This window comes from Trichechus manatus, unplaced genomic scaffold (assembly GCF_000243295.1).
Source record: "Trichechus manatus latirostris isolate Lorelei unplaced genomic scaffold, TriManLat1.0 scaffold00122, whole genome shotgun sequence".
In the NCBI taxonomy this organism is placed as follows: Eukaryota; Metazoa; Chordata; class Mammalia; order Sirenia; family Trichechidae; genus Trichechus; species Trichechus manatus.
Window position 1 is genome coordinate 7,912,047 of NW_004444058.1, and position 70,584 is coordinate 7,982,630.

General features: G+C 48.4%; 3 protein-coding genes across 4 annotated transcripts; 1 reads left to right on the plus strand and 2 right to left on the minus strand.

Moving 5' to 3' along the window:
- The first annotated feature begins 23,643 nt into the window (after window positions 1-23,643).
- ILVBL (ilvB acetolactate synthase like) lies at window positions 23,644-33,487 on the plus strand. Its single transcript, XM_023738777.1, has 15 exons — window positions 23,644-24,299; window positions 25,525-25,726; window positions 25,819-25,946; window positions 26,029-26,167; window positions 26,245-26,356; window positions 28,477-28,576; window positions 28,710-28,807; window positions 28,928-29,064; window positions 30,564-30,698; window positions 31,789-31,903; window positions 31,992-32,161; window positions 32,236-32,306; window positions 32,388-32,459; window positions 32,604-32,709; window positions 33,087-33,487. Exons 1-15 carry the CDS (start codon window positions 24,165-24,167, stop codon window positions 33,263-33,265), a joined length of 1,899 nt encoding a protein of 632 aa, XP_023594545.1. The 5' UTR covers window positions 23,644-24,164; the 3' UTR covers window positions 33,266-33,487.
- Window positions 33,488-34,495: 1,008 nt separating this feature from the next.
- Window positions 34,496-40,861, minus strand: SYDE1 (synapse defective Rho GTPase homolog 1). 2 transcript variants are annotated; one of them, XM_023738776.1, is made up of 7 exons: window positions 40,774-40,861; window positions 38,231-39,004; window positions 37,475-37,689; window positions 36,759-36,885; window positions 36,422-36,582; window positions 35,447-35,672; window positions 34,496-35,064 (listed from the first exon to the last, which is right to left on the minus strand). In XM_023738776.1, exons 1-7 carry the CDS (start codon window positions 40,859-40,861, stop codon window positions 34,658-34,660), a joined length of 1,998 nt encoding a protein of 665 aa, XP_023594544.1. In that variant the 3' UTR covers window positions 34,496-34,657. The 2 variants fall into 2 exon arrangements, with proteins under 2 accessions (XP_023594544.1, XP_004384503.1); XM_004384446.2 differs by having other exon boundaries at window positions 38,231-39,196.
- Window positions 40,862-46,434: 5,573 nt separating this feature from the next.
- LOC101360262 (olfactory receptor 1I1) lies at window positions 46,435-56,331 on the minus strand. Its single transcript, XM_012557876.1, is given in 3 exon segments — window positions 46,435-46,535; window positions 55,322-55,397; window positions 55,399-56,331. Coding segments are annotated over 3 exon segments (1,110 nt in total).
- Between the last annotated feature and the right edge of the window lie 14,253 nt (window positions 56,332-70,584).

Genomic DNA, 70,584 nt, shown 5'->3' on the forward strand with positions numbered 1-70,584 from the left:
TCTTAGCTACCTAGTGCTGCTGTAGTGAAAAATACCACAGCTAGGTGGCTTTAAAGAACCGGTATTAATTTTCTCACAGCTCTGGAGACTAATGGTCCAAATCAGGGTCTCGGTTATGTTGATTCCTTCTATGCGCTGCTCTCCTGGTTTCTGGTGTCTGCCGGCAATCCTTGGTGTTCCTTTGCTTGTAGACAGGTCCTCACATGGCCTCTGTCTTCCCCGGTGTGTATCTGTGTCTATTCTTCCTTTTTATAAGACACCACTCAGAAGTGATTAGGTTTAGGAACCGCCCTGCACTGGTATGACTTCATTAATGTAACAAACCACCAATAGTTGCCACTGAGTTGACTCTGACTCATGGAGACCCCATGTGTGTCACAGTAGAACTGTGCTCCATAGGGTTTTCAGTGGCTGATTTTTCAGAAGTAGATTGTTAGGCCTTTCTTCTGAGGTGCACCTGGGTAGAGCAAAACCTCCAACCTTTTGGTTAACAGCCAGGTACATTAACTGCTTGCACCACCCAGAAGCTCCAACATAACAAAAGAAAACTCGTATTTCCAAACAGGGTCACATTAATAGGTAGAGGAATTAGGACTTCCACACATATTTTTTGGCAGTCCATAACATCCTTCTCCAAGGAAGATAGCCTAATGAGTCATCTGTTTACTGCATCCAGTTCATAACATGAGATCTGGCCATCAAGCCCTGGGATGGTTTCTATATACAGTCAGGCAACCTACAGACTTAAAGGAATCTCAAGTCCATATGCAATATAAATGGTAAAACTATATTCAAACACCAACAACAAAAAGCTTCAAAGGAAGTAGGGAATCAATCACATGGAAGTCACCAAACTTTGTTGTGGTTGTTGCTAGCTGCCACTGAGTCAGCCCTCGACTTGTGGCGACCCCATGCACAACAGAATAAAACTCTGCCTGGTCCTGTGCCATCCCCACAATCAATTGTGGATGACTGTGTGATCCACATCCAGTCATGGGGACGACACAGAACTGGGCAGCGTTTCTTTCTGCTGTGCATGGGGTTGCCACGAGTTGGGGCTGACTCGACGGTGGCTAACAGCATGTTTGAATGGGAGTCCCTGGGTGGTGCAAATGGTTAACACACTTGTCTGCTAACCAAAAGGTTGGAGGTTTGAGTTCACCCAGAGGCACCTTACCAAAACCCAAACACACTGCTGTGGAGCTGACTCTGACTCATAGTGACCAGATAGAACAGAGTAGAACTTAATTGTGCTCGGGAGGAACCTGTACATAGATCAAGAGGCAGTTGTTCGAACAAAACAAGGGGATACTGCGTAGTTTTAAGTCAGGAAAGGTGTGCACCGGGGTTGTATCGTTTCACCACACCTATCCAGTCTGTATGCTGAACAAATAATCCAAGAAACTGGACTATATGGAGAAGAATGGGGCACAGGATTGGAGGAAGACTCATCAAAACCCTGTGAAATGCAGATGACACAACCTTGCTTGCTGAAAGTGAAGAGAACTTGAAGCACTTACTGATGAAGGTCAAAGACCACAGCCTTCAGTATGGATTACCCCTCAACATCAGGAAAACAAAAATCCTCACAACTGGACCAATAAGCAACATCATGATAAATGGAGAAAACATTGAAGTTGTCAAGGATTTCATTTTACTTGGATTCACAATCAACACCCACAGAAGCAGCAGTCAAGAAATCAAACGATGCATTGCATTAGGCAAATCTGCTGCAAAAGACTTCTTTGAAAGTGTTGAAAAGCAAAGGTGCACCTGACCCAGGCCATGGTGTTTTCAATCGCCTTGTATGCATTCCAAAGCTGGGTGATGAATAAGCGAGATTGAAGAAGAACTGATGCCTTTGAATTGTGGTGTTGGCGAAGAATACTGAATATACCATGTGAAACCAGCTAGGAATTAGATGGGCCTCAGGAGACAAGCTGTGTCAATAGAAAACTTCCAAACAAATACAAACAGCATCTTGTGACCAAGATAATGAGTCACCCCACCCTGTTTCCTTCTAATCTTCCTGCTTACAGTTGTTTTTCAGGCAATCCGACTAAAACCAGACTTCATGCATGTGCCATGAAACAGTAGGTGACTTGAAGGTGAACTCGGTCACCATGTTTTCAGTATACGCCGCCATTTTCTTGGGAATACACAGATGTCAAGAGTACAGGAGGAACCATCTTCAAGGAACACAGGACACCATCTTGAGCCACCAGTTGCGCACGCCGCCTACACGCCCACCCACACCCCTTTTTCAATATGCCTGCAATTTCCCAGATGGTTAATGAATATGTATGACTTCTCTTTCCTGCCTAGTATAAAACTTCCTCCAGGAGAGACAGTGCTTTGAGAATGATCTCCCTGTCTTCTTGCCCACTGCGAGCAATAAACTATGCCTTGCCTCAAATCCATGTGACTCTTAGTTATTCTTAACAAGAGTACAGGTGGCAAACCCACTGCGTTTGGTAACACATGGACTGCCAAAAGAACAAACAAATCTCTCTTGGGAGAAGTACAGCCAGAGTGTTCCTTAGAAGCAAGGATGGCGAGACTACGTCTCATACTTTGGACATGTTATCAAGAGAGATCAGTCCCTGGAGAAGGACATCATGTTTGGTAAAGTAGAGCGTCAGCAAAAAAGAGGAAGACTCTCAATGAGATGGATTGACATAGTGGCTGCAACAATGGGCTCAAGCATAACAATGACTGTGAGGATGGCGCAAGACTGGGCAGTGTTTCGTTCTGTTGTACATAGGGTTGCTGTGAGTTGGAAATGACTCGATGGCACCTGTTACTGGGGTCTCAGGTCCTTGCTCAGCACGGCTATAGAGACACAAAACGGGTGAAAGAAGAAGCTTTATTTGGTTGGCCAAGCAAATGAGCACACTGGGACTTGTGTCACTAAGATGGCTCCCTGAACAATGGCTGAAACACTATTTATTAGGGGAAGGGTCCTGGCAGGAAGGAGCAAGGTCATTGATTGGTCTGACCCAAAAAACGCATCCCCGGGGGCGCTTCCATCATCTACACTTGCTCAGTCTGAAAGGGAGGGTCTCTCAAACCGGTTCTTAGGCTCAGACCCTTTGGTTTTGAAAGTCTTCCCCCAATCTTGGGCTGCCAAAGTTTGGTTCCGTTCTGTGGGAGAAAAGTTCCGGGGTCACCCAGAGGACAGGTTGATGGTTCTGCGCATGTCAGGCGGGCCAGATTTGGTCTTAACTGGTTCTGTGGTCTGCAACCCCAGCCTCATTTTTCTTATTTTGGGCAGGAAGTTGGCCGATTGCCTTTAAAACATCTGGAGAAACCAGTTAGAAGGGGAGGTGGCTCATGCTACTCTACTTACAAATTGGGGGTTGATAATGGTGCCCGGAGGCTGTTGGCCTCATAACAACAACAACAACAACAGAGGCACCTTGGAAGAAAGGCCTGGTGATCTACTTCTGAAAAATTAGCTACTGAAAACCCTATGGAGCACAGTTCTACTCTGACACACATGTGGTCACCTTGAGTAGGAGGTGACTCGATGGCAACTGGTTACTGTTATGCTTGGATGTTGGCAGTCTCTTAGATTAATGGCACCTACCCTGAGCCTTCTGAAATGTGGGTTTGAGAGGGAAGGCTGCACCTTTGCTGCTGGGTCCACACTCACAATCTAGAAAAGAAGTGGGAGCCTCCTGAGGAAGGCTTGAGGCTTCAGGCTGATCTTTTTCTATGACTACGTCCTCGGAGAGGTGCAAACGTAACTGTGTTTTGAAGCCCTGTGAACTCCAAATCACCAGACACAGTCAATTTAGATTGCAGCCTGTGTGGAGAGAACCCATCCCATTGCTGTCAAGTCAATTCTGACTCACAGTGACTCTATAGGAGAGAGTAGCACTGCACTTCATAGGGATCCCAAGGCTGTAATCTTTACAGAAGCAGATGGCCACATCTTTCTCCCACAGAGTGGCTGGTGGGTTTGAACCACTGACGTTTCAGTTAGTAGCTGAGCGCTTAACTACTGTGAAACCAGGGATCCTTTGTGGACAGCAGGCCTCCTTTAATGTAACTCTGTTCCCTTCTGTGACGGTTAAGATTGTGTGTCAACCTGGCTTGGCCATGATTCTCAGTGGTTTGGCAGTTATGTAATGATGTAGCTTGGCAGTATGTAATGGTGTAGTCATCCCCCATTTTGTGATCTGATGTGAGTGGCCAATCAGTTGAAAAGAGAGTTTCCCTGGGGGTGTGCCCTGCATCCAATATGTATAAACATCCCGACAAAGCTCACTTGCTTGCTCTGGATCCTGCATCCAGCTCATCATCATCTGACCTCCGGTTCTTGGGACTTGCGCCAGCAGCCTGCCACATTGCCTGCCGATCTTGGCTTCGTTGGCCCCTGCAGCTATGTGAGTCAGGGGAAGCTCTGGCCTGATGCCTGACCCACAGACTTGGGACTTTCCAGCCTCTACAACCATGTGAGACATTTCCTTCAGATAAATCTCTTTCTCTATATATTTATATATATAGGCTTCACTGGTTTTGCTTCTCTAGAGAACCCAGCCTAAGACACCTTTCATCTCTGCTTGCCTCAAAACTTCCCTCTCTTTATTAACAGTGGCAAGAAGTAGTCAACACACACAAATAATCTGGCTTCTCCCAACAACCTCCCCAAGGGCTACAGGCTCAATAGGCACAGTCTGTTTTCCAAGACATCACAGTCTTACCTGATGTTTTGCCATAGTTTACGGGGTTGCCAGCTTTCCACCTGGTGTCTGTGTCTTCATGACCCACAGCCTGATTGTTAAGTCAATACCTCATAGTTTAGGTTTTCATTACAGCAGAACCCCACTTCTGGTACAAACTTCTGTATTAGTTATTGTGCAGTGTGAGCTGCTATAACAAAGAGCACCCAAAATACAGTCACTTAAATTGGATAGAAGTGATGTCTTGCTCATGTATAGTTTAGAGATGGGTGGCTCAGGGCTGGTAAAGTGGCCTTGTTTCCCTCAAATCATGGCTTCCATCTCTGAGTCCAAAGTAATTCCTTCCTTCCTTCCTTCCATTCTAGTTTTCTTCCCTTCCCTTCCTTCCTTCCTCCCTCCCTCCCTTTCTTCCTGTCTTTCTTCCTTCCCTCTCTCTGTCTTATTTTTTTTGATAATTATACACATAACAAAATATTTGCCATTTCAGCATTATTTTGGAAGTACAATTCAGTGACATTAATCACCTTCACCATGTTGTGCAACCATCATCACTGTTCATTTTCAAATTTTTCCATCACCATTAACAGAAGCTCACTGCTCCCTAAGCAATGGCATCCCCTTTTCCCCTCTCTCCCACCCCTAGTAGCCATGAATAAACTTTGGTCTCTATACATTTGCCTCTTCTAGATATTTTATGTAAGTGGGATCATACAATATTTGTCCTTTTGTGACTGACTTATTTCACTCAGCATAATATTTTCAAGATTCATCCATGTTGTGGCGTGTATCAGGACTTCATTTCTCTTCATGGCTGAGTAATATTCCATTGTATAGATATACCACATCGTGTTTATCCATTCATCTGTTGATGGATATTTCTGTTGTTTCCACCTTTTGATTATTGTGAAAAAGTAATTCCTTTAGCTCCAGCCATCATACCTGCACCCCAGGCTATATAAAACAAACCCAACAGTTGTTGTCAAGGTGATACAGACTCATGGTGACCCCATGATTGCTTGAGAAGAACTGTGCTCCATAGAGTTTTCAATGACTAATTTTTTTTGGAAATAGATCACCAGGACTTTTTTCTGGGGCACCTCTGGATGGACTCCAAACACCAACCTTTCAGTTAGCAGCACAGCGTGTTAACCATTTGTACCACCCAGAGACTCCACATCCTAGGCTATAGGAAAGGGTAAGAGGCCCAAAGGAGTGCACATGTCTTCCAAGGGCAGAATGTGCTCATCACTCCCATTCACATCCCAGTGACTAGACCTATGGCACACGTTATAGCTGGCAGCAAGGGTGTCTGGATTTTCATGTGCCTGGCCACTTCTTGGGAGTTCGGATATCAGACGAAGATGGGAAGAATGAATTCTGGTGACCAACTAGCAACACATAACTTGTTTTATCCTGAGAAGCAAGGTTATTACTTCCATTTTTTGATGAGAAACATTGAGGCTCAGAGAGTGTAAGAAACTCGCTCAGTATCAACAAGCTACTACTGAAAGGCTAAGCTAAGATTCAGACACAAGTGACCCGTGCTCTTAACAGTCTTAACCAGTTCATTGGGAGCCAGGGTCCTGTGGATAGAACCAAAAGATTAAAAAACAATCCAAGGAAATTGAGTGAAAAAAGAAGGGAGCCTAAAGAGAAATTGTTGTTGTTAGGTGCCATCGAGCTGGATGCAACTCACAGTGACCCTATGTACAACAGAATGAAATTTTTCCTGGCCCTGTGCCATCTTCAGAATCAGTGCTGTGTTTGAGCCCATTGTTGCAGCCACTGTGTCAACCCATCTCATTGAGGGTCTCCCTTGTTTTCACTGATTCTCTATCTTACCAAGCATGATGTCCTTCTCCAGGGATTGGTCCCTCCTGATTACATGTCCAAAGTACATGAGACAAAGTCTCACCACCCTCACTTCCTTAGACTGTACTTCCTCCAAGACAGATTTGTTTGTTCTTCTGGCATTCCATAGTCCCAAAGAGAAGGGACTCCCAGATTTCCTTCTGAGCTGAACTGATGGGAGACTCAAGAGAAAAATAAAGTTTTGGACCAATTTCTAGATTCTGTGTATTCATGATTGTCTAGTATTAAAACTTTCTTTCTGGAAATGGAATGTTCCATTATTTCCTTCAGCCACTGAGCAAGGCTAAACATTTACATATTTTGGAGGTTCATTTGCAAGAACACACCTCTCTTCTCTGCTGATAATAATTGCCTTCCTTTTCTAGGTCATTTGATTTCAATTTCTATTTTAAGGGTGAGACGAAGCACATTAAAATTTTTGTAGGCTGCCTTCATTTTTTTTTTTAATTTGGGGCATCAGGTCATTTGTAAGTTACTAGCAACTCCTTAAGTAATATTTTTGTTGTTTCTGTGGACTTTCTATTTTTCCCAGTTTTGAGAACTTGTTGGCATTCATTTCTGTTTGGGTGGATGGAAATACCGGTTCCACTCCTCCCTGTCAGCACGACCTCATGCAGATGTGGAGCCAGGTATGAATCATACCTAATGAAGGTGGTTGGAAGCCCAGGTGATGGTGCCTATGGCTCAAGGAGATGGGAGCAAGGATTGGGAGTTTGCATCACAGTTCAGAGGGGCCCCTAGGTGCCTTGGGCTCCTTTTCAAGGGCCGTATGAGTCTTTGGAGGTCCCTAGGTTCTGCAGTTTGCGCTCAACTACTAACCTAAAGGTTATTGGTTCGAACTCACCCAGTAGCACCACAGAAGAAAGGCCTGGAGCTCTGCTTCCATAAAGATTACAGCTAAGAAAACCCTATGGAGCACAGTTCTACTCTGTAACACATGCGCATGCCATGAGTTGGACTCAACTTGATGGCAATGGGTTTGGTTTGGATTTTTTATGAGTGTTTGGAAAAACAGGCCACCTCATTTCCCTCAGTCCTGAATCAGGAGATCTGGGTCTCAGTTTTGCTCTGAACCACTCGATGAGACTTGGGGAGGTCCCTTCCACTCTCTGTGTCCCAGGGAGGATTCAACGAAGGAATTGGCAATGATGAGCTCTTCTCTCTTTTGTATTTTCGGACCCTATGATTTTGCTGATCCTGGTGCAAACAGTTTGCATTTAACTACTAACCTAAAGGTTGGCGGTTTGACTTGCCCAGCACTGCCACGGAAGAAAGTCCTGGCAAACTGCTTCTGTAAAGATTACAGCCAAGAAACCCCTACGGAGCAGTTCTAGTTTGTAACACACGGAGTCACCATGAGTGAGAACTGACTCAACAGCAATAGGTTTGGTTTCGATTTGGTTTGATCTCTCTGAAACTCACAAAGATGAGGACTGATGATAATATGAGAGTTTACTAAATTCACTGTTTCCCAAAGTGTGAAGCACTTAATTGATAGCGTTTCCTACAGGTGGCATTTAAAAACCTTTGAATTATCCCCTTTCCCAATTCTCTTTCAAGGCTTCTAATTACTTTAAGGGGAAATTTTGGTTTGGTGCTAGTGTATCTTTAAAATGTTTTATTTATTTACATTGTGTGTCTTTGTAGTTTTATTTTTTATAGATTTTTAAAAATTTTATTGTGTTTTAGGTGAAAGTCTACCGTGCAAATTAGTTCCTCATTCAAAAATTTATATACAATTTTTTAAAATTGTACTTGAAAGTTTACAGTTCAAGTTAGTTTCTCATACAAAATTTATACACATATTGTTATGTGACCCTAGTTGCTCTCCCTATACTGTGACAGCACACTCCTCCTTTCCACCCCGGATTTCCCGTGTCCCTTTTTGCCTTCTCATCTCGCCTCTGGACAGGAGCTGCCCATTTAGTCTCATGTATCTACTTAAGCTAAAAAAACACTCTCTTCACAGTTATCATTTTATGTCACATAGTCCAGTCTAATCTTTGTCTGAAGAGTTGGCTTTGAGAGTGGTTTCAGAGAGTCTGGGGGCCATGTCTTCCGGGGTCTTTCTGGTCTCAGTCAGACCATTAAGTCTGATCTTTTTACTAGAATTTGAATTCTGCACCCCACTTTTCTCCTGCTCTGTCAGGGACTCTCTGTTGTGTTCCCTGTTAGGGTAGTCATTGGTGATAGCCAGGCACCATCTAGTTGTTTTGGTCTCAGGCTGATGGAGTCTCTGGTTTATGTTTCTCTTTAGTCTCTTGGGCTAATATTTTCCTTGTGTCTTTGGTGTTCTTCATTCTCCTTTGCTCCAGGTAGGCTGGGACAAATTGATGCATCTTAGATGGCTGCTCACTAGCTTTTAAGACTCCAGACGCCACTCACCAAAATGGGATACATAACTTTGTTACACCAATTGACCTAGATGTCCCCTGAAACCATGGTCCCCAGGCCCCCACCCCTGCTACTCTGTCCCTTGAAGTGTTTGGTTGTATTCAGGGAACATCTTAGCTTTTGGTTTAGTCCAGTTGTGCTGACGTCCCCTGTATCGTATACACAATTTTTTTTGTGACATTGGTTGCAATCCCCACATTGTGTCAGCACTCTCCCTCTTTCTCTTTCCATCCTGGGTTCCCCAGTGATTTTATTTTTAAAGCATCATATAGTACAATCAAATTTTTTAGCAAACAGTTCAATGAATTTTAACACATCCAGGTTGTTGTTATTGTTAGTTGTCATCGAGTCAGTTCTGACTCATGCCGACCCTGCGTGACAGAGCAGAACTGTTGCATAGGGTTTTCTTAGCTGTAATCTTTACAGAAGCAGATTACCAGGCCTTTCTTCCATGGTGCTTCTAGGCGGGTTCAAACTGCCAACCTTTAGGTTAGTAGTCAAGTGCAAACCATTTGCGCTACTCAGGGACCTAGATTTATGTAACCACCACCATAATCAAGATACAGAAGAGCTCCATCACCCTTCAAAATATCCTTAGACTATCCCTTTACAGCCACTCCCTCCCCTAAGTCCTGGCAACAACTGACCTGCTCTCCCTCACTATTGTTTTATCACTTTGGGAATATCATACACATGGAATCATACAGTATGTAGTCTTTCAAGACTGGTTTCTTTCACTCAGTATCACTATTTTGAGATTCATCCAAGTGGTGTGTTTCGATAGTTTGTCCCTTTGATGGCTGAGTAGTATTCCATGGAGTCCCTGGGTGGTGCAAATGGTTAACATGCTTGGCTGTTAACTGAAAGTTTGGAGGTTTGAGTCCACCCAGAGGCACCTCAGAAGAAAGGCCTGGTGATTTGCTTCTGAAAAATCAGCCACTGAAAACCCTATGGAGTGCTGTTCTACTCTGACACACATGGGGTTACCATGAGTTAGAATTGACTCAAAAAGCAACTTTTTTTTTTTTAAAGTATTTTATGGTAAGGATGGACTACAGTCTGTTTAACCAGTCACCTATTAAGGGACATTTTGGTTTTTGCAGTCTTTGGCTATTATGAATAAAGCTCCCATGAGCAATCGTGCATAGGTTTTCCGTCAACGTACGCTGCCCTGAGTGGCACAAATGGTTTGAGCTAAATAACAGGTTGGTGGTTCAAATCCACCCAGTGACACCACAGAAGAAAGGCATGGCTATCTGCTTCCACAAAGATTACAGCCAAGAAAACCCTATGGTACTCAGTCCTGCTCTGTAACATAAGGTGTTGTGATGAGTTGGAACTGACTCAATGGCAACTTTTAATTTAATTTTTTATGCTGCTCAACTCCCCACCCCCCTCACTTCCTTCCTGCCCTGGCTTCCCAACTCACTCAGAATAAAACCCAAAGTCCTTATTGTGAGCTGTAAAACCTCATGTCCCCAAGTCCTTGAGGAGCCTCTGACCTTGTCTCCCTTTCCTCCTCCTTTTCATTCTCGTATATTCCAGCTATATGGGTCTTCTTGATTTTCCCTGCACAGGTGAAGATTATTCTCACCTGTAGTGGGTTGAATGGTAGCCCCCCCCACCAAAAAAAAGTCCACCTGGAACGTGAGAATGTGACTTTATTTGGAAAAAGTTTCTTTGAAGATATAATTAAGTGAAAGATCTCGAGATGAGAGCATCCTGAATTTTCTGAGTGGGCCCTAAATCTAAAGACCAGTGTTCTTAGAAGAGAAGGGAGAAGACCCAGGGGAGAAGGCCGTGGGAAGATGGGGATAGAGATAGGAGTGATGCAGCCATAAACTAAGGAAAATCTGCTACTGCCAGAAGCTGGAAGAGGCAAGAAAGGATCCTTTCCTAGAGCCATCAATGGAAGCGTTGTCCTACTGACACCTTGATTTGGACTTCTGACATCCAGAACTGAGATAATAAACTTCTGTTGTTTTATGCCCCCAGGTAATTTGTTACAGCAGCTACAGGAAATGAATACACTACCTCAGGGCCTTTGCACTGGCTATTTCCTCTATTTCCTCTGTCTGGAATACTCTTTCCCTAGAATTTTATAGGGCTCATTCCTTCACTTTTCCTGGTCTCTCTGCTCAAATGTCACCTCAGAGAATCTTCATGGCTATCCTAGCTAAAATAATCCTTTATCCTGTCCCTCTCTATACTTTGCTTCACTTATCTTCAGAACAAAGGACCCTGGGTGGTGTAAACGGTTTGCTCTTGGCTACGAAAGGTTGGTGATTTAGACCTACCCATCGGCATCATGGAAGAAAGGCCTGGGCTTGTCCTCCTTGTGTCTATGTTCTAGGGACTGTTGGTTAAGTCTGGCTTTAGGAGGAGAGTCTTCTGGGCATCTTTCATCACCTGGGGAGAGACAGAATCAATAAACATTTCCATTAGTCTTGTTGTTGTTCTTGTTCTCAGGTGCTGTCAAGTTGGTTCCGACTCATAGCAACCCTATGCACCACAGAATGAAACACTGCCCGGTCCTATGCCATCCTCACAATCCTTGTTATGCTTAAGACCATTACTGCAGCCACTGTGTCAATCTATCTCGTTGAGGGTCTTCCTCTTTTTCGATGACCCTGTACTTTACCAAGCATGATGTCCTTCAGGTACTGATCCCTCCTGATAACATGTCCAAAGTATGTAAGACATAGTCTCGCCATTCCTACTTCTAAGGAGCATTCTGGTTGTACTTCTTCCAAGACAAATTTGTTCGTTCTTTTGGCAGTCCATGGTATATTCAATATGCTTCGCCAACACCACAATTCAAAGGTGTCAATTCTTCTTTGGTCTTCCTTATTCATTGTCCAGCTTTCACATGCATATGATGTGACTGAAAATACCATGGCTTGGGTCAGGCACACCTGAGTCTTCAAGGTGACATCTTTGCTTTTCAACACTTTAAAGAGGTCTTATGCAGCTGATTTGCCCAATGAAATGTATCTTTTGATTTCTTGACTGCTGCTTCCATGGTGTTGATTGTGGATCCAAGCAAAATGAAATCCTTGATAACTTAATCTTTTCTCTGTTTATCGTGATGTTGCTTATTGGTCCAGTTGTGAGGATTTTTGTTTTCTTTATGTTGAGGTGTAATCCATACTGAAGGCTGTGGTCTTTCATCTTCATCAGTAAATGCTTTAAGTCCTCTTTACTTTCAGCAAGGAAGGTTGCAGCATCTGCATAATGCAGGTTAATGAGTCTTCCTCCAATCCTGATGCCTCGTTCTTTTCATATAGTCCATCTTCTCGGATAATTCGCTCAGCATGCAGATAGAATAGGTATGGTGAAAGGATGCAAACCTGACGCACACCTTTCCTGACTTTAAACCATGCAGTATGCCCTTGTTCTGTCCGAGAAACTGCCTCTTGATCTATGTACAGGTTCCTCTCAAGCACAGTTAAGTGTTCTGGAATTCCCATTCTTCACAACGTTATCCATAATTTGTTATGATCCACACAGTCGAATGCCTTTGCATAGTCAATAAAACACAGGTAAACATCTTTCTGGTATTCTCTGCTTTCAGCCAGAATCCATCTGACATCAGCAATGATATCCTTGGTTCCACATCCTCTTCTGAATCCGGCCTGGCTTTCTGGCAGTTCCCTGTCGACATACTGCTGCAGCTGCTTTTGAATGATCTTCTGCAAAATTTTACTTGTGTGTGGTATTAATGATATTGTTCAATAATTTCTGCATTCAGTTGGCTCACCTTTCTTGGGAATAGGCATAAATATGAATCTCTTCCAGTTGGTTGGCCAGGTAGCTGTCTTCCAAATGTCTTGGCATAGACGAGTGAGCACTTCCAACGCTGCATCCATTTGTTGAAACATCTCAATTGATATTCCGTCATTCCTGGAGCCTTGTTTTTCGCCAATGCCTTCAGTGCAGTTTGGACTTCTTCCTTTGGTACCTTCGGTTTCTGATCATATGCTACCTCTTGAAATGGTTGAACATCCACAATTCTTTTTGGTATAATACTCTGGGTATTCCTTCCATCTTCTTTTGATGCTTCTTGCATCGTTTAATATTTTCCCCATAGAATCCTTCACTATTGCAACTCGAGGCTTGAATTTTTTCTTCAGTTCTTTCAGCTTGAGAAATGCCGAGTGTGTTCTTCCCTTTTGGTTTTCTATCTCCAGGTCTTTGCACATGTCATTAAAATACTTTACTTTGTCTTCTCGAGCTGCCCTTTGAAATCTTCTGTTCAGTTCTTTTACTTCAGCATTTCTTTCTTTTGCTTTAGCTACTCAACGTTCAAGAGCAAGTTTCAGAGTCTCTTCTGACATGTGTTTTGGTCTTTTTTTTCTTTCCTGTCCTTTTAATGACCTCTTGCTTTCTTCACGTATGATGTCCTTGATGTCATTCCACAACTCATCTGGTCTTCGTTCGTTAGTGTTCAGTGTGTCAAATCTATTCTTGAGATGGTCTCTAAATTCAGGTGGGATATACTCAAGGTTGTACTTTGGCTCTCATAGACTTGTTCTAATTTTCTTCAGTTTCAACTTGAACTTGCATATGAGCAATTGATGGTCTGTTCCACAGTCGGACCCTGGCCTTGTTCTGACTGATGACATTGAGCTTGTCCATTATCTCTTTCCACAGATGTAGTCAGTTTGATTCCTGTGTATTCCATCTGGCGAGGTTCATGTGTATAGTCGCCGTTTATGTTGGTGAAAAAAGGTATTTGGAATGAAGAAGTTGTTGGTTTTGCAAAATACTATCATGCAATCTCTGGCATTATTTCTATCACCAAGGCCATATTTTCTAACTACCGATCCTTCTTCGTTTCCAACTTTCACATTCCAATCACCAGTAATTATCAATGCATCCTGACTGCATGTTTGATCTATTTCAGACTGCAGAAGCTGGTAAAAATCTCCAATTTCTTCATCTTTGGCCTTAGTGGTTGGTGCGTAAATTTGAATAATAATTGTATTAATTGGTTATCCTTGCAGGTGTGTGGATATTATCTTATCACTGACAGTGTTGTACTTCAGGATAGATCTGGAAATGTTCTTTTTGATGATGAATGCAATGCCATCCCTGTTCAAGCTGTAAGTCCCGGCATAGTAGACCATATAACTGTCCGATTCAAAACGGCCAATACCAGTCCGTTTCAGCTCACTAATGCCTAGGTTATAAATGTTTATGCATTCCATTTCATTTTTGATGATTTCCAATTTTCCTAGATTCATACTTTGTACATTCTACGTTCCAATTATTAATGGATGTTTGCAGCTGTTTCTTCTCATTTTGAGTCATGCCACATCAGCAAATGAAGGTCCTGAAAACTTGACTCCATCTACGTCATTGAGGTTGACTCTACTTTGAGGAGGCAGCTCTTCCTCAGTCATCTTTTGACTGCCTTCCAACCTGGGGGACCCATCTTCCGGCACTATTTCAGACAATGTTCCACTACTATTCATAAGGTTTTCACTGGCTAATTCTTTTCAGAAGTAGACTGCCCGGTCCTTCTTCCTAGTCTGTCTTAGTCTGGAAGCTCAGCTGAAACCCGTCTGCCAGAGGTGACCCTGCCGGTATCTGAATACTGGTGGCATAGCTTCCAGAATCACAGCAACACGCAAGCCCCCACAGTACGACAAACTGACAGACATGTGGGGGCCATTTATCCTGGAGTGTAGTAAAGCTTTGTCTCCCATGAAAGAATTTACATACGTTGCAACATTTCTCTGTCTGGAAAACTTTATGTGCTTGTTACTTAAAAATTTTGTTTTAGATTTACTTCCTACAGCTGCAAAGATGGTGCAGAGAGGTTCTGTACACCCTTCACCCAGCTTCTCTCAATGTTAACATCTTCCATAACATACATTTATATATAGCACAGTTGTTGAAACTAGGAGATCAAAGTTGGTACACTACTAACTAAACTCCCAAACGTATTTGGATTTTAAACAGTTTTTCCACTAATGTTCTTTTTCTGTTCCAGGATCCAATCAAGATACTAAATTGAATTTAGTTGTCACATCTTGTTAGCGTCCTTTGCTCTGTGCCATTTTCTTAGTCTTTCCTTGTTTTTCAGGACCTTGACAGTTTTGAAGAGTGCTGTTGTTAGTTGCCATGGAGTTAACGCCGACTCATGCTGACCTTACCTACAACAGAATGAAATGTTGCCCAGTCCTGCACCATCTTCATGATCACTGGTGGGCTCGAGTCTCTTGCGGCCATGTGTGTTTTGAGCACCTTCCAACCTAGGGGGCTCATTTTCTGGCACTATATAGAACAATATTCTGCGGTGATTCATACGGTTTTCATTGGCTGATTTTCAGAAGTAGACAGACAGGCCTTTCTTCCTACTTTTAGTCTGGAAGCTCCACTGAAACCTGTCCCCCACGAGTGACCCTGCTGGTATTTGAAATTCCAGTGGCATAGGTTCCAGAATCACCGCAACACACGAGCCACCATAGTACTGCCAGGTATTTTGTAGAATGTCCCTCAATTAGGGTTTCTTCTGCTTGCTATTTTCCAGTACTTCTGTTACAGTACACTAAGAAAGGTTACCTCTTTCAATGCCTTGGATGAGCAGAAAAAAGTTGCATTTGGGTCTCATTGCTGAAAACACATAGGTTCTTTTAGGGTGGAGAGAGGATAAGCGGTCTGGAGGCCCTCCCTTTTTGGAAGCAGTGATGTCTTAGTTTCCTAGTGCCGCTATAACAGAAATATCACGAGTGTGGATGGCTTTAACAAACAGAAATTTGTTTTCTCACAGTTTAGGAGGCCAGAGTTCCAAATTCAGTTTTCATTGGCTGACTTTCAGAATTAGATCACACCGGCTCCAGGGGAAGGCTCTCTCTGTCAGCTCGGGAGAAAATCTTTGCCTCAGCTTCTCTATCCCTGGCATTCCTCAGTGACTTGGTGATCTCCATGTGGCATGTATCTTTTCCCCATTTGTGCTGCTTTGTGCTTCTGTGTCTTATCTGCTCTTTTAATATCCCAAAAGTGACTAGGTTCAAAACCCACGGTTCATGGATATGACCTCATTCACATAACACAGAAAACTCTATTCCCAAGTGGGATCACATCCCCAGGTACATCTTGTACCAAACCCGCTGCCTTCGAGTCCATTCTGACTCATAACGACTGCAGAGGACAGAGTAGAACTGCCCCATAAGAGCTTCCAAGGAACGCCTGGTGGATTCAAACTGCCAACCTTTTGGTTAGCAGCTGTAGCACTTTAACCACTATGCCACCAGGGTTTCCAGTGACCCTATAGGACAGAGTAGAACTGCCCCACAGGGTTTCCAAGGAGCAGCTGGTGGATTCGAACTGTCAACCTTTTGGTTAGCAGCTGAGCTCTTAACCACTGTGTCACCAGTGCTCCTCCCCAGATATAGGGGTTAGGATTTACAACACATATTTTTGGGGGACACAATTCAATCCACAACAAGTGGTAAGGCTGTGTCCACAGAATAGGACCACAGGAACATCTTTTGATCCCACCCTGTCTAAGACCAAACAAGAGAAACTTTAAGAGCAGATGCCTGAGAATGAGTGTGGGTAACATCTGACTATTAATGTGATCCTAGAAGAAAAAAGGGAATGTTGAAAAACCTGTTTTGAGGTCATTGACTCTTGAGTTCTAAAATGCACGCCTCTTTGCATCAACCACCATTTCTTTACCACCTTCCCAGTCATACTTCTATCCAATTGTTGTCCTGTGGTGGTTTGTGTGTTGCTGTGATGCTGGACGCTATGCCATTGGTATTTCAAATACCAGTAGGATCACCCGTGGTGGACATGTTTCAGCAACCCTTCCAGACCAAGACAGAGTAAGAAGAAAGGCCTGGTGAACTACTTCCAAAAATTAGCCAATGAAAACCCTATGGATCACAATGGAACACTGTCCAATAGAGTGTTGGAAGATGAGCCTAAACATACCAATAATCATAAAGATGGTGTGGGACCTGGCAACATTTCATTCTGCTACACTTAAGGTCGCCATGAGTTGGAGTAGATTTGATGGCAACTAACAACAACACTAAGACCAAGGGAGAGAAACTTTAGGGCAGAGGCCTACGGATGAGCGTGGGCAATATCTAACTACTAATGTAACCTCATAAGAAGAAAAGGGAATGTTGAAAAGCCTACTTTGAGGTCCTTGACTCTTGAATTCTAAAACATATGCTTCTTTGCACCAACCACCATTTCTTTAACACCTTCCCAGTCACGTTCTATCAGTTTGTCATACTACGATGGCTTGTGTGTTGCTGTGATGCCGGAAGCTATGCCACCAGTACTTCAAATACCACCAGGGTTACCCATGGTGGACAGGTTTCAGTGGAACTTCCAGACTAAGAGTAGGAAGAAAGGCCTGGTGATCTACTTCTGAAAATTGTCTGATATAGTGTTGGAAGATGAGCCCCCTACATTGGAAGGCACTCAGAATACACAGTGGCTGAACAATGGACTCACACATACCAACAATCATGAAGATGGCACAGGACCAGACAGCATTTTGTTCTATTGTACATGGGGTTGCCATGAATTGGAGTGATCGATGGCAACTAATAACAATGTCACATTTCTGGGAAAAGTGGTCTAGACTAGCTGTGTCCGCTTCAGCCTTGCCTCAAAGCCTCCACTGAATTGGCTCCTAAATCTTCTAAGGCTACATCAACGAGCTTGAGCTGGGCTGTGTGTGTGCAAGGAGCAGAAGTTCCCTCCAGGTGCCTCGAACTCCAGTAGCTAGAGTTGGTTGCTTCTCCATCTTGTTGGGGATGACTATTCTTGGTCTCTTGGGTTACTTTCAACCAGACCCTTGCCGGTTTTCTCAGACACCCTTTTCCTGACTCCCAGCTCCTGCTTATTCACAGCTCCTGTGCCTCAGCCCTGCTGTCTCTGTGAATCTCTGCATCTGCCTCTGTTACAAATCAGCTGGAGTCCCCAGGTGGTGAAAATGGTAAATGTACTCAAATGCTAACCGAAAGGCTGGAGGTTTGAGTCCACCCAGCACCTCAGAAGAAAGGCCTGGTGATCTACTTATAAAAGATCAGCCATTAAAAACCTTGTGGAGTACAATTCTATTGTGACACACGACTCCATGGTAACTGGTTGTTGTTGTTTTTTAACTAACCAACTGCTTCCCTCTTGGCCTCTCTGGTTCAGACTTTAAGGATATCAAGACAGAGAATCTAATCCAACTGTAGTGGATTGAATCTTGTCAGTTTGTCCATACGCCTACAAGGAAGACCAGTTAATATGACTATTATTCAAATTTACATACTAACTACTAATGCCAAATATGAAGAAATTGAAAACTTTTACCAACTTCTGCAGTCTGAAATTGATCGAACATGCAATCAAGATGCATTGATAATTAGTGGTGATTGGAATGCAAAAGTTGGAAACAAAGAAGAAAGATCAGTAGTTGGAAAATATTGCTTCAGTAATAGAAATGATGGCTGGAGATTGTATAATAGAATTTTGCAAGACCAATGACCTATTCATTGGAAGTACGTTTTTCAAAAATATAAATGGCGATTACACACGTGGACCTTACCAGGTGGAATACACAGGAAATCAAATCGACTACATCTGTGGAAAAAGATGATGGAAATGCTCAATATCATTGTTAAGAACAAGGCCAGGGGCTGACTGTGGAACAGACCATCAATTGCTCATATGCAAGCTCAAGTTGAAGCTGAAGAAAATTAAAACAAGTCCATGAGAGCCAAAATATAACCTTAAGTATATCCCACCTGAATTTACACACCATCTCAAGAATAGATTTGATACACTGAACACTAATGATAGAAGACCAGACGACTTGTGGGATGACATCAAGGACATCATACATGAAGAAAGCAAAAGATCATTAAAAAGAGGGGAAAGAAAGAAAAGACCCAAATCGATATCAGAAGAGACTGCAATTTGTCCTTCAATGTAGAGTAGCTAAAGTCAATGGAAGAAATAATGAAGTAAAAGAGCTGAACAGAAGATTTCAAGAAGCAGCTCGAGAAGACAAAGTAAAGTATTATAATGACATGTGAAAAGACCTAGAGTTAGAACCAAAAAGGAAGAACTTGGTTGGCATTTCTAAAGCAGAAAGAAATGAAGGAAAAAATCAAGACTCAAATTGCAATATTGAAGGATTCTATGGGCAAAATACTGAATGACTCAGGAAGCATAAAAATAAGATGGAAGGAATACACAGTCACTGTACCAAAAGGAATTGGTCGATGTTCAACCATTTCAGGACGTAGCATATGATCAAGAACTGATGGTACTGAAGGAAGAAGTCCAAGCTGCACTGAAGGTATTGTGAAATGCAAGGCTCTAGGAACTGATGGAATACCAATTGAAATGTTTCAATAAATGGGTGCAATGCTGGAAGCACTCACTTGTCTATGTCAAGAAATTTGGAAGACAGCTACCTGGCCAACTGACTGGAAGAGATCCATATTTGCACCCATTCCAAAGAAAGGTGATCTGACAGAATGCAGAAATTATTGAACAATATCTTTAATACCACATGCAAGTAAAATTTTGCTAAAGATCATTCAAAAACAGTTGCAGCAGTACGTCAACAGGGAACTGCCAGAAATTCAAGCCAGATTCAGAAGAGGATGAGAAAGAAGGGATATCATTGCTGATATCAGATGGATCTTGGCTGAAAGTAGAGAATATAAGAAAGATGTTTACCTGTGTTTTATTCACTATGCAAAGGCATTCGACTGTGTGGATCATAATAAATTATGGATAACATTGTGAAGAATGGGAATTCCAGAACACTTAATTGTGCTCATGTGCAATCTGTACATAGACCAAGAGGCAGGCATTTGAACAGATAAAAGGGATACTGAGTGGTTTGCAATCAGGAAAGGTGTGCGTCAGGGTTGTATCCTTTCACCATACTTATTTGATCTGTATGCTGTGCAAATAATCTGAGAAGCTGGACCATATAAGAACATGGCATCAGATTGGAGGAAGACTCATTAACAACCTGCGTTATACAGATGATACAATCTTGCTTGCTGAAAAGTGTAGAGGACTTGAAGCACTTACTGATGAAATGAAAGACCACAGCCTTCAGTATGGATTACACCTCAACATAAAGAAAACAAATATCCTCACAACTGGACCAATAAGCAACATCATGATAAATAGACAAAAGATTGAAGTTGTGAAGGATTTCAATTTACTTAGCTCCACTATCAACACCCATGGAAGCAGCAGTCTAGAAATCAAATGACATATTGAATTGGGCAAATCTGCTGCAAAAGACCTCTTTAAAGTGGTAAAAAGGAAAGATGTCACCTTTAGGACTAAGGGGTGCCTGACTCAAGCCTTGTTATTTTCAGTTGCATCATATGCATGCAAAAGCTGGAAAACAAATTATGAAGACCAAAGATGAATTGATGCATTTGAATTATGGTGTTGGCAAAGAATATTGAATATATACCATGGACTGCCAGAAGAACGAACAAATCTGTCTTGGAAAAAGTATAGCCAGAATGCTTCCTAGAAGCGAGGATGGCAAGACTTCGTCTCATGTACTTTGGACATGTTGTCAGGAGGGACTGGTCCCTGGAGAAGGACATCATGCTTGGTAAAGTAGAGGGTCAGCAAAAAAGAGGAAGACCCTCGACGAGATGGACTGACACAGTGGCTGCAACTATGGGCTCAAACACAGTAATGATTGTGAGGAGGGTGCAGGACCGGGCAACATTTTGTTCTGTTGTACATGGGGTCGCTATGAGTCAGAATCGACTCGAAAGCAGCTAATATTTTTCCACAGAAATTCATGTCCACCTGGAACCTCAGAATGTGTCTTTGCAATTTTTATTATGTTAAAGATGGAGATGAGATCATACTGGATTGGGGTCGGTTTTATATCCAAAGATGAATGTCCCTATAAAAGACAGAAAAGGACACACAGAGACACACCAGGGAGAAAACAGAAATGTGATGGTGGATGCAGAGATTGGAGTGATGTGTCTACAAGTCAAGGAATGCCAAGGATTTCCAGCAGCCACCAGAAGCTAGGAGAGACGCACAGAATGGATTCTCCCCTAGAGTCTCCAGAACCAATACTACCAACACTTAGATTTTGGATGTCTGGCCCTCCAGAAATGTGAGAAATCTCTGTTGCTTTAAGCCACCGTGCTCAGCTATTAATCAAAAGGTTGGCGGTTTGAGTCCACCCAGAAGCACCTGGGAACAAGGGTCTGGTGATCACTTCCAAAAAGTCAGCCATTGAAAATCCTATGGAGCACAGTTCTACTCTGACACTTGGGGTCACTGTGTGTCGGAATCCACTCGACTGCAACTGGTTTAGTCTGTGGTACTTTGTTATGGCAACCCAAGGAAACTAACACACCAACACTGGATGTTGCGCTGCCTTGTGCTGGACTGGAGCCCTGGTGGTACAGTGGATAAGAGTCATGGCTGCTAATCAAAAAGTCAACAGTTCGAATCCACCAGCCGCTCTTTGGAAACCCTGTGGTGCAGTTCTATTCTGTCCTATTGGGTTGCTATGAGTCGGAATTGACTTGATGGCAACGGAGTTTTTGTTTTGTTTTGCACTGGACGACTAACCAAAAGGCAGGTGGTTCAAATTCACCCTGAAGCACCTCAGCAGAAAGTCCTGAAGATCCGATTCCATAAGGATTACAGCTAAGAAAACACTATGGAGAACAGTTCTTCTCTGTAGCATATGGGGGTTGCCACGAGTTGGAATGGGCAGCAACGGGTCATCTCCCTGGCGGCATGCACACGTTTGGAGGTCAAATAGAGGTTTGTGAAACTAAGTTACAAATGTGAAAGCATTTCTCAAACTTCTGGGTGTTGCTGTCAGGAGATGCAATCTTCCAAAGGCTATCAGACTTAGCTCCAGGCATTGGAACTGGCGTGTGAACACTGGAAGGAATTGGCTTTGACTTATGGTGACCTTAACAAAACGTTGCCCAGCCCTGAGCCATCTGCATGACCATTGGTATGTCTGGGCTCATCTTCTGGCACTATATAAGACAATATTCTGTTGTGATCCATAGGGTTTTCATTGGCTAACATTTGGTAGATTGCCAGGCACTTCTTCCTAGTCTGTCTTAGTCTGGAAGCTCAGCTGAAACCTGTCCACCATGGGTGACCCTGCTAGTATTTGAAATACCAGCGGCATAGCTTCCAGCATCAGAGCAACACAAAAGCCACCACAGTATACAAAATGACAGACGCACTTGATAAAATGTAACAATTACTACTTCATTATTGGCCCTGGGAGTTTGATTGGGTCTAGAAGACCCTTCCAGGAGGTTTGCATTTTATCCTGCTGATTACGGGTCAGGTAGCGGGTGACTTGGGATGACTCCCTCCCACTGCCTTTGGTGAGCTCACAACAGCTGCCTTGGGGAGAGTGGGGTTGAGCCAGTGGGTGAGGGACACAAGGAAGAGGAACCAGTTTGGAGACTGCTGGAATAATCCAGAACAGCTCTCATGGACTTGTTGGCAGAAGCCTGTTTGGAGTGGGTTTAGGAGGGAATAGGAGGAGCGTTCATGGAGTCAGCAAGTATAGACAACTTATCAAAGGAAATTGCTAAAAAAGACCAAAGGAGCAGTAGCTGGTGGAGAATATGAGGACAGGAGAATGAGATTTTTTCTTTTAATGGGTGATACTAAAACTTAGAAATGATTCAGTAGAGAGGAAAATTAACTATTGGGAGAATGATCAGAGGGATAATCCCAAAAGTTGACAGCGATGAGAGTTAGTGTAAAAGCGGCAGGATTTGTCTCGGGTAACAGGGCGCTCGATCCCTCCCGCTACCCCTTTACCGATGAGATGATTTTCCAGAAGCCAGATGGCTGGAATATGGTGGAACGTGGGCTCGAACCAGGTACCCCGTGGCTTCGGTGGGTCCGCACTTTTCCCACCCCTGCTCGGCTGCACTCAGAACTGACAAACGCCGATGATCCAGGAAAGGGGGCGGGCCTGCGGAGCAGAGCCAAGGGAGGGGGCAGGACCTTTGCCGTCGCAGGGTTACACCATGGCTGGGGTGGAGCCTGGTCTAAAGCGAAGGGCGGGGCTTGTTTGGACTGCGATAACAGGGTAGAGCTCTGAAGAGACGACCCGTGACCGTCTACACCCTGGCCAAGTGGAACACGGGGTAGGGCTTGGGGAGCCCCGAAACCGACGGGCCTACAAACCGGGGCCAAATGAAGCCTGCGGGAGTGAGCCCGTGCAGCTTATAGCCTGAAACCGGGCAACTGCAAGACGCCGAGGAGCGTGACGTCTTAGCAAAGAAAGGTGTGAGGCCTACTGTTAAAGCTAGTGAAAAGACGCGGGAAGGCGGGACCTCTGCTCAAGGCGGCCAATAGAGACAGGGCTCTTACGGGAGGTGCCCGTGGGTACGGAGCGTGGCTCTGGAGCAGGGCTCCGGCTCTGCGCACGCGCACCCTGCAGCACTCCGGGGCGCTGTTGATCCAAGTGGGCCAAGGGACATTGCCGCAGGCTCTGTCACCGCCCCCTCATGCTGAGCGTCTGGGTCACGTGACGCCGAGGGCGCAGAGTCCTACTGGAGACAGCGCCATTTCCTGTAGGTAAAGGTTGAAGGGCCCTGGGCCCTGGCTGGCTGGCATCAGAGAAGCATTCTGGGGCGATTTGGCCCAGAATCTGGGCTTCGGGTCGGGGGTCGGGCTTGGGGGCTCGATGGGGGGAGGGGCGTGGCTTGAGGAGAGGGTCGCGTGCGCGCTAATCAGGAGGGCGTGGCCTCGCCCCGCGGTGACGTACCGTGGGGTGGGCTCACCCCTGTTGCCTGGCGTCAAAGAGAGGCGGGCTTTCCCGCCAATTCGTTGAAAAATAAGTAAGTGGAAAAATGAGTTTTGGGGTCGTTGTCGCCGTATTGGCCTGTGAGACACGGAGGATGGTGACCTGGTTTGAATGGCAGTGGTGACGTAAGGGTCTGGGGCTTTTTATCGTTTAAGAGGCGTGGCTTGGCCTCTAGGAGGCGTGGCTTGGTGGCTGGTAGTCGCGACCTGGATCCGGGGGCGTGGCCTCGGCTGGAGTCTAGATGCTAAAGGGGCGTGGCCGCTCAACCTCGTGACAAGGGGGCGTGGCCTGAGAGGGCTGCGAGAAGGGGCGTGCTTCTGTGTACGGTATCTGTCGCACCCAGGACCTGGCACTCTTCCTTCTTTCTTAGGTGCCTCCTCATGGAGCCCCCCACGGCCGCCGCCCCTGCCGGGAGCCTCATCCCCTCAATTCTGCTCCTGGCCAGTGGTACAGTGGTGGTTGCCCTTCTGGGCGCCGCGCACCACCTGGGGCTCTTCTACCAGCTGAGGCACAAGGTGCGGGGCACGTGGACGGGAGGCGGGCTGGAGGGATCCCTGGCACCCCTTCCAGCTCACCCATTTTACAGGCGGGGAAAGTGAGACCCGATTGGCCCGCAGGGACTAGCCAGTGGACTCTGCCCAGGACCTTGTCCCATTGCCACGCTGCACTAGGGAGAACCTGGATCTTTGCCTTGGAGAAGGGAGAACCGGGAAGCTGCAGCTGCCTGGCCCTCACTCCCCTCCCATCAGGGGCCAAGCGTCGTTCAGAGAGTGGATGACACCACTACCGTACTGCCTTCCAAACTTTGTGGGGTTGCAGTGGACAGACACCCAAGGGAAAGGCGGTGACAGTTTTGTGACTGTTCTCTTCTGCTAAGTTTCATGCTTTAGAGGGAGTTTCTGAGGTAGCCCAAACCACATCCCCGAAGTAGGTGCTGTTGTCATGGTCCCCCGTTTTCCAGCAAGGAAACTGAGGCCCAGAGAGGTCATGTGGTAGCTTGCTCTAGGTGACATGTTTGGGGAGAACTGGCCCCACAGTCATTGCTCTTAACTACTTGGCACCTCTCTCAGGAATTTATCCTTCTCCAGACCCCTCCCCAGCCCTTCCTTTCATAGCAATCAAGCAACATCAGCAGCCCTGAGGACTTGAGGGGGTTAAAAGCACAGGCCTTTGGGGTGTGTGGGGTGTGGAGCCGTGGCAGTTGGCAGCCAGTCAGCTGGGCCTGTGCCTGCCTTGCAGGGTGTGGGAGATGAGGGAGGGAAGGAGTCAGGCCACCAGGTTCTGCAGAGACACTGGTGGGCAGGTAGTTCTGGCGTCCCAAGCTGGTGGTTGAGCCCCTGCCCTGTGTCCTGGCCAAGCTCCCCAGGTCATCTAGATCCTTCCCGTCCTCTTGCTCAGGTTGCCCCACCATCCCTGAGGCAAGTAGTGTAACAGAGCAGAGCGCCGAAGAGCGTGGGTTTTAGCTGAGTGTCAGTCTTGCTTTCATTCCTTTCTAGCTGTGGCCTTGGGTAAACCTTGGTCTTCTGAGCTGTTCAAGGATATAGTGACGATCCCTTAGCTGAGGGCTCATGGGAGGGAGGGAGGAGATGATGAGATGACTGCCTGATCAACACTAAGCAACCCCTGACCCCGACCCTGCTCCCACCCTTCTTTCCAGGATGGTCTCACCCCTCCCGCATCTCCCCTGGTGCCATTGCCCTAGTCATTGACCTTCTTGCCTCTCCTCCTCCTGGGGCCCAGGTGGACAAGGCCAGTGTCCGGCATGGTGGGGAGAACGTGGCGGCCGTGCTGCGTGCCCACGGTGTGCGCTTCCTGTTCACGCTGGTCGGTGGGCACATCTCCCCGCTCCTGGTAGCCTGTGAGAAGCTGGGCATCCGCGTGGTGGACACGCGCCATGAGGTCACAGCTGTCTTTGCAGCTGATGCCGTGGCCCGCCTGACCGGTGAGAGTGGCAGGGTATGGGACGGGGCGGGTGTGACGGTGGAATGGGGTGTCTGGGATGGGGGCAGGGCTATGATGGTGCCTGTGTTTCAGGGACGGTGGGCGTAGCGGCGGTGACGGCAGGCCCTGGCCTCACCAACACTGTGACAGCGATAAAGAATGCCCAGATGGCTCAGTCCCCGGTCCTGCTCCTGGGAGGTGCCGCTAGCACCCTGCTGCAGGTGCCCAGCCCATAGGGGGCAGTGTGGGCCCCAGGGAGGCCTGGGGGGCTCATGTGCTGACGTCCTGACTCATCTTTGCCAGAACCGGGGGGCACTCCAGGCCATTGACCAGATGTCACTGTTCCGGCCACTCTGCAAGTTCTGTGCGTCTGTGCGGAGGGTGCGCGACATCGTGCCCACCCTGAGGGCTGCCATGGCCGCTGCCCAGTCGGGCACGCCGGGTAGGTGGTGGGGTCAGGTCCTGGGGGCTGGAGGCCTCAGGTGACACTGCAGGCTCAGCGTCCCCCTGTCCCGGCAGGCCCAGTGTTCGTGGAGCTGCCCGTTGATGTGCTGTACCCCTACTTCATGGTCCAGAAGGAGATGTTGCCCATCAAACCACCCAAGGGCCTCCTGGGTTGGGCGGTCACCTGGTGAGAACCCCTAGCTCACCACCCCTTCCCCGTCCCACACCCCTCAGGGAGAGCCCCTTCTATTGATTCAGGTGGGAAGGGAAATCCAAGTAGAGGGAGCAGCAAATGCATGGGCCCTAGGGTAGGGATGAACTTTGGGTTGGAAAAGCCAAGAGTCTGCTGTGTGGTGGGAGCAGGTGAGCAAGGGGCAGAGCAGAAGGGGATGAGCTCAGTGGCTGGCAGGGGCCACTGTCAGGACATGGGATTTTGTTTTTACGTCATGATGCCTGGAGAAGCATTGGAACAGCTGAAGCAGAGGCATAGGACTCCTGAATTTGGGTTTTGGTAATGTTCCCTGGGGCTGCTGTTGGAGAGTAGACTGTGGGTTGGGGGTGGGGGTAGGGACTGGAAGCCAGGAGAAGGTGTCAGGGACTGCAGGGCGAGAGGCAATGGTGGCCTGGTTCAGGGTGTGGGCTGTGGAGTGGAGAGGGTGGATGGATTGAATATAAGTGTCTGGAATTCTGTGAGGCCAGCATAAGGGGACAGTGGTCACAGTAGGTCCCTATAGACCGGCTGATTTCAGGCCCAAGTGACAAGGAACTTGGAGAGCTCAGGGCAGCGAGGCTGGCCTGGGACAAGCATGAAGGTCTTTCTGGAAAGCTGACAGTTTGAGGCAGGCTTCTTGCAGTTGGGGAGCCTGGGTGGAGCAAGCGGTTTGTGATCAGCTGCTAACCGAAAAGTTGGTGGTTTGAGTCCACCCAGAGGCGCCTTGGAAGAAAGGCCTGGTGATCTGCTTCCAGAAAGGTCACAGCCTTGAAAACCCTGTGGAGCACAGTTCTAATCCAGCACACATGGGGTGGCCAGGGGTTGGGGTTGACTCGACAGCAGCTGGTGTCTTTCAGTTGAGAGGGTAAATGGGGCATCCAGTAGGGGCATAGCCTGGACAGAGGTGTGCAGAAGGTGGGGTCAGTTTGGGGCACTACCAAGACAGGCCTAGGTGAAAAGGGCACAGGATGGAGATGCTTCTTTCTTCTTGCACCAGGATGGACACGAGACAGGCCAGCCCCTGCTCTCTGGGCATGTGCAGAGTGCCTCAAGGGCCAGGTCACTGAGTTGTTCTGTGGCCATGACAGCCTCATTCTTAAAACTCCCTACTCCCAGCCTCCTGGTTATTCCCCTCCCCTTGTCCTCCTCATCCTCTGCCAGGCCGGCTCTTCCCATACCTTTTTTAAAAAATGATGCTATTGGTGAAAACATAGATAAACTAACATGCCATCTCAACAGTTGCCACATGTGCAATTCAGTGACCTTGATTACATTCTTCAAGTTGTGCAACCGTTGTTGCTATCCTCTTCCAAATCGTTGTGCCACCATTAACATAAACTTGGTGCCCCCTAAGGAGAGTCTCTCCCTTTTGCTCTTCTTCCCACCTTGGCAACTACTAATGATCTTTGATTTGTATGTGTTTGTTAATTTCGTATAAGTGAGATCTTTTGTATCTGACTTATTTCACTCAACATAATGTTTTCAGGGTTCATCCATGTTGGAACATGTTTCAGAACTTCATTTCTCTATGGCTGAGAGTATTCCATTTTAGGGATGAACCACATTGTGTTTATCCATTCATCTGTTGTTGGACATTTTGGTTGTTTCTGCTTCCTGGGCCTTTTGTCTAAAGGTTGGGGTGTCTCTCAGCTTCATCTTTGATCTCCTCTCAGTCTCTGAAATCTTGACTCTTCTTTAAAAGGGAAAATGGAAGCTTCTGGCCCTGAACTCCAAAGGCTGCAGCCCACACTTCTGTTCTTGAACTGATTGCGTGTTCCTTGAGGGCAGGGGTGGGGCCAGATTTATCTTTGTGCCTCCAGGCCCTGCACAGGTCTGGTACAAAGTTGGTAACTAAACCAAACCAGTTGTTTTTGAGTCCGTTCCGACTCATGGCAGCCCCCACATATGTCACAGTAGGACTGTGCTCCACAGGGTTTTTAATGGCTGGATTTTGGGAAGCAAACTGATGGGCCTTTCTTCTGAGGCACCTCTGGGTGTACTCAAACCTCCAACTTTTTGGCTAGCAGCCAGGTGCATTCACTGTCTGCACTTCCCAGGGACTCCTGGTAACCAGCCTCTTTCTCCACCCTTCACAGGTACTTAGAGAATCACCTGGCCAACCTCTTTGCGGGGGCCTGGGAGCCTCAGCCAGAAGGGCCCCTGCCCTTGGACATTCCCCAAGCGGCCCCCCAGCAGGTGAGTCACCTGTCTTCCCTGGCCAAGGACCCCTGCTGGGCAGCATGGCCTTCCCCTGAATCAGTACTGGAGCCTTGATTGTGAGGGCCGATGGAGACTCAGGGATGGCCCTCTGATCCCCCTCTCGCCCCAGGTCCAGCGCTGCGTGGAGATCTTGAGCCGGGCCAAGAGGCCCCTGATAGTACTGGGGAGCCAGGCCCTGTTGCCCCCGACACCAGCTGACAAGCTTCGGTGAGAAGCCCCTGGCCCTGCCCTCGTTATCATCGCACTCTGTCCCTGGCTCCTCCGGTGCCCCGTGGGGAGGGGCTGGGCTCTTGGACACGCTGACACCTGCTCTGCTTGGACCCCCAGGGCCGCCGTTGAGACCCTGGGAGTCCCCTGCTTCCTGGGAGGCATGGCACGGGGGCTGCTGGGCCGCAACAACCCCCTCCATATCCGGCAGAACCGCAGTGCCGCTCTAAAGAAGGCCGATGTGGTCATCCTGGCAGGTGGGCTGGCTTCCTTCCCTCTCACTCTTCCCCCATCACATGGCACCCCTTACCCTGTGGGCCTGCCCCTCCTAGCCAGGGACTCCTTGCCACCTGCACCCCAGCCTTTCAATGGTTTGGTTTACCTAACAACCCTGAATCTGAAATCCAGGTTACTGTCTCCAGGCTGTGGTTGCGTTGTGACCCAGCTTTACAGAAAGGAGAATGGACGCATATTGGGCACCTCCTGTGTTTTCTACACATTGTCACATGAAGTGCTTTGAACCCTGCCAGAGACATGATAGGTGGATGTCTTAGTTCCCTAGAGCTGCTGTAACAGAAATACCACAAGTGGGTGACTGTAACAAACAGAAATTTATTTTCTCCCATTTCAGGAGGCTAGAAGTCCAAATTTAGGGTGCCAGCTCTAGGGGAAGGCTCCTGTCGGCTCTGGGGGAAAATCCTGGTTTCGGCTTCTCTAGCATTCTTGGTGTTGCTCGGTTCCTTGGCATTCTCCACACGGTGCCTCTCTTTCTCCCCTTTGTCCTTGATTTTCTCTGTCCGTAATCTGCTTTTTTAATATCTCAAAAGTGGTTAGGTTTAAGGCACACTCTATTCTGATATGGAGCCCTGGTAGCACAGTGGTTAAGAGCTCAGCTGCTAATCAAAAGATCAGTGGTTTGAATCCACCAGCTGGTCCTTTGAAACCCTATAGGGCAGTTCTACTCCATCCTGTAGGGTCGCTGCTATGAGTCAGAATCTACTCCACGGCAAGGATTTTTTTGGTTTATGCTGATACGACCCCGTTAACATAACAAAGAAAATCCTACCCCAGATGGGATTACATCCACAGGTATAGGGGTTAGGATTCCAAGATACATTTCTGGAGGATACAACTCAGTGTATAACAGTGTATCAGTTAGCTATTGCTGTGTAATAACCATCCCCTAGCCCAGTGTCTTAAAATTGCGTTGATTATTTCTCAAGACCCACCTATGGGTTGGCTGGGCAGTTCTCTTGGTTTCAGTTGGGCTCATTCATGTGTCTGCAGTCATTTGAGGCAGCCAGCTGGGGAAGCAGCTGTGCTGATCCATGCTGGGCTCATTCATACATTTGGGGGTCAGCTGGCTGCAGGCCTCAGTTGGAGTAACTGCAATCTCCTTACCGTGTTTCTCATCATCCACCAGTCTAGCTTGGGCTTATTCACTTGGTGGGGATGAGAAACACATGGGTCATTGGGGGAGCCCAGTTATTCTAGAGGGAGAGAGAGGAAGCTGCAAGGCTTTTTGTGGCCTAGTGTCAGGAACGGCATGCCGTCACCTCTGCCACATTCTGTTGCCCGAGGCATGTCACAAAGCCAGCCTAAAATCAATGCTAAAGGCAGGGATACAAGGAGGGGTGGAGAATGGGGCCCTTTCGCACTGGATCTACACAGTGGAATGGGTAAGAGTGAGCCCACCCCCAGGACCCTGGCCCTCTGTCCACTGAGGCCCTGTTTCCTCCCCCCGGCCCCTCCCCAGGAACTGTGTGCGACTTCCGCCTGTCCTACGGCCGTGTCCTCAGCCGCAGCAGCAAGATCATCGTTGCCAACCGTAACCGGGAAGAGATGCTGCTCAACTCGGACTTATTTTGGAAGCCCCAGGAAGCCGTGCAGGGTGAGCCCCCAAGTCTTCCCACTCATGCCTCCTCCTCCCACCTCCTCTTCTCCTGCTTGAGTTGGGTACTGGGGAGCAAGGCCCCACCCTTGTCAGGAGTAGCCAGTCTCGGATGGATGGGCACTTTTGTGTGAACAGACAGTGGGAGGTCTGGAAACATGGATGCCATTGTGTCCCTTGGCTGCCCCCTCCTGTGGCAGTCCACTGCTCCTTGAAAATGAAGAACTCATCCCTGGGTCCCTGAGGCCTCCTGCCCGGTCCCCAACCCCCATCTTTTAGCCTCACCCTTGGGGCCTTTCCTTGCCTTCTTTGCCCGTCATCTTGAGGATGTGACTCTCCCGCTCCTGTGGGTGGTACAGAAATGGCACGTTGGGGTTGTGTTTGGGAAGGTCTACTCTGGCAGCTGGTGGGGCAGGTGGGATGAAAGGGGGCCTAGCGGAAGCAGGGAGCCCAGGACAGAAATGATGATCCCTGGAGGAGGGACGGACAAGGACAAGAGACGCAACTTCCTTGATCCCCATTTGCTCTTTGACCAAGTGTGCGTGATGTGAAGCGTACTCCAGGCCATTTATCCATTTGTGAAATGTTCTCTGTGGGCCTCCATGCACCTGGCTTGTAGACATGTGCCTGATGGGTGCAGCTGTGTTTATTGACCTGTTTCAAGGCTGAATGGCCAGGCCCAGCGGCCTGGGTGGGAGGGGGTGGTGGACAGTGAGGCCAGCTTGCATTTCCCGTGGGCTTCTTGTTGTTAGTTGCCATAGAGCCAGCTCAGACTCATGGCAACCCCATGTGTGCAGAGTGGGAACGTGCTCCGTAGGGTTTTCAAGGCCATGACCTTTTGGAAACATTGCCAGGCCTGTCTTCTGAGGCACTTCTGGGTGGGTTCAAACCACCACACCTGAATCTCGCTCTCTGGCCTCACCTTCTCTCCCCTGGGCAGTCTCACCTGGCAGGTTTGGGGTGTTTCACCCGTTTGGCCCTGTTGGGAAACTGTCCCAGGGGTTTCCGGCCTACCACCACACCTCCTCAGATGTCACTGTCCTCAGTCCCTCCCCCCACCCCAGCCAGACCCTCTTATCCCTTCCCACAGGAGACGTGGCCTCTTTCATGCTGAAGCTGGGGGAGGGCCTGCGGGGCCACACATGGGGACCAGACTGGGTGGAGGAGCTTCGAGAAGCCGACCGGCAGAAGGAACAGACTTTCCGGTGGGGCTGGGTGGGGTGGAGATAGGGGTTCCAGTGGGTGTGGGGGTTCCTACTACTGCCTGCCACTGACCTGCATGCCTGGTTGCAGGGAGAAGGCGGCAAGGCCTGTGGCCCAGCACCTGAACCCGGTGTGGGTGCTACAGCTGGTGGATGAGACCCTGCCTGAGGACTCAGTCCTGGTAGTTGATGGTGGGGACTTTGTGGGCACTGCTGCCCACCTGGTGCGGCCTCGTGGGCCCTTGTGCTGGCTGGATCCTGGTAAGGAGGGGCCCATGCCCTGGGAGGCGTGTGCTCCTGGCCTCTTCACACTGACCTGCTCTTGGTCTTCCTAGGGGCCTTCGGGACGCTGGGGGTTGGTGCAGGGTTCGCGCTTGGGGCCAAGCTGTGCAGGCCGGACACCGAGGTGAGCTGGGGGCGCTTCAGGCGGGGGACTGGCTGCTCTCTGGGCTGTGGGCCCTACTCACTGCGCTCTGTCGCCCACCAGGTCTGGTGCCTGTTTGGGGATGGAGCCTTTGGCTACAGCCTCATTGAGTTTGACACCTTTGTCAGACACAAGGTGAGCGGGTTAAGGCTCCCTGCCCTGAGGGATGTTCAGGAAGACGTCGTCAGGGGTGGGGAGGGCACCCTTTGGTCTGGCAGAGGCACTGTCCCCCTCTGTCCTCTGGCTGAAGGCCATGGCTGGCCTTGTCTCCCCCTGCAGATCCCGGTGATCGCCTTGGTGGGGAACGACGCTGGCTGGACACAGATTTCCCGGGAACAGGTGCCCTCTCTGGGTAGCAACGTGGCCTGTGGCCTGGCCTACACGGGTGAGGGGCCGTGGAGAGGGAGGAAGGACCGTGGGGAAGGTGGAGGGGCCGTGGGTAGAAGGGAAGGACCTTGGGGAGCAGGGAGTGGGGAGGGGTGAAGGGCCCTGTGTAGGTTTGGGGGGCTGTGGGGAGGAGGGAGGGACCATGGGGAGTGGGAAGGGGTAAGGGGCCTTGAGGAGGGTGTAGGGCTGTGGTGAGGGTTAGGTGCTGCAGGTTGGTTTGAGGTGCCACAGGGAGAACAGGGTGCTGTGGGGAGGTTTGAGGGGCCACGAGGACGGTGAGGGTCCATGGGGAGGGTGGGAGGCTGTTTTCAGGCCCGGGCTGGCTGTACGGTGGGCTGGGTCCCTGCTGCCATCTGACTCGACCTCCCCCTGTAGATTATCACAAGGCAGCTATGGGTCTGGGGGCCCGGGGATTGCTGCTGTCTCGGGAGAATGAGGATCAGGTGGTCCAGGTGCTGCGTGAGGCCCAGCAGCAGTGCCAAGACGGCCACCCAGTCGTGGTTAACATCCTTATCGGGAAGACTGACTTCCGGGATGGCTCCATCGCTGTGTAGGGCCTTGTGGATTGGGACCCTTGGCTCCTTCCCACCCCTGGACTGTGTCCTGCTGGCCTCATCCTTGCCTGCTTCAGGCCCACCCTGTGACCCCAGTGACTCCTCAACCTCCCTGAGGACAGGGAGGGGCTGGAGGAGTCAGGGCCCAGGGAGGATCCCAGAAGTGCTGGGCAAATCTTAGGCCTTTTGCTTGGCTTCTTGGACTGAATAAACCATCTCTGGCCCTCGAGGGCGAGCCTGTGCATATTGATTTTATTGTCCACAAAGATGGAGGTGAGGGAAGGAGGTGGAGACAGGAGGGGGTCCTACTCTCCCACTGGAACTCTGGGGATTTCAGGGTACCTGTGCACTTCAAACTGTCCCCCCTCTGTGGTCCTTCAAAGAGCCCCACGTGCCCACACCACACACATCCATTCACACGCGTCCTCACACACAGACACACATGAAGGAGGCAATAAATAGTTTCCGTACCAAAGTGCCCCAGCCTGAGGCTTCAGGCAGGGCCCCTCCAGGAGGGAGGGGTTAAGTGCTCAGAGTTTTTTGGGAGATGGGGAAAGGGAGTTGGGGAGGGGAAGGGCCAAACTCTGCTATCTCCATTTGCTGGTCTGAGGCAACGTTGGGGTCTTCCCTGGAAAAGAAGGTGGGGAGGCCAGCTGTTTTTCCAAAAGCCCCAGAAAAACCAGTTGTCAAGCTGACTCCATCTCATGGTGACCCCATGGTGTGTCAGAGTAGAACTGTGCTCCACAGAGTTTTCAGTGGCTGATTCTTTGGAAGATCACTAGGCCTGTCTTCCCAGGCACCGCTGGGTGGACTCAAACTGCCAACCTTTCAGTTCGCAGCTGAGCACGTTAACAGTTTTTGCCACCCAGGGACACCCTAAAAGCTGGAGCCCAAGATAGGGGCTAGCCCTCCCAAAACACTACCCCATAATGGTCTTTGGGTTTTTCAAGGGCGGGAGAAGCAGAGTTCGGCCTTCAAAGCTAATACTGACTTGGCTGGCAGCAGCAAGAGGGCTGGCTGGTGTAGACTGGGGGTGTTTCACCTTTCCAGGGTGAAGCTCACAGTAACTGGTGTTTCCCCGAACAAGGGGAGGCAAGAGAGGCAGGCCTAGCAAGTGGCAGAACTGCCTTTTTGGCAACGAGAAGCCCTTGGTACTCAGGAAGGCTGGTCCCTAAAATCCCAGTACCCGGCCTTTGCAACCAGTGGCCGAGTACAAGCAACTCGGCACGGGAAATGGGGAAGGATTTTCAGCAAGGGACTGGCTGGTCCCCTGGCAACTCCCTAACAACCAGGATTTGGGCCTTGGCAACAGGTCTGGTCCTTGGTGATTAGGGCTCCGCCTTAGCAACCAGGAGGCTGGCCCTTAGCAACCGGGGTCCCGCCCCGCCTGGCTCAGAGGCACACGTTGATCTGCTTGGAGAGCTCTCTCTCCAGGTCCAGGATGAGGGCGTCGAAGTCTTTTAAATTCAGGTGCGGGTTGAAGGGCGCCTCGAAGTCGTCCTCGAAGTCGGTGGCGCCCCGCGGCCCGCCCGCCTCCTCGTCGTCGTCGTCCTCGCTGTCGCTGCCCGTCACGTGGTCGTAGTCCGGCCCCGACAGAAAGTCTCGCCCACAGGGCAGGAAGTCTCGCCCGCAGACGCTCCAGTCGCCGGCGTAGCGATTGCTTGGTGGGCTCTCGGGGCCTCCCCGGCCGCGGGGCCGGGTCACCACTTCGGGGCCCGCCAGCGGCAAGTGCAGTGGCGGCTGTCGCTTGGGCCGCAGGCACGGAGCGAGGTCCGAAGCCTCCGAGGGCCGCCGGGGATCTGTGGAGGAGAAAGGGCGGGCTCATGATGGCGTCACGCACAGCGGAGGCTATCTGTCCTCTGATTGGCTCCTGAGGCCACCAGGCCACTGATGGGCCAGTCGAAAGGCAACGCCTTCGACCGGATCAGGAGCTCATTGGCTGGGCCAGAACTGGTTGCTAAGGCAACCAGGCGTGTGATTGGTATGCCAAGAGGCAGGGCCTCTGACCGCATCAAGGATGGATTGGCCGAATGAGAAGTCGTTGCTGAGGCAACCGGGTACCAGTTTACCCTGACGAGGGGCCGTCGCCTGCCTCATATTTCAGACTTTGATTGGCCGCCCGAGAAGGCATCGCCGCGGCGACCTGGCCTGATTGGCGGAGCGGGCCGGGAGCGGGCTCACCTGGCCAGGACTGCAGCAGGTAATGCAGCACCTCGATGTGGCGCTTGAAGTCCACTGCGCTGGCAAGGCCCGGGCCGGAGCCACGGACGCGCGGCCGGGAGGGCCCCTGGCGCCCGGGCAGCAGCACTGGTCCGAAGCACACGGCCAAGTTCTGCGTCGTCATGCGGTTGTGGGTGTGGAAGGAGGAGACCAGGCGCAGGTGATCCAGGAGAAGTGTCAGCGTGGCCTGGGGAGAGGGTTGGAAGGGCATGAGGTAGGCAGAGCCAGACCTTCTGTTGTACCTGCGGGAGACTAAGGCTCACGGTGGGGAAACAGGTTCAAGGTCTCATAGCTGAGAGATGGCAGAGCCAAGACTGGAATCCAGGACTGGCTGTGGTAGGTATTAATACTATGATCCCATTTTGCTGGAGAGGAGACTGGGGCTGGAGGTAACTTAGCTTTGGAACTGGCAAAGCTTGGACCCGAACCCACTCCTCTGTGTATTAGGCAGGGCTAGCATTAGCCCCATTTTACAGATGAGAGTATTGAGGCACAGAGAAAGGCAAGACTTGTCCAGGATCCCACAGCCAGGAAACTTTCTGTGGCAGGTTGACTGACCCTAGTTCAGAGTCTAGGTTTTTGACACATCCCAGCTGTGTGACCTTGGGCAATCCGTTCAACTTCTCCGCGCCTCAGTTTCCACGTCTGTGAATTGGTGACACTAGGAGTTCCTAGGTGGTGCAAATGGTTAACACACTCACTGTTAACTGGAAGGTTGGAGGTTCAAGTCCACCCAGAGGCACCTCGGAAGAAAGGCCTGGTGATCTACTTCCAAAAAACCAGCCATTGAAAATCCCATTGAGCCCAAGGTCTACACTGACACACATGGGGTTGCCATGAGTCAGAGTTGACTTCTAGGCTTGTGATGCCGTGAGCTCATGCCCTATGCCCATGTGTCCTGCCCACCCCTGACAGGCCATCCTCACCCCAACTCACCCTCTCCACATCTGGCAGGCAGCTGAGGAGTCCTCTGGTGCCCTCAGGACTGGGGGGAGCCCGGGCTGCGGGCCCCCGGGCCATGGCCTCCAGCACCACCTGATAGAGGGGCTGGGTGATGAGCGGGGTGGGCAACTCCCGAAGATAATCCTTGAGGATGCCTGCAGACACACAGCACCCTCTGGTTAGGGTACCCCTGGCTCCTGAGGCCAGAAGGGTCACTTGAGACTAGGAGGGGGGAGGACGACAGGCTCAGGAGGGTGAAAGCAAATCCAGACAGAAGAGGGACAGCTTGGAGGTGAGGGGGCAAATCAGGCAGGGGGAGGAGCATACTGACCAGTAATGACATTGATATCGGGGTACAGGTCCTCGGAGAGGCAGACAGCTGCACTGTCTCGCTCAAAGGCATCCCGTAGCTCTTTTTTCACTGCCGCTGAGCCACACAGACGGTACAGCCCCACGACCTGGGGGTAGGGGCAGAGAGAGGGTGTCTCCTTGCTGTGGCCTAGTGGGGTAGGAGCCAGAGGGGCAGTGGACGCTGCGGGCTAGGAGGTTGGGGAATGGGCTGTAGTCCCATTGGCTGTCTTCCTACTCCTGACACCCATCGGGGTCCCTGCCTCAATGCCTGGACAACCTGGCTCATGGACACTGATTAGATCACTTGTCTGGAGCCCAGGAAACTCTAACTCCTCTGTCAGATCCCTTGTCACCTCCTCAGGGAAGTCTTCTGTGACTACCCCAAGCAGACCAGGTCCTGCTTTCAGCTCTCACAGCCTCAGCTAGCTGCCCTCCTTAACTCTCCTCCTAGCTGCAGTTTTTTTTATGTTTGTGAGTTAATGGACTCGTGTTTTTCCCCCATCAGACTCTGAGCTCCAGGAGGGCTAGGATGCTGTGTTATTAAAAGGGTGATGACCCAGAGGGTTCCAGGCTGGTGCTATGGTCTGGAGGCCCTCTGTGCCTGTGAAGGCTGGGATGGGAGCTAGGAATGGCCCAGGCTGGGAGCCAGGCTGGTCATCCTGAGGTCTGGGGGCAGTAGGGTGGTGGTGGGCTCACCCGCAGCCCACGGCGCTCGATCTGCCCCACGCACTTCTGGATGATGAGGGGCACCTGGCCAGGAGGCTGCTCCCGCTCCACCAACAGGGGCAGAGGCAGCCCAAAGACGCGGGGCTCAGCTGTGCCTGGGGCTTCCTGCTGCTCTGACAGGGTCAGCTTCGCATACAGCAGCCCCTGGGGCTCCAGGCGAACGGCCAGCTGCTGGGCCTGGCACCCTGGGAATGAAAAGAGGCCTGAGCTGGGTCTGGGCCGTGCAGGCCTTTGTACCCTGGCCCCCATACTCCCACTCATCCCTTCACCCCAGGCCTAGCATCTGGGGGACTCCTGGGAGTGGGGGGAGCCCTGAGTTAGGGCTGCCCCTGCAGGCTCCTGTGCCTTGGGCCCCATATCCATACCCATCCCCCTACCCTGGGCCCAGAACCCTGGGGACTCCTGGGAGGGGGGAAGGCCTGAGTTGGGGCTGCAGAGACTGCAGGATCCTGTGCCCTGGGTCCCCTACTCCAAGCCACCTCCACCCTAGGCCCTTACATACCCTGTGGACTCTGAGGGGGAGTAATCCTGAGATGGTTCTACCCCTGCAGATTTCTGGACCCTGGCTCCTATACCCCCACCCATCTCCCTACCCTGGGCTCAGCACCCTGGGTACTCCTGGGAGTGGGAGGGGGGATCCCTGAGCTGCGTCTGTCCCCTCACCCCCGCCCCGGATCTAGTGCCCTAATCCACTCCACCCCCCACCCCACTGCAGCCCATGCTTACCGCGGAATACCATGGGCAGCAGCACGGTCCCCTGGGCACAGGGCCGGTGCCGCCGCACGCCAGGGTCCCAGGCCAGCACCAGCGCCCGCAGAAGCCGGGAGGCCTCGAGCTCCAGGTGGAAAGTATGGTCCAGCCGTAGGAAATCCGGACCGCCGCGCAGCGGCCCCGTGCGCGCCCGGGCCACCCCGTCCACCTGCAGAAGGCAACAGAGATCCCGCGGGGGCGCTCCGGGTGCCAGCCGCAGCCCCCCGAGCCCGTACAGGTGCAGGCTCAGACGGCCCCAGAGCGCGGGCGGGGGCGCGCGGGCCGCAGGGCCCGCTTCGTAGGGCCGGAAGGCGGTGGGTGACGGGGGCCCTGCCGCACGCTCAGGCGAGTCGCCGTCGCTCAGATAGCCGGCCCGGGGCCCCCGCGCGACCCCGGTCCCTGCTGCGCGCCCAGGGGCCCCCACGCTGCTGTCCAGGTGGTAGCGGCTGATGACCGAGCCCGCGGGGGCAGCCCTGTCGCGCTCGCGGCCGCCCCGGGGGCCCCGCAAGCTCAGGCGGCGGCGCAGCTCCGGCAGTTTCTTCATTTTCAGGGACAGGCGCCGCGCGGGGCCTGGGGACTTGGTGCGCGAGGCCTTGGCCGGGGGCGGCGGCGGGTGCTCGCCGTCCAGCTCCCCCGCGCCTGGCTGCTTCCCCACGCGCGCCGGCGGCCGAGGGTCTTCCTCGGGGATGGGGTTGTACCAGATCTCGCCGGCCGGCTCCCCGCTGCTCGGCACCCCGAGCCCCAGCGCGGCTTCCTCCTGAGGCTTTGCCCCGCCCAGCACCCAGCGGCGGCTGCTGGACTCCAGGCTCTGCAGGTAGGCCCCCCGCGCGGGGCTCCGAGAGGCCTCGGGGCTGGGGGGCCCCTCTGCACCCACCGGGCACCCTTCTGGGGCCTGGGGCTCTGGCTCGGGGATGCTGGGCTCTACGGGCTGGGCTGGACGACCTGGTGGAGAGCAAGGAGATGGGACTCAGTGTCCTCGAAACCTCCAGCACCCAGCTGCCCCTGGCTGCCTGTGGCCACCTCCAGCCACTTCCAGACTAATGCCAGCCCACGGCTCTTTCCCCAGCTTTTGCCAGAGCTGGGGTACGCTTAACACCTACATCCACTAGAAGACTGTTGGACAGCTGAGAGCCAGCCCTGGCTCATTGTGTGGCTTTGGACGGGTCACTGCCTCCTGAGGCCTGGTGCTTTGTCTGGGATGGGTGGCCGGCCAAGGATCTCAGCAGTTGCCATCTTAGAGCGCACCCCCTCTCAGGCCCTGGCGTCCAAGCGGGGACTCGACACCTTCCAGCTTTGGGGTCTGGGTTGGTTTCTCAGGGCCCTGTTTCCATGTCCCTGCCCCTCTCATTAGCCCTTGCCCCTCCACCCCCGGTGGCCTTGGGCACTTCATTTCCCCTCCCTGAGCCTCCATGTCCTGTAAAATGGGGGATGTGAGGCCACCCACCAAGGAGTGTCCGGAGAGCAGGAAGTACCTACTCTGCACCTTGTCACAGTCAAGCACATAGTGGACACTCACTTGGGGACAGGTGCTGGCATCAGGGTGAGGCTGAGCTCTCCCTTCCCTGCAGGCTCCCCACCCCCACCCCCCACCCCAAGGGGCCTGTCTTCCAAACTCTGCCCTCATCCTGGGGCAGGCCCTGCTCCTCAACCCAGGCCAGATCCCGGCTGTCAATGTCGGGAAGCCTCCCCTTTGCTCCTTCCTCCCCCTCGGACATCCGAGGCAATTTCCTGTGTATATGTGTATGTGCAACACTGTCCCCTCTCCCTGCCCTGGGAACCTGGGAATTTTGGGGAATGGCTGTGGAGGGTCAGATCCGTGGAACTGTCTGCCCTCCCTCCCCCTCCTTCCCATGCAGCTTATGTTTCGCTAAAGTCGTGTCTGGCTTGTCTGCTGACCCCTCCTCCGGTCGCCCGATTTACACCCACAGGGCTCTGTCTTGGGGGTCCCTACAAGTAGCATGGTCCAAGGAGTCTGTTAAGTTACTTCACTGGCCCCGGGCTAATTACCCAACTGCCTGGTGACTCAGTTTCTCTATCTGTATAAGGGGGAGAATGTCCCGGGGCTGCGGAAGACCGCTGAAGCCCCTGCCAAGCTGCCGCAGTCCCTGGTCAGTGAACGGGATCAAGTGGGGTGGGATGCCTGTCCTCTCCCCATCTCCCCTTCTCCGGCCACAAAGGGCCCCAGCGCCTCAGCCTCCTAGCCCCTCCTCCCCTCCAGGCGCTCTGTCCCAGCCCCATTTCCTGTCAGGGGCGAGGCCCCCTCCCGGGCCTCCCAAGGCGCCCGCAGCGCTGGTATCCCGGGCCCGCGGCACATAACGGTCTGCGCCACCCACCACCTCGTCCTAGCCCCTTCCTTCCAGGACCCCGGCACCGGGGGCTCCAGGCCTGGTCCCCACCCGCACCCTCAGGGGCCACCGCAGGGCGCCCCCTGTCCCCTCGACTGCTTCTCCTCGGGGCCCCAGGAACCCCTCCCAGGCCAGGCAGGGCGCGCGCCCCCAAACCCCCAGCGCCCCGCTCACCGCGCTCCTTCGCGTCTGACTTTTTCCGGGGCAGTTTCTCCCGGCCCCGCAGGCGGGAGAAGGTTTTCCTGAGCAGCGGCTCGGCCATGCTGGGGCCCGGGCCGGGCCGAGTGCGCGCCCGGTCCGGCCGCGCCGCCCCCCGTAGCCCGCCCGCCCCGCCCCGGCCTCTCGCCAGCCCCTCGCCCCGCGGCAGCAGGAAGCACATTCCGGGAATGCTTGGCCCAAACTTTTTTTTTTTTTTTCCCGCGGCCTGAGCGGGCGGTGCTGGGAGATGTAGTCGCTGGGGCCGGGAGGGCACGGGGTGGGGGCTCCGGGCGGCTTTCCTGTGCTTCGACCCTGAATGTCGTGGCGCAGCCCGGGCCTCTCGTCTTCCCTCTTACCCACCCGCCACTGGTGAGCGCATCCAGCACTTTCTCTTGGGTCTCCTTCCAAAACGCATTCTGCATGTACCGCCCCCACCCCTCACTTGCCATCTAGTGCTTCATCCAGGGCCAAACCCTGGCATCATTCCCTTCGATGTCCTCCAGCCTCTTCTGTGGTCTCCCGGATGCCACTCTTGCGCCCCCACCCCATTCCAGTTACTACTGCTGTGTAAACTTAGTGGGTAAAACAGCCATTTCATTATGCTTCTAGAGGCTGGGGCTCAGGAATTTGGACAGGGCGCAGCTGACATTACGTGTCTCTATTTCATGACATCTGGGCCTGTGGTTAGGGGCAACTTGACAAATGAGGGGCCTGAATCACCTGAAGGCATCTTCACTTAAATGTCTGGTGATTGACTCTGGTTTGGATCTCTGCTGGGCCTGTGGCACCCACGCATGGCCCCTCCATGTGGCTTCGGCTTCTTAGACTTCTTAGCTGTCACTACCTGTATAAAATACCTGTTGCTGTTGAGTCGATTCTGACTAATAGCGACCATGCAGGACAGAGTAGAACTGCCCCATAGGGTTTCCAAGGAGCGGCTGGTGTATTCCAACTGACAACCTTTTGGTTAGCAGCCGAACTCTTAACCACTGTGCCACCAGGGCTCCACTACACTGTCACTAGGGCTCCAAAAGCAAACAAGGCAGAAGCTGCATTCCCTTTTCTGACATAGACTTGGGGTTCACATCTGGCACCAGATTCAAGAGGAGGGGACATAGACCTCACTTCTCTCAGTGGGAGGCATGTCAGGATCACAAGAAGATGTGGGGTGGAAGATATTGTTGTGTCCATTTTGGAAAATATAACCTACCTGTCTTAGTTAACTAGTGCTGCTATAACAGAAATACCACAAGTGGATGGCTTTAATGAAGAGGAATTTATTCTTTCACAATCTGGTAGGCTAGAAGTCCAAATTCAGGGTGTCAGCTCCAGGCAAAGGCTTTCTCTCTCTGTTGGCTCAAGAGGAAGATCCTTGTCATCAATCTTCCCCTGGACTAGGAGCTTCTCAGTGCAGGCACCCTGGGTTCAAAGGACATGCTCTGCTCCTGGCACTACTTTCTTGGTGGTAAGAAGTCCCCCTGTCTCTCTGTTGTAGCTCAAAAGAGATTGACTCAAGATACTTAATCTTGTAAATTGAGTCCTGCGTCGTTAACATAACTGCCTTAATCCTGCCTCGTTAACATCATACAGGCAGGATTTACAACACATAGGAAAATCACATCAGCCTAGCCAAGCTGACACACATTTTTTTGGGATACAATTCAATGCATAACACTAACTTACTCCTGCATTCCATTTTCTGCACAGAACCCAGAGTGGACTTCAAAAGCTGAAATTATGGCACACTCCTGATGGACAATCTTCCCATGACTACTCACCCCACCTAGAATAAAATTCCCACAGTGGCCTATAAGGCACCATGGACTCCTTTCCATTCTTCCTTCATATCAAACTGCTCATGCCCCAGGCCATTTGTACAAGCAGTTCCCCAAGACTGGGACGCTCTGGTTCTCCTAAGACTGCTTCTTTCTCATCCTTTAGATCCAGTGATACCTCCTTGGAAAGCCCTCCCTGACCACCCACTGCTGTCCAGTCTTTATTACATCACTCTGTTTTCTTGGTTTTAACACTTGACACAGTTTGAAATGAACCGTGTCAATGGTTTGTTCTAGCTTTTCTGTCTCCTCCATCCCAGGACTTCATCATGAGATAATGCTGGTCTGACTTGTTCACCACTGAAGGTTCAGGTGGGAGACCAGGTGCGAGGTGGTGGAGGCCTGGATGGGGAGTGGGGGTAGCCAAGAGACCTGGAGAGAGGAGGTTGTATGTGTTTGGTTATTATGTGTCTTGGAACGGATCTCCTTGAGTTTATCCTACTTGGAGTTGGTTGAGCTTCTTGAATGTGTTGTCATTAGCTGTTGTCGAGTTGGCTCCTGACTCCCGATAACCCTATGCACGATAGAATGAAATGTTGCCCAGTCCTGCACCATCTCCATGATTGGTTGCTGATTGGACCATTGCGATCCATAGGGTTTCCACTGGCTGGTTTTCGGAAGTAGATCACCAGGCCTTTCTTCCTAATCAGTCTTAGTCTGGAAGCTCCACTGAAACCTGTCCAACATCATAGCAACATGCATGTTTTTCATCAGATCTGGGAAGCTTCCAGCCATTATTTCTTCAAATATTCTTTCTGCCCCTTTCTCTCTCTTATCTTCTTCTGGGATTCCCATTATGCCTATGTTGGTATGCTTGATGGTTTCCCCGAGGTCTTTTAAGCTCTGTTCATTTTTCTTGGTTGTGTGTGTCTTTGGGAGAAGTTAGGCTGCAGAGGGGTGGGGCACACTCTTCTCCCTCCCCATCAGATCCCTGCCCAGAGCCTTAGAGGCCAAGGATCAGGCAACACCTCTTCACAAGTCCAGGGCAGGGGCTCTGTTCAAGCCTCAAGACAGGGATCACATTGGGGTACAGAGACTCAGAGGAATGGGAGCCAGTGTGGGAGTGGATGTGAGAACAACCCTTGGCCTCACCCCTATCTCATCAAATGATTCAAAAACACCATATCCCACATGGCACATAAATATAATTTTTTTTGGTAAATCCTTTTGAAAGTGTTTCTGTACTTTTGCATTTTTATGGCCACATGTGGGTCCTGAATTCACATTATTGTTAGCTGCTGTCAAGTCAGCCTCCACATCATGCTGACCCCATGCTCAACAAAAATGAAATGCTGCCTGGTCCTGTGCCTTACCAATCAATGATCGGTTGCAGATTGGACCATTGTGATCCATAGGGTTTTCATTGGATGATTTCCAGAAGTAGATCAGTAGGCCTTTCTTCCTCCTCCGTCTTAGTCTGGTAGCTTTGCTGAGATCTGTTCAGCATCATAGAAACACACAAGCCTCCACTGACAGACGAGTGGTGGCTGTGCATGAGGTTCATTGGCTAGAAATTAAACCCGTGTCTCCTGCATGGAAGGTGAGAAGTTTACTGCTGAGCCACCACTGCCCCCATTGAATTCATAGTTAGCTATTATTCTTTCTCAGCATCATATATATAAAACAAAAAAAAACCAAAAAAACAAAAAACAAACCTGTTGCCATTGAGTCGATTCCAACTCATAGTGACCCTATAGGACAGAGCAGAACCACCCCATAGAGTTTCCAAGGAGTGCCTAGCGGATTTGAACTGCTGACCTTTTGGTTAGCAGCCATAGCTCTTAACCACTACGGCATCAGGGTTTCCATCATATATATATAGTACTCAGAAAATTCTTGGTAAGTGAGAACAAATTATCTATAAATTGTATATTATAAAAGCTAAATTTAATGCTTGATGAAGTTTGTACGGTAATTCACTTGGATTTTGCTTGTTGCTGTTCAGATTTTGGGTTATGTTCATGAATACTCACATGCATTTTCTCCCCCCATCCACAAACATTGTTATTCGTTTCCAAAAAGCTGCAGGTCTGTGGAGCCTGATGGATAAATGAGTTCCTGGAAGACACAAGGGTTTTTTTGAAAGGAAACATACAGGTGGAGGGGGCTGGTGAGGTGTGAGCAAATCTTTGCACCTCTGTGGCAGACACTGGGAGTTTGTGGATCAATACCCCAGCTCCCTTGCCCCTCATGTGGAAGAGCTCTGAGGTGCATATTCTGTGTTGATCCCCAGGTGTCCCCATGGGATTGAGCTCCAGCTGCCCACAGTGGAAACTTGCTTATCAACACTCTTTACTGACTTCCTTCCCTTCCCTGTCTCACTTGTGGTGTTTCCTGGGATCTCCTCCATAATAAACTACTTGCATGTGAATCCTTGTCTCAGGGACAGCTTCTGGGGGAGCCCAGATAAAGATATTCTCTCTAGGCCTATTTCCTCATCCATCCAAAGGGAAGAATAACTCCTGCTGTTATCAGGGCTATGGGGGTGTCTTAGGCTGTGTTCTCTAGAGAAGCAAAACTAGTGAAGAGTATAAATGTAAATATATATATATATATATATAAAGAGATTTATATCAAGGAAACGGCTCACACGATTGTAGAGGTTGGAACATCCCATGTCCGTGGATCAGGATAGAGGCTTCTCTCGATTCACGTAGCTGCTAGAAAACCCCAGATCGGCAGGTCGGAGAGCAGGGCTCCCACTCACAGGCTGTGAAGATCAACGAATCCAAGATTGGCAGATAAGCTGATAGCTCAAGTCCCAAGAACCGGAGGTCAGAAGAACAGGAGGCAGCTGCAGGATCCAGAGCAAGCAAAAAGTCAGAAGGTCTGCTTATATTTGGATGTAGGCCACTCCCCTAAGGAAACTCCCTTTCAACTGATTGGCTACTCACAGAAAATTCCATCATGGGAGTGATCACATATAAACACTGAGAATCATGGCCCAGCCAAGTTGACACACAATCTTAACCATCACAGGGGATGTGGGTCAAGGGCTAGTCACTTGTACATGTGCAGGGTGTGGACAGCCCAAGCCTGCTGAGTTAACCCTTTACAGCACAAGCTGAGATCCACAGTGCACGAGGATAAGAGGGGAGATAGGTCTCAGTGGCTCCCACCTTGAGGAGACATTCCAGTTCCTAAGCCTGAGTTGGAATGGGATAGACCCTCTACCCCACTGCCACCTCCAACCCCACCCCCAGATAGAGTGGAATCTATAGAGATGCCCTGGAATAGGATGAAGGACTGAAGGAACTCCCTGCCTCCTGCCTTTTCCCCTCCTTCCCTCTCCGTGGCCAGGAGTACCGGGGTGGTTCTCCCTGGGCCTTAGATGTGGGGGATGGAAAGCACAAGGCCTAGAATGGCATAGCCTCTGGGGGAGACTTAGGAATTCCTAGGAATGAGGCCCCAACGCTGGGTGTTGCCTGTTGCCTCACAGTCCTGTCCACCTGGCCTTCTCCTCTCAGCCCTATTCATTCCCAGGAGCCCTTTTTCCAGCAGCCAGGAATGACAGCCTCAGTGCCATTTATGGGAGGGGCTCGGTGAAGAAGCCCCCAAGTCTGAGAGCAGACTCGCTACTGAAATGGGGGTGGTAACAGAGGGAGGGTGGACGAAGCAGGGGCTCACACACATCTCATCCCCCCAAGACTGCTGCACCCTGGACTTCTTGGGGAAGAGGCTCTGGGGCAGTGAATCCTGCCCTGCACGGCCCCAGGGACCCAGTGTCATGGCCTGCTGCTCTCCTCTCACTGGGAACCATCAAGTGTGAGTGCTGGCGGTGGGGGTGGGGTACATTAAAGGACTAACTCAGCAGGCCTGGGTTGTCCACACCCTGCACATTCCAAACAAAGGTCTGGCCCTTGACCAGGTCCTGGGAGGTGACCTCTGAGCCCTTGGAATGGCCTGTCTGATAAGAGTATCTGTTTACCTGTGGCCTTGGGCCACCCCAGAGAGTATATGGCAACAATGGGATTCATGGTGGGGGACTTGAGTCATACTGGATAGTCTGTGCTAACAACAGGATTCATGATGGGGGCCTTGGGCCACCCCAGATAGTCTGTGCTGACAATGGGATTCATAGGGAGGGTCCTGGGCCATGCTAGATGGTCTATGCTGACAATGGGATTTATGGTAGGGCCCTTGGGCCATCCCAGTAGTCTATGCCAGCATGGAATTCATGGTGGAGGCCTTAGACCATGCCAAATAGGCTGTGCTGAAAATGGGATTCTAATGGGGGCCTTGGGCCACCTTAGATGGTCTATGCCAACAATGGGATTTATGATGGGGCCCACATGCCACCCTAGATGGCTTATGTTAACAATGGAATTTATGGTGGGGGTCTTGGGCCACACTGGATGGTCTATGCTGACGGTGGGATTTATGGTGGGTGCCTTGGGCCTTGCCAGATAATCTCTGCTAACAATGGGATTTATGGTGTGGGTCGTTGGCCACATGGTACCAGTTCAACCTCAGAATGGGTTGGAGACTGAGTTCAGCCATGCGGGTGATCAGGCACACCTACATGACCAACCCCCAGTAAAAACTCTGGACACTAGGGCTCGGGGGAGCTCCCTGGTGGGCAATATCTTGTGTGCATTGTCACATATCGATACTGGGAGAAGTAAGCGCTGTCCACGACACCACTGGGAAAACACACCTGGACGCTCATGCTGTTCTTTCCTGGACCATGCCCCAGGCGCCTCTTCCTTTGACTGATTTTAGTCTATGTCCTTTTGCTGCAATAAACCATAACCATGAGTATAATGGCTTTTCTGAGTTCTGTGAAGTCCTCCTAGTGAAATCAAACCTAAGACTGGTCTTGGGGACCGCTTACCTCATAGGTTCACAGAGATAGAAGCGCCTCCAGAGTCCCCAGGCAATGGACATTGGGAGTAAGAGCTCCCCCCGCTGGGACCTCCAGCCCAATCTTTAGTGACCCTTAGTGACTTTCTGGCCACTTCTCCAGCTCGTCCATCTTTAGCCCTTCACATCTCGTGTGGCAAATTTGTTCCCTCCTCCAGGGACAAGTCTTGAGCTCTTCCAAGCACAGCATGACTCTGAGCATGTCAACTACCTGGGAGGCTGTCCAGCATCGTGATGGAGGGAGAGGTCAGACTTAGGGTCACACCAGCTGGCTGGAATCCCCCCCTGCCAGTCCAGTGTGTGTCCTTGGAAAGTCACTTTTCCTCACTGAGCCTTGGTGTCCAAATCTCTAAAATTGCTTTGAGTCAACCAGTAAAATCCTGCACTAACAATAAGAAGAATTCTTGTACTCTAATACTGTCCAGGATCGCTCTGAGGTGTGGAACTCCCTTGCAGTAAACAATTTGGCCTTTTGTCCTGATTCCTGAGAGCCTGACTACACCTGAGGCCAATGAGTGGGTGCTGACCAGACAAAGAGGGACTGCTCGGGGGCCTGATGCTCACTAAGCCTCAGGAGGTGTGATGTAATCTATCCTGGCCATGTGGTGAGGCTGATAAAGGCCTTAGAAGACCGACTTAGTGGAGTTTCTGGGATGGTGACAGCAAACGTCTGCGCTCGGGAGGGTAAGCGACGTAGAAGCTCTGCGCTGGATCTTGCCCTAGGTGTTTCCATCTTTTTTCCATCCAGATTAAAGATAGCCTTTTCCCCGGAGTTGAGTCACTCCATCCAGTTGTCTGACCTGAGAAATAGAGAAGGGGCCCATGCCCACTGACCTGGCCCTGGGTGAATGAAGATGAGAGAGAGAAGGGGCTGATGCCCACTGGCCTGACCACAGGTGAAGGAGATGAGAGAGGGAAGGGGCCAGTGCCCACTGACCTGGCCCTGGGTGAAGGAGGATAAGAGAGAGAAGGGGCCAGTACCTGCTCACATGGCCCTGGGTGAATGAGGATGAGAGAGGGAAGGGGCCGGTGCCCGCTGGCCTGACCCCAGGTGAACGGAAATGAGAAAGGGCTGCACTGGCTACTGGGGTCTGCACTGACCAGGGAAAGGAAGCTGAGATTTCCACTGGACGCAGCTGACATGTAGATTTATCATCACCACACCTTTGGTGTCAGAGGTGGATGATCTGAGCCTCTCTGGTCTGGTTTGTACAACTGGTGACAAAGGTGGAATCGGCCACTTGGTTCTGACCATACCATCAGTCTCCTCCTTCAGAGATTTTGATATTTTTGAGAATCCTGGAATTGTATTTGCGTGTTGTTATTGTTGTGTGCCCTCAAGTTTATTTTTCACTCAGAGCGACCTCTCTTGGTTATCTAGTGCTGCTATAACAAAAATATCACAAGTGGATGGCTTCAACAAACAGAAGTTTATTCTCTCAAGTCTAGTAGGCTAGAAATCCAACAGGGCGTCAGCTCCAGGGGAAGATTTTTCTCTCTTTGTGGGCTCTGGAGGGAGGTCCTTGTCATCAATCTTCCCCTGGACTCGGAGATTCTCTGTGCAGGAATCCTGAGTCCAAAGGACAAACTTTGCTCCTGGCACTGCTTTCTTGGTGGTACGAGGTCTCCCTGTCTCTCTGCTCGCTTCTCTCTTTTATATCTCAAAAGGGATTGGCTTAAGACACAATCTAATCTTCTAGATCTCATCAATAATAACCGCAACTAATCTATCTCATTAACATCATAGTTATAGAATTTACAACACATAAGAAAATCACATCTGATGACAAAATGGTGGACAATCACACAATACTGGGAATCATGGCCTAGCCAAATTGATGTATATATTTTTTGGGGACACAATTCAATCCATGACATGACCCCATGTGACAGGGTAGAACTTCCCCATAAGGTTTTCTAGGCTGTAATCTTTACAAGGAGCAGATTGCCAGATTTTTTCCCTGATGAGCTGCGGGGTGAGTTGGAACTGCCAACCTTTTGGTTAGTAGCCGAGCTCTTAACCATTGTACCACCAGGGCACCTAAAAACCAAACCCGTTGCCCTCATCTCCATTCTGACTCATGGAAACCTTATGTGTTTCAGAGTAGAACTGCTCCATTGGGTTTTCTTGACTGTGACTTTTTGGAAGCAGATTGCCAGGCTTTTCTTCTGAGGCATCTCTGGGTGGGTTTGAACAGGCAACCTTTTGGTTAGTAGCTGAGCCCTTCACTGTTTGCACCACTTAGGGACTCCTGCTTTTGCTGAATTAAATACCTCCACAGAAAGCTTGACATTCCTGCCCTCTAGGAGGAGGCATCTGGCCTCTGTCCTTAATTTCTGCAGAAAACCACCACAATAGGCACCTGGGGGTGGAGCAGGCTTTCCTGAGGGTTGGGAGAGTCGGAGGGTTTACATTGCAAACTGCAGCAACTTAGCCTCGGCTATTAGATACCTCTGTTCCAACCCAGCCTACCTTGGCCACCCCATCTGGCCTCTTAGAGTCTCACCATCACACTGCCTCCTTATTCATTCATTCATTTACTCAGCAAATATATTTGGAGTGGCTACTCTGTGTTGCAAATGGATGCAGCACTGGAAGTGCTCACTTGTCTATGCCAAGAAATTTGGAAGACGGCTAGCTGGCCAACCGACTGGAAGAGATCCATATTTATGCCTATTCCAAAGAAAGGTGATCCAGCCGAATGTGGAAATTATCGAACAATATCATTAATATCACATGCCAGTAAAATTTTGCTGAAGATCATTCAAAAGCGGTTGCCGCAGTACGTCAGGAGGGAACTGCCAGAAATTCAAGCCAGATTCAGAAGAAGGTATGGAACAAAGGATATCATTGTTGATGTCAGGTGGATCCTGGCTGAAAGAGAATACCAGAAAGATGTTTACTTGAGTTTTATTGACTATGTAAAGGCATTCAACTGTCTGGATCATAAAAAATTATGGGTAACATTGCAAAGAATGGGAATTCCAGAACACTTCATTGTGCTCTTCAGGAACCTGTACTTAGACCAAGAAGTGCTCGTTTGAACAGCACAAGCGGATACTGCGTGGTTTAAGGTTAAGAAAGGTGTGCATCAGGGTTGTATCCTTTCACCATGTTTATTCAATCTGTATGCTGAACAAATAATCCGAGAAGCTCAACTATATGAAGAAGAAGGAAGCATCAGGATTGGAGGAAGACTCATTAGCAACCTGCGATATGCAGATGACACAACATTTCTTGCTGAAAGTGAAGAAGACTTGAAATACTTACTGATGAAGATGAAAGACCACAGCCTTCAGTATGGATTACACCTCCATATAAAGAAAACAAAAATCCTCACAACTGGACCAATAAGCAACATCATGATAAATGGAGAAAATATTGAAGTTGTCAAGGATTTCGTTTTACTTGGATCCACAATCAACACCCACAGAAGCAACAGTCAAGAAATCAAATAACGTATTGCATTGGGCAAATCTGCTGCAAAAGACCTCCTTAAAGTGTTAAAAAGCAAAGATGTCACCTTGAAGACTAAGGTGTACCTGACCCAAGCCATCGTGTTTTCAATCGCCTCATATGCATGCAAAAGCTGGATGATGAATAAGGAAGACTGAAGAAGAATCGATGCCTTTGAATTGTGGTGTTGGCGAACGATACTGAATATACCATCAATTGCCAATAGAATGAACAAATCTGTCTTGGAAGAAGAACAACGAGAATGTCCCTTAGAAGCAAGGATGGCGAGACTACATCTCATATACTTTGGACATGTTACAGGAGGGATCAGTCCCTGGAGAAGGACATCATGTTTGGTACAGTAGAGGGTTGGTGGAAAAGAGGAAGACCCTCAACAAGATGGATTGACACAGTGGCTGCAACAATGGGCTCAAGCATAGCAATGATTGTGAGGATGGCGCAGGACCAGGCAGTGTTTCATTCTGTGGTGCATGGGGTCGCTATGAGTTGGAACCAACTCAACAGCACCTAACAACGACAACTCTGTGCCAGGAACTGTACAAAGCATGGGGCACACAGAGTTGGGCAAGAGAAACAAGATAATACGGTCTCAGTCTCTAACCCTCTGAATTCTATGAGTCCTTCTAGAGAACCATGAAACTTGAGACTAGTCTTGGGGACCCTTGACCCCACAAGTTCACAGACATGGAAAAGCCCCCAGAGTTACCAGCCAATGGACACGGTCAAGTGTGTAAAAGGGACATTAATCAAAGAATCACACAAATGACTATAAAATTATTACTGTGTTAAGGAGGAGAATGAGGGGGGTGATGAGGGTATATCAGGTGACCTGATGCAACTAGGGCAGGGGGCTGCAGGATAAGGGCAGGCTTTCCTGAGGAAGTGGGGTTTGAGTTGAGATCTGAACTCTGGAAAGGGATGGGGGGTGGCATACGCAAAGGTCCTGTGGCACCATCTTCATCTGTCTCTTCTTTTTCGACTGCTAGGATTCAGCCCTCCTCATCTCTCACGATTTGGTCTTTTTTGGTCTCCCTACCTTTTGTCACTCCCCTCGAGGGTTGGCGAACTACAAACTGTGAGCCAAATCCAGCTGGCTGCCTGTTTTTGTACGGTCCTCGAGCTAAGAATGGTTTTAACATTTTTAAATGGTTGAAAACAAACCAAAATGCTGCATTTTGCAAACAGAAACCTGTCCACCAATGTTCACTGCAGCATTTTTCACAACAGCCAAAAGGTGGAAACAATCCAAATATCTGTCAAAAGATGGATGGATAAACAAAATGTGGTCCATCCGTACAATGGGATACTACTCAGCCATAAAGAGAAATGAAGGTCTGATGTATGCCACAACCTGGAGGAACCTTGAAAACATTATGTTGAGTGAAATAAGTCAGTTACGAAAGGACAAATACTGTGTGATCTCACTTCTATGAAATAAGCAAATACATGTTGTTGTCGTGTGCCATCGAATTGATTCTGACTCATAGAGACCCTTAAAGACAGAGTAGAGCTGCCCCATAGGTTTTCCAAGGAGTGGGGGAGTTTTGCTTAGGGGGCATTGAGTTTATGTTATGGTGGTGGAATGATTTGGAAAAGGATAGCGAGAATGAGTGCACAATTTGAAGAATGTAATCAATGTCACTGAATTATACATGTAGAAATTGTTGATTGGGTGTATGTTTTTCTGTGTATATTTTCACCACAATAAAAAGGCTACATTTTATAATGTATAAAATGATATGAAATCACATTTCAATGTCCATCAATAAAGTTTTATTGGCACACAGCTGTACCCATTTGTGGACATATCTATGGCTGCTTTTGATTCCAAAAGGTTAGGGTTGAGTCTGTGCAACAGAAACCATATGACCCACAAAGCAGAAAATATTGACAATATCTGATCCTGTACAGAAAAGGTTTGCTGACTCTCAACCTATAGCATGGAGTCCCTGGGTGGTGCAGATGATTAACCCGCTTGGCTACTAACTGAAAGGTTGACAGTTCAAGTCCACTCAGAGGCAGCTCAGAAGAAAGGCCTGGCAATCTACGTCTGAAAAATCAGCCATTAAGAACACTATAGAGCACAGCTCTACTCTGACACACATGGGGTCGCCAAGAGTCAGAATCGACTCCATGGCAACTGGTTTACTCTATAGAACGGCTCAGCAGAGGGTTTATTCTGAAGCACAGGTCCTGTCCACGCCTCAGCTTAAACCTTGTGTCTTGCTCCCGCTGCCCTTTGGACCAATCTGCGTGGTGTGGGCTGCCCCTGCCGCCCTTCAAAGCGCCACTGCACCCTCCACTCCCAAGCCAGCCTCCTTCCCAGCACATGAACTTCGCACACACTGATCCCTCCCAGGGAGAGTTTACACGTGAGGCCAGGTTCAGGGTTTAGCTCACAATAAATTTTTCTGAAAGAGACTTTAAATCAATTTTTGTGAAATGGCACTACCGCCACCTGGTGGCCATTTCCTCTAACTGTAACTTCGATCATTTCAAATCTTTTTTTTTGAGCCAAGTTTGGACCATTCACCACCACCTGACGGTAGGTTTGTCGTACTGTGTGGCTTGCGCGTTGCTGTGATGCTAGAAGCTATACCATCGATATTTTAAATACCAGTAAGTTCACCCATGGTGGACAGGTTTCAGCGGAGTGTCCCGACTAAAGCAAGCTAGGAAGAAAGCCCTGGCAATCTACTTCTGAAAATCAGCCAGTGAAAGCCCTATGGATCATGATATTGTCTGAGACTTTGACTAACTTTGGTTATGTTATCAGGACAGAGCCAATTGCTAGGGAAGAACATCATGTTCGGTAAAGCGGAGTGTTAGAGAAAATGAGAGAAGCCTTTTAATGAGATGGATTGACACAATGGCTGAAACAGACTCAGACATATCAGTGATTGTGAAGATGGTGCAGGACCGGGCAATATTTTGTTCTATTGTACATGTGGTAGCCATGATTTGGAGCTGACTTTTTGGGGGACACAATTCAATCTATAACAACTAGTATTATCCACTTAGCAATTGTCTGGTGTCCCTGGGTGGTGCAAACAGTTAACGCTCTTGGCTGCTAACTGAAAGATTGGCAGTTAGAACTCACCTACAGGCACCTCAGAAAAAGCGCCTGGTGATCTACTTCTGAAAAATCAGCCACTGAAAACCCTACGGAGCACAGTTTCCCTCTGACACACATGGGGTTGCCATGAATTGGGGTGGACTCGATGGCAACTAGTTTTACTCCCCACTAAACTCTGAGCTCTTTGGGGTAGGGGCAGTGTCTTGGTTTCCTTGTGCTGTTGTAACAGAAATACCACAATTGGGACGCTCTAACAAATAGAAATTTATTTTCTCATAGTTCTGGAGGCTAAAAGTCCAAATCAGGGTCTCAGCCTTCTGCAAGGCTCTCTCCTGGTTTCTGTATCTGCCGGCAATTCTTGGCATTCTTTGGTGTTCCTTGGCATCCCCCCGCCGTGTATGTGTCTCTGTGTTTATTTTGCTCTTTTTATAAGACACCACTCAGAAGTGATTAGATTTAGGCCCCACTTTACATGGGTATGACCCTGTTAACATAACAAAAGAAAGCCCCTATTTCCAAACAGGATCACACCCACAGGTATAAGGGCTGGGATTCAACACATAGTTTTTGAGGACACAGTATAATCCATCACAGACGGGATCCATATCTATGTCCCTAGAACTCAAGGATGGCCTTGGAAGTGATGAAAAAAAGAACCAAACCAGTTGCTGTCAAGTCAACTCTGACTCATGGAGACCCCAGTGTGTGCAGAGTAGAACTGTACTTTACAGGGTTTGCAAGGCTGTGACCTTTTGGAAGCAGTTCACCAGGCCTTTCTTTCCAGCTACCTCTGGGTGAGTTCCAACCGCCAACCTTTTGGTTAGTAGTTAATTGATTAACTGTTTGCATCACCCAGGGACTTCTTCCAGAGGTATAAGGCCAGGAATTCAACACATTTTTTTGGGGAAAACAATGCAATCCATAACCGGTGGCATCCATCTCTACGTCCCTTGTCCTCAAGAATGGTCTTGGATATGGTAAAAACCAAACAAACCAACCAAGAAAACAAGATGCCATCAAGGTGATTCCAACTCATGGCGACTCCATGTGTGCCAGAGTGGAACTGTGCTCCATAGGGTTTTCAAGACAGTGACCTTTTGGAAGCAGATTGCCAAGCCTTTCTTCTGAGGTGTCCCTGGGTAAGTTTGAACCTCCAACCTTTGAGTTAGTAGTCGAGTACTTAGCTGTTTGTGCCACTCAAGGACTCCTTCCACAGATATAAGGGCCAGGAATTCAACATATAGTTTTTGGGGACACAATGAAATCTGTAACAGATGGGATCCATCTCTATGTCCCCAAGGAGGTATTGGATGCAGTAGACACCCAATAACTTTTCTGGTCTAGAACTGAGAGGAGGCTGCTTTGCCTATGAGCTTCCTCAGAGCCACCTTTATATCCTTGTTCCTTAGGCTGTAGATAAAGGGGTTCAGCATGGGGATGACCACCCCACACATCAGGGCTGCTGCCTTGTCTTTCTGTGAGGAGGTGGGTGATGCGGGCTGCAGGTACAGTGCGAAGATGGTCCCGTAGAGCAGTGACACCACAGTGAAGTGGGAGCCACAGGTGGAGAAGGCTTTCCACTTGCCCTGGGCAGAAGGGCTCTTAAAGACCTTGCAGGAGATGCAGATGAAGGAGAGAAGGATGCAGGACAGCGGGCTGAGGCCCATGAAAATGCCAAAAGCAGAGACGACCAGCTCATGGGTGTGTTTGTCAGAGCAGGAGAGCTTCAGCAGGGGCATGAGGTCGCAGAAGAAGTGGGGGATCTCGGAGCCGGTGCAGAAGCTGAGCTGGGCCATGAGGCAGGTGTGCATGAGGGACTGGAGGTTGGTGATCACCCACGGGCCTCCCACTAGCAGCCTACACACACGGGGGCTCATGATGACCAAGTAGTGCAGAGGGTGGACAATTGCCACGAAGCCGTCAATGGCCATCATGGCCAGGAGGAAGCTGTGCATGGTGCCGAACAGATGGGAGGTGTACATCTGCACCAGGAAGCCTGCAAAAGGGATGGCTCTTCTCTGGGTCTGGATGTTCACCAGCATTTTGGGGACTGTGGTGGAGGACAAGAAGATGTCGACAAGGGACAGGTTGGTGAGGAAGCAGTACGTGGGTATGTGGAGGTGGGAGTCAGTGATGATGGCCAGGATGATGAGCAGGTTTCCAGTGGTGGTGACCAGGTACATGGACAGGAACAGCCCAAAGAGGAAGGGCTGATGCTCAGGTTTTTCTGAGAGCCCCAGAAGGAGGAATTCTGAGACCTCTGTTTGGTTTTCTGGTTCCATGGACAGTCTGTGTTGCCTGGGAAAAAGGGAGTGGGGGGCGCAACATGAAGCTAGGAGTTGGAGATGAGGTTCCAGTCCCAGCTTCCCATTAAGACCTGTAGGGTTCTGTCAAGGTCCTTTGAATCCTTATGTTAATCCTGTTGTCTTAAACTACGGAGTCCCTGGGTGGTGCCAACTATTAAGCACTTGGCTGCTAACAAAAAGGCTAGCGGTTCAAACCCTCCTAGAGGCAACTCAGAAGAAAGGCTAGGTGAACTGCTTCTGAAAGGTCACAGCCATAAAAACCCTATGGAGCAGTTCTACTCTGCACACATGGGGTCGTCATGAGTTGGAGTTGACTCGATGGCAACTTTTTTTTTTGGTAAACTATCTTCAGTGGAAGGAGCGCTGGTGGTGCAGTGGTTAAATGCTCTGCTGCTAGCTGAAAGGTTGGTGGTTTAAACCCACCAGCTGCTCCATGGGAGAAAGATGTGGCAATCTGCTTCCGTAAAGATTACAGCCTTGGAAATCCTATGGGGCAGTTCTACTCTATCCTATAGGGTTGCTATGAGTTGGAATCGACTGGACAGTAACAGGATTTTTTTTTTTAATCTTCGTTTTCTGTTTTCCCAAAGCAAACCATTCATCCTGAGAGAGTGTCTCAAAGACTTAATAATTTGGATGATATTGTCTTTGCTGTTGTTAGCTGCCGTCAGATTGGCCCCACCTCACGGCAACCCCATGCACAATGGAGTGAAGCGCTGCCCATTTCTTCGCCATCCTCATGATCGGTTGCAGATTAGACCGTTGTGATCTATAGGGTTTTCATTGGCTGGTTTTTGGAAGTAGATCACCAGGCCTTTCTTCCTAGTCCATCTTAGTCTTGAAGCTCCACTGAAACCTGTTCAGCATCATAGCAACATGCAAGCCTCCAGTGACAGATGGTTAGTGGCTGCGCATGAGGTGCATTGGCTGGGAATCAAACCCGGGTCTCCTGCATGGAAAGAGAATTCTACCACCGAACCGTCACTGCCCTCATGATGTTGTCTATAAATACCTTTGTTTCCCTTCAGTGGAGGAAGGCTTCCTGGAAAACAAAATCCAGCAGAATCAAACCTGAACCACAACCTGATACAGTAAAAGAGAACTTGATAATCTGTTTTTCTTTTCTTTCTCTTTCATCTTTCCTTCATTTCTTTCCTTCCGCTCTTCCTTTCATCCTTCCACAAACAAACAGGATATAATTTTAGCATTAGTTTTCTGTTAAGAACTGGGTGACATCAAGATAGAATGTAAAAACAATGCTCTACCTCTGCTTTCGATGAACTCCCACTTGATCGGGGACACTTCACGATCTGCTACCACATGATCAGTACAGTAGACACCCTCTTACCTGTTGTGATGAAGACCAGTATTTATCAATTTAGGTGGTAACGTAAAATCCATTGAAAACCAGTTGCCATTGAGTCCATTCTGACTCATGGTGACCCTGTGTGCTTCAGAGTACAACTCTGCTTCATAGAGTTTTCTTGGCTGTAATCTTTATGGGAGCAGATCCCCAGGCCTTTCTTCTACAGCACCACTCAGTGGGTTTGAAATGCCAACCTTTAGGTTAATAGTTGAGTGCTTAACCATTTGTTCTACCCAAGGACCTTTTGGATCTATCTATCTATATATATAGTAGACACCCTCTCACCTGTTGTGATGAAGACCCGTCTTTATCAGTTCAGGTGGGAACATAAATGTGATGCAATCATACAATTTTCTGAATATAGATTTGTTGAGGGAGGGAGGATCTGTATGGACTTTCTTGCCTAAACCATACATACGGGCCATCGTCTGTGACATTAGTTTGTTTCATTAACGTGGAACAAGAAATTAAGGATTCTTGCAAAGCAATCTGGGTACATGATCCTTCTAGATTTTTACAATTTTACACTGAAATTGTTTTCAACTATCTTCTCACATCTAGTTTGACAGCAATTCAAATATTTTTATGTGGTAAAATATATATAACAAAGCATTTGCCATTTTAAACATTTTTTTCTTTTTCTTTTTCTTTTATTGTGCTTTAAGTGCAAGTTTGCAATTCAAGTTAGTCTCTCATACAAAAATTTATACATACTTTGTTTTGCGACCCTACTTGCTCTCTCTGTACTGTGACAGCACATTCTTCCTTTCCACCCCGGATGTCCTGTGTCCATTTAACCAGCTTCTGACCCTCTCTGCCTTCTCATCTGGCCTCCGGAGGAGGGCTGCTCATTTAACCTCATGTATCTACTTGAGCTAAGAAGCATACTCTTCACGAGTATCATTTTATGTCCCCTCGTCTAGTCTAATCTTTGTCTGAAGAGTTGGCCTCAGGAATGGTTTTAGTTTTGGGCTAACAAAGAGTCTGGGGGCCATGACTTCCAGGGCCCCTGCAGTCTCAATCAAACCATTAAGTCTGTTTTTTTTTAACTAGAATTTGAGTTCTGCACCCCACTTTTCTCCTGCTCCATTAAGGACTCTCTGTTGTGTTCCCTGTCAGGGCAGTCATTGTGGTAGCTGGGCACCATCTAGTTCTTCTGGTCTCAGGCTGATGAAGTCTCTGGTTTATGTGTCCCTTTCTGTCTCTTGGGCTAATACTTTCCTTGTGTCCATGGTGCTCTTCATTTTCCTTTACTCCAGGTGGTTGGGACCAATTGATGCATCTTAGATGGCCGCCATTTTAAACATTTTTAAGTGTACAATTCAGGGGCATTAACGACAAGCTTCATGTTGTGTGACCATCACCACTATCAATTCCAAAAGTTTTTTAATCACCGCAAACAGAAACTCAGTACCCCTTCAGCAATGACTACCCATTTCTTCCTCCCTCCAGGCCCAGGCAACCACTAATAGATTCTGTTCTCTATGCATTTGCCTATTCTAGATGTTTTATGTAAGTGGGATCATATGATATTTGTTCTTTTGTGTCTGACTTATTTCACTCAGCATGATGTTTTTAAGGTTCATCCACGTGGTAGCATGTCTCAGAATTCTGTAAAAGAACACTGTATGGGTGTACCTTTCGTTTATCCATTTATCTGTTGATGGACACCTGGGTTGTTTCTAAGCGATTAATTCTTTTAGTGATTTCTTTTTATCAAGTCTTTTCAAACCATTTGAGTTGGATTTCATAAAACCACAATTATCTATCTATCTACAGTAAAACCTGAAACAGTTGAAAACTGTGTAAGTTGGAAACCTGTCAGAGAAGGAAAACTCAAATATCTTCCACTAAAATGAGCGAGAGAAAAGTGGTAAGACTGCACCCTGTCAAAAGCGGGAAACTTTCGAGACCCAGAAAAACAAGGCAGTCCGGTCGAGTTCCAGCTCTCATAGGTTGCAGACTATCTATCTGTCTGTCTGTCTGTCTACATATCTACCTACCTACCTACCTAATTTTTCCTTTCTTTCTCATCTTAGCTCTTTCTTTTTCATATTGTTTAATTAAATGATATAATCACCCGAGCAACTACGACCAGTGTAATCAGGTTTGAGGGTCACATAAAATGACTTGACTGGTGACAGCAGCAATGCTTGGGTGAGCTAGCAAGTAGCCCTTTGTCCAGGAACATTCAGCATGATGTGGAGGACGGTCAATATGTTTTCAGAGGAAATGGAAACAGTGGATGAAACCAGAAAGCTGGCTAAGGGGAGGTTTTAAAAAGAGTTTTACCAGAAAGAAAATCTGGAGCTTTAAAGCTAATGGCATTTTGGAAGCATAATTTTCCCATCAGCAGTAGTTGTACAGGATCAAGGAATTTTAAATTTCCTTATGTTCCAGGTCCAGCTGCTCCTTGGAAACCGTATGAGGCAGCTCTACTCTGTCCAATAGTGTTGATATGAGTCGGAATCAACTCGACGGAAGCAGGTTTTTTTTTTTTTTTTTGGTTTTTATGTTCTAGATAAACCATCACTGCTGATGGAAACAGGTTTTTCACCCTCAGTAAACTATGCATTGTTATGTCACATCAAAGAGTTGTTTTCAAAACGTTCGTTGAAAATAAAACATCTAAGACATAGCCCACCCAGGATGTTCAAAGTTAAGCTCTTTCCATCAAAGTGACAAATCATTGCCGTTAAATCAATTCAACTCCTAGTGACCCTATAAGACAGAGTAATCTTGGCAGAAGCAGACTACCACATCTTTTTCCCATGGAGCAGCTGGTGGATTTGAAAGGCCAACCTTTCGATTAGCAGCAAAGCACTTAACCACTGCATCACCAGGGCTCCTTTTAAAATGACAACGGTGTGCTTAAGTGCCTGCTTGATGGAAAGCAAGTCTGCCATGCACTTATTTCTGTAGTTAATATGATGACAAGGAAATCAAGCTTATAAAATATCATTGTGATATGAATTAATATAAAAAATAGTGACTACAGCAATGCATACTTGAGAGCAAGATTTGAAGAAATGTGAATAGTTAGGCAGGTTCTGAAATATTCTCATCCACTCATTTGAAGTTGTTAGCTGGTCTGACCCTGGTTTTAGTTCCCCACCTATTTAAAAAGAAACCTTGAACTCATCATAAGCCATTTTAACCTGTAGAATCAGAGGTCACTGTTGGACTCTTCTGCGTTTGCTTGGACAGTTTGGGATGTAGAGCAGCTTAGTGACAAAAGCCTGGAGATATACTTCACCCTTCACTAGGATGGCTACTGTCAGAAAAATGGAAAATAACCAGTGTTGGTGAGGATGTGGAGAAATTGGAGCCCTCACCCTTGGCTGGTAAGAATGTAAAATGATAGAGCTGCTAAGGAAAATAGTGTGGTGGTTCCTCAAAAAGTTAAATATAGATGGGGGAAACTAAATAGACAATGGATAAGTGGTAACTTTGGTGAAGGGTAAGACAGCACACAATACTGGGGAAGCTAGCACAGCTTGTACAAGGAAAGGTCATGGAAGCTCCATAGACACATCCAAACTCCCAGAGGGACTGAATTGCTGGGCGGAGGGCTGTGGGGACCATGGTCTCGGGGAACATCTAACTTAATTGGCATAACACAGTTTATAAAGACAATGTTCTACATTCTACCTTGGTGAGTAGCATCTGAGGTCTTGAAAGCCTGTGAGCAGCCATCTAAGAAACTCCACTGGTCTCACCCCTTTGACAGCAAGGGAGAATGAAAAGAACAGGATGCAAGGAAAAGATTAGTCCAAAGGACTAATGAACCACAGCTACCATGGCCTCCACCAGACTGAGTCCAGTACAGCTAGATGGTGCCTGGCTACCACCACTGACTGCTCTGACTGGGATCACAACAGAGGGTCCTGGACAGAGCTGGAGAAGGATGTAGAACAAAATTCTAACTTACAAAAAAAAGAGCAGATTTACTGGCCTGACAGACTGGAAAAAACTTGAGAGTATGGCCCCCGGACACCTTTTTAGCTCAGTGGTGAAGTCACTCCAGAGGTTCACCATTCAGCCAAAGATTAGACAGCCCCAGAAAACAAAACGGGGTTAATGAGGCACAAGGACTAGAGGGCAGGAGGGGACAGGAAAGCTGGTGATAGGGAACCCAAGGTTGAGAAGGGACAGTGTTGAAATGTCATGGGGTTGTTAACCATTGTCATAGGGCAAAACATGTATTGTTTAATGAGAAACTATTTGTTCTGTAAACCTCCATCTGAAGTATAAAAAAGAAATTATCTATGTGAGATCAGATTGACAGCAGCAACTCAAAAAGTTTGATGGGAAGCCTAGGGGGGCAGTGAGTTGAAGATAACGGTGATGGAATAATTTGGAAAAGGATAGTGAGAATAGCAGCACAATTGGAAGAATGTAATCGATGTCACAGAATTGTACATGTAGAAATTTTTGAAATGGTGTATCTTTGGCTATGTATATCTTCACCAAAAAAAAAGAAGGTCCTCCAAGGTCAAGAAGGGAGAGTGTTGACATGTCGTGAAGTTGTTAACCAATGTCATAAAACAATATGTGTACCAACTGTTTAATGAGAAACTATTTGTTCTGTAAACCTTCATCTAAAGTACAATAAAAAAAAGTTAAATATAGAAATACTATATGATCAAGCAATTCCAATCCTAGGTACATATCCAGAAGAACTGAAAGCAGGAACTCAAACAGATACTTTTCTGTTCATTGCAACTATTCACAACAGCCAAAATGTAGAAACAACCCAAGTGTTCATCAATGGATGAATGAATAAATAAAACACAGTGTATACATACAATGGAATATTATGCAGTCATAAAGAGACATAAAGTCCTGATACATGCCACAACATGGGGGAACCTTGAAAACATCATGCTCAGTGAAATAAGCCAGTCACAAAAGGGAAATATTGTATGATTGCACTTACATGAAGTATTTAAAAACATTATGGTTGAGTTGATTCTGACTCACAGCGACCCCATGGGACAGAATAGAACTGCTCCATAGGGTTTCCAATGCTGTAATCTTTATGGAAAAAGAATGCCTCATCTTCCTCCCATAGAGTGGCTGATGGGTTCAAACCACTGACCATTAGCAGCCAAGCCCTTAACCGCTGCACTGCTATGGCTCCTTATGAAATATCCAGAACAGACAAATGCGTAGAGACAAAAGTGTATTAGTTGTTACCAGGGGCTGTTGAGAGGGGGAGATGGGGAGTCACTGATTAAGGGATACTGAGTTTCTGTTTAGGGGATGAAAAACATTTGGAAATGAATAGTGGTGATGGTTGCACACCACGGTGAATGTAATCAATGTCCTGACTGCACACTTAAAATGGTTAAACGACAAATAGTTTCTTATATATATTTTACCACAATAAAATTACTTTAAAAAAGCCTGGAGAGGCTTGTTCTTACTGCATCCATACAAGCCCACCAAAGGCTGGCTGCATTTGCCTTTCTAAGTGTGTCTTCATTCTTCATTTTACTTAGTGAGCATTTGTGGAGAATCTGCAGATATGAGCACCATGAATTTCTCTTACGATAGTTGATCTAGAGAAGAAAGACCACCATAGCATGGCTGATGCAGTCCCTGTAAAACCTTAATATCGCCTCTTTCCAGCTAAGAGAAATTTTTCTTTGCTCAGCTCATTTCTCACTTGGTTAGGTCTCCATCTTTGAAAACCAACTGCTGGCAGAAACACATGAGAAACTACCATATAACTCAGCAATCCCAGTGCTAGCTATATGCCCCAAAGACTTGAAAGCAGGGACTCAAACAGAAACCTGTACACCAATGTTCACTGCAGCACGATTCACAATAGCCAAATGGTGGAAACAACCCAAATGCCCATGAACAGATGAATGGATAAACAAAATGTGGTCCATCCATACAAGGGATTATTACTCGGTCAAAAAGAGAAATGAAGTCCTGATACACGCTACATTATTGATGAAACTTGGAAACATTATGCTGGATGAAATAGATCGGTCACAAAAGGACAAATATCACATGATCCCACTTACATCAAATAGGTAAATGTGTAGAAAGCAAAGTTTATTAATGGTTACCAGGGGTGAGAAGAAAGGGGAAAGGGGGAGTTTCTGCTTAGGGGGCATTCAGTTTCTGTTAATGGTAGGGGAATAGTGGTGATGGTTTCACAACATGATGAATGTAATCCACATTGTATTGTACACATAAAGATAGGTGAATTGGCTAATGTTTTGTTATATATATTCTACCACAAAAAAGAGCATATCAGTGGAATTTAAAGACAACATGTATAATATGTTGAGCCTTCTTAGGAGTCAATTTCTCTCTGTATAGTTCTTACAAGAACTCCGTGGGGTAGATGGTGTTAGTCAAACTTTAAGTCAGAGAAGACTGGGGCTGAGAGAGATGCTAGGGCGACTCAGCTTGTAAGTGTTAGGTCTGGCATTTGAACCTAGATTTATTTTCACTCTCCTACACTTCATTTGGACTTCCTTGGTGGTTCAGTGGTAGAATTCTCCCCTCCATGCAGGAGACCCAGGTTCAATTCCTGGCCAATGCACCTCATGCACAGCCACCACCCATCTGTCAGTGGAGGCTTGCGTGTTGCTACAATGCTGAAAGGTTTCATCAGAGTTTCCAGACTAAGGTGGACTAGGGAGAAAAGCCTGGGGATCTAATTCTGAAAATCGGCCAATGAAAACCCTTTGGAATGATTCAATCAGCAACTGATCGTGGGAATGGTGCAGGACTGGGCAGCCTTTCGTTCTGCTGTGGTTGAGATTGCCATGAGTCAGGGGCCAACTCAACAGCAACTAACAACACGGCACAACACTCCACTTCCTGTCTAGGTTTGGCGACTCTTGCTCCTTTCTGGGGTGAGGAATTTCAAAGTTAAGCTCTGTGCTGTCAACATGTGCTAAGGAAAAGTATTCCATTACAAGTATTTAAAATTCTTATCTCTCTGCCTTCCAAGGAACATCGGTGCCCAGAAAGATTTAAGGTTTGCTAACGTGGGATCAGGAAGCAACTAGGAACATACAGGTAGGTCTGTGCAGGAAAGGATATAGGTGACCCCCAAGGTGTTTTGAGAGTGGGAGAGAAATTTGAACAGCCTCTATGAGGAGCAGGACCCTTGGAGGTGGAAGAAGTGTCTAAAGGGGCTTTTATGAAGGTTGAAGGTCCCTGGGTGGTGCAAGCGTTTTGTGCTTGACTACTAACCAAAAGGTTGGCTGTTTGAATCAACCCAGCAGCACCATGGAAGAAAAGACTGGCAATCTGCATCTGTAAAGATTACAGCCAAGAAAACCCTATGGAGCACGGTTCTACTCTGTAACACGTGGGGTTGGCATGAGTCGGAATCGACTTGAGGGCAAAGGGTTCAGTTTGGTTGGTGAGGTTGGTTTGCTGTGTAATCTCCTCTTTGATAACCTCAAGAGACCTTAAGAAAAGCCCTATATTAGTTGCCAAAGCTTTTCAGTTAGGTTTGAGGTTTTTGTAATGTGACACCCACGTTTCTCTGAGCCGCATCTGCTACTGTGATTCCCTTCTGACAACACATTTCCAACAGTTCTCAGTGGTTGATGTGAAGTCATTGGGTTACATTAGAGCAGTTGTTCTCAACCTTGAACCTGCATCAGAGTCACCTGGAGTTTAAAACACAGAAAGCCAGTCTCAGCCAGAGTGTCTGGATCAGGAGGTCTGGGGTGGGGCCTGAGACTCTGCATTTCTAGGAAGTTCCCAGGAGATACTGATGCTGCTGGTCCAGGACCACACTTGGAGAACCAACATATTGGAGAAACCTATTTTTTAACGTCTCTTCCATTTGTTCCGGTGTCTTCAACTACAGACTCTAAGTGCTTTTCTTAGAAGAAATACAACGAGAATGTTCCTTAGAAGTGAGGATGGCGAGACTTTGTCTCCCTTACTTTGGATACTTCATCAGTAAAGATCAATTGCTAGAAAATGCATCATGTTTGGTAAAATAGGGGGTCAGCAAAAATGAGGGAAACCCTCAATGAGATCGATTGGCACAATAGCTGCAACAACGGACTCAAACATACCAATGATCATGAAGATGGCGCAGGACTGGGCAATGTTTCATTCTGTTATACGTGAGGTTGCCGTGAGTCAGATCCAACTCCACAGCAACTAACAAAATAACAACAACAACAAATACTTTTTCTCCACGTATTCTGTCTCAGAGGGTCTGCTTGTGGACTCCACCAAGGTTGCTATGGCCAAAGGCCTGCCTTTGTCCATGCAAAGAGTCTAGAATTGGATTCAGCCCCTTCCTTCTTTCCCTTCTCCATCCCTCCATCACTGGCTCACCAGGGTGGCCTCTCCCCTTGATAGCCTCAGCAGGCCTTCTTCTTCATCGGCTGCCTGAGGATCCTGAGGTCAGCCACTAAGCTCTCAAGAAGGGGATGGGGAGACCACTCAGCTGGGAAGGTTGGGGTAAGTCTGTGGGAGGAACTTATGTGTCAAACTCACGTTTGGGGCTCTTGGGAACTCTGTCCCCATGGCATCTTGTTAAGGAAGAGGGTGCTAATTATTTTGTTTTTACTCTTGCCCCTTGTGACATGTTCTCTGGGAGTGTGTGTTTTGGGATGGTGGTGGGTGAAGAGATGGAGCAGTCACTGAGGACTCGTTCCCATTGGGATTCCCCTGTATCCACCAAGATGTTTCCCTAGGTTGTGGATGGAATTGTATTCCCCCAAAATATGTGTTGGAGTCCTAACGCTTGTATCTGTAAATATGACCCTTTTTGGAAAAAAGGATTTCTTTTGTTATGTTAATGAGGTCACACAAGAACAGAGTGGGCCCTAAACCTAATTACTTCTGAGTCATAAAAATAGCAGAATAGACACAGAGGCACACACACACACACACACACACACACACACACACAGACATACACACCCACACAGGGGGAAGACAGACACCGTCTGAGGAATGCCAACGATTGTTGGCTGACTAATGAACTAAACGACAGCACTAGCAAACTAAGGCACCCTCCCAGCCCAGAACTGAGGCCCCTGGCAGTGCCCAGACAGGGTGGCCTAGTGGGCCAAGCTCTTGATAGGGCACTTCTTAATATCACTGAAATGCACAATTAAAAATGACTAAAATGGCAAAATTCTGGTTATATCTATTTCACCACAATAAAATTAAATAGAAAAAGGAAAAACATATAAATCTAGCTTGTTCCTTGGACATGCTAGATGTAGTTCTTTATTCTTTTAATAGGACACACTTTGTTTATCTATTCAGTTATTTATTGGTAGGAAACCCTGGTGGTGTCGTGGTTAAGAACTACAGCTGCTAACCAAAAGGTCAGCAGTTCGAATCTACCACACACTCCTTGGAAACCCTACAGGGCAGTTTCTACTCAGTGCTATACCGTTTGCTATGAGTTGGAATTGACTCGATGACAACAGGTTTGGTTTTTTTTTTAATTTGTGGGTGTCTTAGTTTTGTAGGGCTGCCACAACAAAATACCACAAGTGGGTGGCTTTAAAGAACAGGAATTTATTTTCTCATAGTTGTGGAAGGTAAAGTCCAAATCAAGGTCTCAGGCTTGTCAATTCCTTCAGTGGACTTCTCTCCTAGTTTCTGGTGACTGCTGGCAATCCTTGGCATTCCTTTGCTTGTACATGGGTCCTCACATGCTTATTCTGCTTCTTTTATAAGACACCACTCAGAAGTGATTAGGCTTATGTGGTCCACCAGGTTGGCTACTACTCAGGATCCCGAGCTGAATACAGAAGGTGGACAGTGGATAGGTGCGGGGAGGTGGAGAGGGAGCAATGGAAAACCCATCACCGTTTTTAGAGCCTTGTGTGCCAGACTATGCCCTGAGTGAACAGTGGCTGGAATCGCGGGGAGGGCCCCCAAGAAAGGAGGCTTCTGGGAAGGGGAGAGGACTGTCAGTGCCTGTCTGTGTAGTGAGTTCGAAGGAATTCAGGGCTGATCAACGAAACAGATATGACCATGGGATAGCAGTGTTGCATAACAAGCTACGTATTGGGGCTTAAACGTTGATAGGTGCATGCAGGGGGCAGTCCCCCGCAGCGGGAGGGCTTCCAGAGGCAAGCGGTGCAGGGAGCCACCAGACTGGGAATACCAAAAGAAAATCCAAACCTGTTGCTGTCGAGTCAGTTCTGACTCATGGTGACCCCACATGTTATGAAGTTGAAAAGCTCCATAGGGTTTTCTTGGCTGTAATCTTTACAGAAGCAGATCGCCAGGTCTTTCTTGAGCAGCATTGCTGGGTGAGTTCAAACCACCAACTCTTAGGTTAGTAGCTGAGTGCAAACTGTTTGTGCTACCCAGGAGCCTCGAAGGGGAAGAGGACATGAAAAGCCCCAGGAAAGAGGAGAAGGTGAGGGCTTATATGGGCCTAGATGATGTCCCTCTGCAGTAAAGTGGGGTGTTGGACCAGAGTGCTGAAGGACAGTGGCAGCTGAGGACCCTTACAACTACAGGGTTTATTTATCTAGGGCTAGCACATGTTGGGTGATGTTTTACAGGGTATGTAAAGCTGACTCTAAGTGACTAAGAACATGCTTACTTGGGCTATTGAAATTTTTTTTAATGGGGGGAAAATATACGTAACAAAACATATGCCATCTCAACAATTTCTACATGTACAATTCAGTGGCGTTGATTGCATTGTTCATATTGTGTGCCCGTTCTCAATACCTTTTTCTAAATCATTCACCACCATTAACATTATGCCCATTAATGCCCCCTCAGCAAACTGCCCCCTTTAGGGTATTTTAAAAACAATTTGATATGTACAAATTTGAGCTTGACACCTGTGGGCTTTTTGGGCTAAAGAGGCTCAGCTTGCTGTGAAGAAGTCTACAACTTGGGGCCAATACACAGATATAATTGATATGATATCCAGCTAAACATCCTGCAGTTGGACAGGCAGATTTATTGCTCATTTCAGCGAGGGAGTACGCAATCCATGAGGAACTGTGGGGTGTCTCAGTAAGAGGGTGTAAGTGACCCCATGCACAATGGAATGAAACACTGTCTGGTCCTATGCCATCCCCATGATTGACTGCAGATCAGACCGTTGTGATTGATAGGGTTGTCAATGGCTGATTTTGGAAAGTTGATTACCAGACCTTTCTTCCTAAACCATCTTAGTCTGGAAGCTCTGCTGAAACCGGTTCAACATCACAGTTAACACACAAGCCTCCACTGACGAATGGATAGTGGCTGCGCATGAGGTAGGTGCATTGGCGAGGAATAGTACCTGGGTCTCCTGCATGGAAAATGAGGATTCTACTGTGGAATCACTGTCCCCAAGAGGGCGTTACTAGTAACAGATGCTGTGGAGTTGAGTCCAACTCATGACGACCTCATATATATAGAGAAGAACTGTGCTCCATAGGGTTTTCAAAGCTGTGACCTTTAGGAAGCAGATTGCCAGGCATTTCTTCCAATACATCTCTTGGTGGGTTTGAGCCTCCAATATTTTGGTCAGTAGCCCAGTGATTAACCACTTGAGCCACCAGGGACTTCCTAAGATGATGTTAAACCCCTTCCCGTCGACTAGATTCTGACTCCTAGTGACCCTATAGGGCAGAGTAGAACTGCCCCGTAGGATTTCTAAGGCTGTAATCTTTACGGAAGGAGCTGTGGTGGTGTAGTGTTTAAGTGCTTGGCTGCTAACCAAAAGGTTGGTTGTTTGAACACACCAGCTGCTCTGTGGGAGAAAGATATGGCAGTCTGCTCCAATGAAGATTTACTGTTTTGGAAACCCTATGGGGCAGATCTACTCTGTCCTATAGGGTCATTATGAGTTAGAATGGACTCAAAGGCAATGGGTTTGTTTTGTTTTGTCTTAATCTTTATGGAAGCAGGCTGCCACATCTTTCTCCTGTGGAGCGGCTCATGGGTTCGAACCTCTGACGTTTTGGATAGCAGCTAAGGGCTTAACCATTGTGCCACCAGGGCTTCTAAAAACCAAACACGCTGGCAGTTCTGGCAATCTGCTCTTGTTAAGATTACAGCCTAGAAAACCCGATGGGATAGCTCTACTCTATCACATGGAGCTGCTATGAGTTGAAATCAGGGACCAAGTCAGAGGAGAGGGTTCGAGCCTGAGCACCCCCACTTATTAACATGTGATTCTAGAAAGTTCCTCCTTGTTGCTAATAAAAGTTGCCACTGGTTGATCACAGTATGTCAGGCACGCTCTGTACTTTAACTCTAAATCTCATAACTGTCTCCAAAATAGATATTTTTACCCCCTATTTGGCAAACAAGAAAACAGTGCAGTTTGCAAACAGAGAGCTGGTGAATGGCAGAGCCAGGATATGAAACTGTCTCCGGGGCCAAAGTCTTTCCACTGAGTCTTACTCTTTAACTCCAGTTTCCTCATCTACAAAATGGGACGCATAGCAAGGCCTGTCTTACAGGGCTGTTGGAATGATCAAATGAGATAAGGAAATTGTAAAAAGAAGTGTTGTAACAAATGAGTATTTTGGTTTCACAGTGTATTATATACAGTGTACTGTGGTGTTATTCTTATAGTGACATTGTTACTACACCTAGGAGTGGAATGATTAGGTTTAAAATTGGCTGTTCAGTTTATAAAGCCGAGCTTTTCATTTATTTTCTTTTACAGTGTCATTTTATTTTTGGGAAAAATGATACACACAAAAGGATAAATATTATATGATCTCTCTCACATAAAATAGGCAAATGTATAGAGACCAAAACTTATTAGTGGTTACCAGGGGTAGGAGGGAGGGGAAAAAAGGGAGTCATTGCTTAATGGAAACTGAGTTTCTGCTAATGGGGTGGAATAATTTGGAAAAGGGTAGTGGTAATGATTGCAC

Bases quoted from the DNA above. Each gene is read 5' to 3' on its own strand.
- ILVBL (XM_023738777.1), top strand. From the start codon at position 24,165: ATGGAGCCCCCCACGGCCGCCGCCCCTGCCGGGAGCCTCATCCCCTCA. The intron at 25,947-26,028 runs GTGCCCAGCCCA...CATCTTTGCCAG, and splicing joins CCGCTAGCACCCTGCTGCAG to AACCGGGGGGCACTCCAGGC. The intron at 32,307-32,387 runs GTGAGCTGGGGG...GTCGCCCACCAG, and splicing joins TGTGCAGGCCGGACACCGAG to GTCTGGTGCCTGTTTGGGGA.
- SYDE1 (XM_004384446.2), bottom strand. From the start codon at position 40,861: ATGGCCGAGCCGCTGCTCAGGAAAACCTTCTCCCGCCTGCGGGGCCGG. The intron at 39,197-40,773 runs GTGAGCGGGGCG...GCTCTCCACCAG, and splicing joins GTCAGACGCGAAGGAGCGCG to GTCGTCCAGCCCAGCCCGTA. The intron at 37,690-38,230 runs GTAAGCATGGGC...TTTCATTCCCAG, and splicing joins GCTGCCCATGGTATTCCGCG to GGTGCCAGGCCCAGCAGCTG.